General features: G+C 37.9%; 1 protein-coding gene across 1 annotated transcript; it reads right to left on the reverse strand.

Moving 5' to 3' along the window:
• Positions 1-5,091: 5,091 nt before the first annotated feature.
• On the reverse strand, positions 5,092-48,688 carry LOC149209002 (putative protein phosphatase 2C 1). Its single transcript, XM_089396244.1, has 5 exons — positions 47,999-48,688; positions 45,842-46,207; positions 45,233-45,350; positions 44,848-45,071; positions 5,092-5,961 (listed from the first exon to the last, which is right to left on the reverse strand). The coding sequence occupies exons 1-5, from the start codon at positions 48,248-48,250 to the stop codon at positions 5,419-5,421; spliced, it is 1,503 nt and encodes a 500-aa protein (XP_089252370.1). The 5' UTR covers positions 48,251-48,688; the 3' UTR covers positions 5,092-5,418.
• Positions 48,689-72,089: the final 23,401 nt, after the last annotated feature.

Genomic DNA, 72,089 nt, shown 5'->3' on the forward strand with positions numbered 1-72,089 from the left:
CTATTAAGTGGTTTCTACCTCTAAAGTGGGTGAAATGTCCATGGTATATCCATCAAGTGGTAGGTAGCATGTGATATAACGATGGAATGGAATGGGGCATAAACGGAGGGCTTCAAGCCACATGCCACAATACAAGGGTAACTATAACAGGGAATCCCACACTTGGGTATATGGATGTAGAAGGGAGCAATCATGGTACATGAATTACCTTGGCCTTTGTTTTTCCACACTTCTTCATGTGCGTTTTTCCTTTGATCGATTTTTCTTCATAACTGCTCGGGGCTCTAGGGCGTGAGAACATGATGTGTAAGATATAGCAACGAACACCCCCTTAAGATATGGCATTGCATCGCTGACCAAGGGTTGGGACAATCATGGGTTCCTCAATGATGTAAGGGGCCAATATGAAGGGCCCTAGGAACCAAGGTGATGGTCATAATGATAGGGTAAAAATCATGCTTGGCTTTTGCCCACGTGCTAAATTTGTATGTCCCAACCAGCTTGTGCATTTTATTGTACATTTTCTATTGAGAGTGACCAAATTATGCTTTTCCTTTCTTTCTTATTTGTGTCAACCTTTGGGGCATCATTCCAAATGTGACCCAAGGTGTGGACATGGGGAGGGTAGGAGTTAACTCCTTGTGGACCCAGTGGGCAAATGTGGACCCGGATGGGAAAAGTGACGAATGGGCCATAATGAGCGAACGGGAGTGATGTATATGGAATTGGGAAGCGAGACAACACAACCAAAGTCGGGGTTTCCCATGTAGTGTCACCCTTAAATCTAGTGGTCAGTAACGGAGATCCCACGAGATTATGATACAAGGTTAACCATCAAATCGAGCAGAGGAGACGAGTACAAACCTAGCCCACTCTTTCCGCCAAATCCCCCCACTAATCCATGCCAAAAAGTGTCCATGATAAGTAAACAAAAATACCCAACTACACAATGAAAGGCCATACCTTCGAATTTGGAGGGCCCACCTTCAGATATACAATCATAACAGATGGGCAAAGGACCATATGGCTCACTCAGGGGGTGTAGATAATGGCACACCAAGCTATCTGGTGACTGCAAGGGGTTGTTGGCTACCAGCTGAAGGTCATCTAGGAGAAAAACATTCTCCTATGGATACCGTCCACGAATGGTGGGTAACAGAACCTTGTCACACAAAGCAAATACACACCTGAATTAACCAGGAGACTCAATATGAATGGATGTAAAGCAATATCTACACCGTTGGAACAGAATATTAAACTCAAAAATGATGATAAAACAAAATAAGTGAATGGCACATTGTATAGACAATTGAGAAGAAGTATGAATTGCTTAGCTACAACTAGGCTAGATACTACATATTTAGTTAGCATACTTAGTCAATTCATGGCTAAGCCACATGAAAGTCACTGGAAAGCAACTGAGAGAGTCCTTTCATATTTGAAAGAGACTAGAAATTTTGGTATTGAGTATGCTTATAATTTGAATATAGAGTTGACAAGTTATTCAGATTTTGATTGGGAAAGAGATCTAAATGACAAGTCCACCTTTGGTTATGCATTTAGTATTCAATCCAGTATTGTGTCATGGAGCAGCAAGAAACAACAAAATGTTTCTTTGTCTTCTACTGAAGTTGAGTATATGGCCTTACGTAGTGCAACCTGTAAAGCAATTTGGCTAAGAAGAATTCTTGAATCCACGGGAGAAAAACGGAAAGGACCAACAATCATCAAGGGTGACAACCAAAGCTCTATCAAACTAGCAAATAACTCAATCCATCATGCAAGATCAAAACACATTGAGAGACAACATCATTTTGTACGAGAAAAGATATAGTCAAAGGAAATTAATTGATCTGTTGTAATACAAATGGTAATGTTGCAAACATATTTACTAAGCCTTTAAGAAAAGATAATTTTATGTTATGTAGAGACAAGTTAGGTGTGATAAATAATTCACTTCCCTATTGAGGGGGGTACTTAGAGTTAATGGAGAAATAGAATGTTCTACATTGTGTAGAACTTGAGTCTTGAATGTTCTAGGGTATGTTGAACTCATTGTTTTTGGTATGAGTTAGTTGTAGTTAAGTAGATGAATAAGTTATAGTTGAGTAGGAGTTATTATGTTTTATAAAGAGACATTGCCATGTATTGTGCATCAATTTTGGGCATTGGCCTAGTTTAATAAAGTCTTGTGTTGTGTTATCGTATTTACATTCTCGCTATTTATTTAAGTTACATGACCTTGTAATTTTCATAAATTAATATGGTTGCATGCACTAAACTTCATGAACTGGATTTAGGGAATTATCATATTATTTCTTTTAATTTTACCTCTCATTGCCACTTATAATCATATTTAAAATTAATATTAATAATAATAAGAATGTTATTCCCTCAAAAGTATGGCTATGATAGACTCTGTTGGTACTTAGAGACCAAGTTTGCTTTGTCAATGGTCATTGACAATTTGAAACCACTATATCTTTTCCACATGATCTATTAATTAGATGAAATGTTTTTTCAATAACATTCTTTTGTCAATTTTGCTCAAAATTCCATAGATATTTTGACAATTTGAAACCACTATATCTTTTCCACATGATCTATTAATTAGATGAAATGTTTTTTCAATAACATTCTTTTGTCAATTTTGCTCAAAATTCCATAGATATTTTTTAAATTGTTGTTTAATCTGTAAAATTAGATACTGTGGGATTTTTTAGGGATTTTTAAGGTGTTGAATTCATTCATACATATTTTTTACGGTGGTGAATTTATTTATACATTCAAAGTGCATTTTAAATAACAAGAAATCACAATTTGATTTGGAATTATTGCAGAATTCCAACCACCAAAAAGTCATTTCTATCCATAAATTACACTGCACCTTTCTTTTCTGAGGCAGATCCACAATTGGCATATTCTTTGATCAAAACGTGGTCCAGAGATCTCAAATTGTGGCTGGTTCGGTGCTCAATATAGAAACTCTGCATGCTGATGATGCAGATGGTGGGTCTGGAATGGCAAATAGTGCACCCATGGCTTAAGAGAAGGGTTTTGGGAGCCGATAATTGTGAATCAGTCATCTAGCGAAATTCTTGTATTCTCAACAGCGTGTGATTCACAATTGTATGATAAGCATGATCTGGAGTAGTGGTAAGCGGGATTCATGCAACAGACGCAATGCTACAGACCAAGTCAACTGGCACCTCCATATAAATAGAGGCTTTATGCACGTTTTTTCAGTTAAATTGCCTTTCATCCTCTGTTGCTAGAGGGTTGGGCCACAAGCCAACAGGGAACCAAGAAGAGCGTTGATACTCTAGTTGCACACAAAAGGCAAAGTGCATCCAGATACAAATCGTATTGAAATAAAGAATACTGGATAACTAGAATGGATGACAACAGCCTGTACGATCCTACAAACAAACGAGTAATCATGACTTTTGATAAAGAGGGATGATATGCACTAAAGGATTAATAATATATTATAGTATGATTTTAGTATTTTATTGACATATATATTATATAATGGTATTATATGTCAAATTAACTTTTTAGTGAAATTATAAATAATTTGTACTCTGACCTTAATTTAGAAATGGAGTCAAAATTCTCCATTTGATGGCACTGTTTTCTCCTTAATCAACATCAGTGAAAAGATATCCCAGTGGATTTTATGGTGGTTGATAGGGAATAGATCTAGTGGAGGGAAAGAAGGTAAAACCCTCAAGGAGACTAGACCTAGGGCACCTTCCATAAGAAGTCTAATGGTATTAGATCTAATAAGAATGTGAGATGAAAACCCTAGAGATGACTCCATCTAAAATTCACAACGGCTCTAATGGTAATTAACATGGGCACAATACCAACAACCCAGCAAAATACTCACATACTATAAAATATAAAAGAGCAGATATGCAACTATGAGAGGAAATTGCCAGAGACTTCACATCACATCTGTGCACATGATTTTATTATTAAATGTATAATAAAATTGCAGAGAAATGATAGAGTTTGACCACGTTTCAAATAAAAGACAATAACCATATAAGTGATCAATTCAGAGTATGTCACCCAAAAAGGGACCATATTTACAATGAAGTAGATAAATTAGCAAATTTAGAATAAGTCCAAAAAAAGAGATTACAAAATAGAGCAGTAAAAAATATTTAAAATATATCACATGCTTACTAAACTAAATTCCATCAGTTCAACATCCCAATCAAGATGGACACGCTATTCCTTGACAAATATTTAAATATAGACCAGCAACGTTCAATTAAGCCTAAATTTTATTTCGTATTCAGTATTTTAAGAAGTTCTGGCAATCAATTATATTTCTCATATTGTTTTAGTATAAACCTACCTAAAATGATTTCTAAAATTGTTTCTATTATAAATATTTCTAAATTACCTCCAGTTTGGAGTTAAAGCTACACCAGCTAAAACGTGTATTACTGCAGCTAAACCACATACATTATAGCCATTACTGTCTCAATTGAACTCATACCTCGTGAGGTGATTATTTGTGGTAATGATCCTTTTAACCTAATTATGATGCCAATCTGTGATCAATTTCTGAAGTGCATAAAGAACACAGAATATGACCAAACAAATTTGAAACCTAACATGACTAAGAACAAATGATTGTGGGCATTATCTCTAATGCGAAAAGTCGAGATCACAAAATATCATATTCGCATTCCTTATGGAAACCAACATTTATACTCTTCTCTGGAGAAAAGGATATTATGTTGGACTTTTTCCTGCCAAAGCTTGCCTCTAATGGTGGCTCACAACACGTGACTTCTCTATGATCTTTCCTGTAGTGGTTATTCACTAAATCATTTGTTGGCTTCACAGAGGATAGTTGGTTAAATCCAGAATCCATGATTCTCACCATCTCAACTTTTCTGCTTTGATGTACTAGCCAAACTACTATCTTACAATTCATTTTGCTAGTTGTGCAATTATATGTGATGCCAAGAAATAATTATAAGCTTCAACAGGAAGGTTTTCCCATCACCTTGTAATGAAAAATATGTGGTTGGAAACAAAAGATATATCCATTCCTCTTAAGATATAATATATTTTAACATGGTAATTTCATTATTTACAGAAACATGAGACCATGATTTCATTCTAATACTTTCCAGATGCAAAACAACATGCATATGGAAAAAATCCCGCCCACAACAAACTGCAATCATCTGGGAATCAATAAGGCTTTGACTATCATGGTTATTTTCAACTTATAAGCAGAACAGATCATAGGATTAAAACTTACATGTGGGGAATGTTTATTCACAAACTACCACATTGGTGAATTGCTAAAAGCTATAAAAGAAAGAAAATAATCCAAAACTAATACACTGAGCAATGGATAATTATTAAACCGCGAGATTTTATTTTGCTCTACAAGCTTCTTTCTTCAGGGAATCTGGGAAGTTGAACCAGTGAATTAACTCTTGTAACACCTTCAAGTCCAGACCAATTCTGATCCGTGGCATCAAGAGATTCAAGAGGATCTAAAACATTTTCTTCACCATAATCTTTTAAGTCTTTGGAAGGCTCCAGTATGACTATTGACTGGAGGGAAGATTGTGGCTCGTTGGCATTTCTGAGAGTAAAAAGCCGCTGCAGCAATGGACCATCTTCTTCACCCTGGTCTATTTTCTGGCCTGAATATGTATCCTTTAGTTCATTAGAGACTGCACCAAAAGGTTCCACCTGACCAACAATATTGGAAGCAGTTGATATGTCCTCTGGTCTTGGCTGCTCAGTCATTTTAGTATTTATATACAAGCATACTACAGCACAATCATCAATCTTAGAGGTTGGATACTTAAATCTCCATTCACGAACAGCTGACTCTACAAGCATTCTTGCAGCCAGCGACCGAGTAGGTGCAGATGATACGATTTCAACCACTTCTTCATTGCTCAGAACATCCCAAACCTACATACATTATCATACACATCTTACTCAAGATAAAATATTAACCCAATATGCACAGATAGCACATCAGATAGCAAACTTTTCACATATACCTTGACAACAGACAAGATATAATAAAACATCCATAACATCATAAACCAGAATTCTTATATGCAGTATTAAACCAGAAAATCATAAGCAATGCTGTGCTGCAAAAGCATTCATACCCAAAGCTAGTATGATGGCAAACACGTAGATGGCCGTAATGATGGGAAGCAATCATTTTCACTTTGAAAATATTGGCATCTCGTAGACATATATAGATAGAAGTTCCAGAAGACTTAAATATAAGTAACGATCTCTTTGTTTTCTGCCAACTATTAGACTTGGATGACGGTATTCGAAAATCATTTCTAAATTCTCAACCAACATGTTGGAGTGCACTGACAGCTATATTTCTCTATAATCAAATAAGAAAAACATAAATGTACATCTCCAGTTCTCCACGGATGATGGATCTTTCACATTATAAAATTATATGGATGACTATATTGCCGCCTTTTTCGATACATGGCATCAACAACCTGTTTTATTAAATCGTCTTCAAAACACACAGCTATGTGCAATTCTGCATGAGTCCCTCTTAAAGAGTTCACGCCTTCGGTTGTCCAATTTTCCAAATTTGAATTGATACTTGTTTCCAATTTTATTAAATGTTCTTCAAAACATATACCTCTCTGCATGTTTGCATGAGTCTTTGTTAAAGAGTGCACGCCTTAGGTTTTCCAATTTTCCAAATTTGAATTGATCTTTGTTTGTTGATCACCCATTCTTCTTTAATGTCTTAGAGAATTTTGGTATACTTGTGTTTCCAACCTTGGCACAATTTCAAATATCGGTTAGATAATTTACTGCTAGGGTGTAATGGTCTTTTGATCCCTTGGAAACAACAGTAAAGAATACCAACGTGTAAATAAGTATTACAAGTCAAAACCCAGAAAAAGGTAGAGCATTAGATACTTGTTAAGCCAATCTGATTGATGTTCCGCCAAGAATTGGGGACCAGGGGATGGGGATACTAATTTTGAGGATGAATAAAGAGACCCATGAAATTTCAGGGGATGATAGGGGACAACCCTAAAGAAAAAAAAAAATGTATAAAATATCTAAAAATAGTAATCTTAAAGATTAATCACATATAATTTAACAAACACACAGCAGCAATATGACATCGAAATAAAAAAGCAATGATACATCCATACATCATTATTGACATGATATAAAAGCTCTAATGAAAATTTTAACTTTATAGTCTTGGATGCAAGATACATAATACACAATTCAATAAAATATGGCAATGCATCACCTCCATTGCTAAAAGAGAATTTTGCGCTTTGAGAATCAATAGGGACATTCAAAAAAGAAAAAGTATAACGGGGCCTACCTATTGAAAGAGGGAAGGAAAGAAAAAAAATGTTATTTCCTTTGGAGGCAGTTAGACCCTTGTCAGCAATGCATTGCATCCTTTGTGGGATTCAGAGATGTCCACATGCTGTCACTTGCATACTAGGGATGGCAGGGGTCATCCCTCCATCCTCAAAAACAAGGGGGTGTAGAGGATGTGTCCTAGACCATAGTTTGAAGTGCACATCTAAAGAACGTATAATGTCCTACTAGCTGGTTCCCTCATGTCAGCAGGGTTACATACCAACACTTTTGCAATATATATCACCACCATTGTAAGTCCAAGGTCACAAGTCAAAAGCATTATAACAACCATGTGAGGCCTTAGTATTAGGCACCCTAGACATTGTGTCATGTTGTTTTGTGTTTGTATCTTGTTGTTTTGTTCGGACCATGGCCGGTCCCTTGTAGTTCATTTCAAGTTCATTTCTTCTTGTATAAGATTTGAGGACCTTAGGTGAACCTACTTGAGGACTCATGATCTTGTAGTTCATTTCAAGTTCATTTATTCTTGTATAAGATTTGAGGACCTTAGGTGAACCTACTTGAGGACTCATGATTTTATGGGAACCTTCTATTGTAGGGGTGATCATTGATGTATAGACCAATCCAACCAACATCAAGGCACACCTATGTCTTACCGCATGGTTAGAGTCTGTGATAGGACACGGCCTCCCTCCCACCCCCCGCTCGTGTCATGTATTTCATGTGTCAAACACGACACATGTGTGGCACATGTTTGACATAAGTTTGACTCATGTCCTATTTGCAGGACACAAGTTTGACTCGTGTCCTATTTGCAGGACACGAGTTTGACTAGTGTCGAACACGAGCCCTACTAGTGTCCCAAATTTTGGACACGTGTCCAATGAAAAAGCATCTTCAAATCGATTGATTGCCTCATTCTCGCGCAATTCAGTCATAGGTTCGTAGATCTCAAAGGTTTTGGAGTGCAACTAAGGGTGATTAAGCAATGTTAGAAGGGATTCCAAGTGTTGGGACGTGGATTTGTCCAGGCCCTACTAATGTTATGCTATTTAAAAGTGACATTTTCCTTTATCTTTCATTTTCATCCTTTTAAATTTTTAACATTACCATTAATTGACTCATGATGTTTGAGTGGTTCTGACCTCATTGGATTCATATGGAGAAAGTAGAATTTTAGATCCCACTCAAAATCCAACAAACTTAACAATTTTCAGGATTTTAGGATTGGAGGGATTGCAACGTTTCCATTGGATTTTGTCATGTATGAGGGTATGGAACTAGCATTTAATTAAGAGGACTAAGCCCTCTATGTACATTGATGTTGGTAGCATTGATTGTTGAACTCTTTTATCATGACCCTAGTAAAAATGTACCCACCACTCAAATAGAATCTCAATTTGACATGTTAAGCTTTTTCTATCCTATTTTAATGCTTAGAGCGTGATATTGATGATAAGGATCCCAATACAGGAAATGATTTTGATGATATGTAGTTCTAATTATTTGTTGTGGCATGACTTTTTGTTGATGTATTTTTGGTTTGGAGATGGATTGCACTTAGTGCTATTTTGGTTATATGCATTAGTTGTATGATTGAATTTGTATCATCATCATTTAAATGTTTTATATATTCCATATTTTGTGTAATTCACTAATTTTGTTATATTTCTTAATATATATTATAATTTTTAATATATAATGTGTCCTCTATGTCATGTTTTTGGGGCTCGCCATGCCACGTGTAGAATACTTGTATTTTTGTGTCCTTCCTATCTCGTGTCTTCGTGTCATGTGACTTAGGTTAGAGTCTATAGAGTTTGTAGGTGACCTTGGCTTTGGTGCAATCTCTCTTAGGTAGCTCTCATGCATGGAAGACTCATTTTGACGACTTTAATAGTTCCTGAGGTAGTTCACAATTCCCAATGCAAAGTGGTCCTGTGGTCAAAAAATTAACTCAGTCTCAGTTTGTTTAGCTTGATGACAGAAGTCCATGACGCATTGAATTAATCAAAGAAAGCAGTATAGCTAGTTACAACTTGGTCAAATTTGGTCAATGGGTCAGTGTTGGACAATTGATACATGCATTGCATTAAAAATGGTCAATAGAATGAGAGGAACAATACCCAAGTGCTAAAATTTCCAAAATCCTCAAGGCGTCAGTGAACCAGCACAGTGGGCAGATGACATGTTAGAGGACAAGGATGATGTGGGGATGTTAGGCGGGATATGAAGACTTGGAGAGATACCTAGTACAAATTACGACTACATTCAGCATACCTAAGTATCTACATTGCCAAAAGATCTAGGGAGTTGTAGATCCAAAGGGCACGCAACCAAGTCAAGTCAAACTAGTCGTTGGAAAAGTCATCTAGTCTTTGGGTGGTCTAACTAGCCATTAGGAGCATCATGGACCAAGAAAGTAGTCGTTACAAACCAAAATATTCTTCCAAATGACCAAGTCGAGCTCTCCTAGTCAAGTTGTATTCATCTATGACCAAGTCAAGCCTCTTCAAGGACCAAGGAGTGGGACATTGAACAACTAAAGTGTATTATTCTACGTAGGGTTCCCAGAAGTTTCGTGCAACATCAGTCTAAATTTAGAGAGCTTGAACCCTATCCTTGAATACCTTGGTCATCTTTGGCCCTGTGAAGCCTTCTACCTACCCTTAGACCTTCAAAATAAGTCACCTTGGGCCCTAGTGTTAGAATATCTTATAGATGGCATAGGGAAGCCTCCCTTGTGGTTGAAATCCCACTGCACTAAACAACAACAGGAAGGTTGTTGAGGTGACAATGGAAACCCTTCCTCATTGTTTCCATAAGGTTTGGCCCCTTGCCTGGTTAGTCCTTTCATTGGACTTGCTAAATTTTGTAGCAACAAGACCCTAATATGGAAAAATATAAAACCCAAAACAGAATCTGAGAAATTACCAAAATAATTGTAGAAATTGGCAAATTTGTGAAAAAATCGTTACTCATACTCTTCACAAAGACTATATTTCGAGGAAAAGTAACCCAAAACTACAAAAATGGAAAAAAATTCCTGACCGGGAATGATTTTCCATGGAACTCCACACAACTTCCATCTAGTGGAAATTTCCATATCCTCGCAATTTGTGAGAGAAAGTTGCACCCATGTTTGGGCAGGCCGCAGAAGTGCAAAAGTGATAAGTTGCCATTTTGAAAAAGGAAAAGAAATTGACTGTAGGAACTTATGATCAGAGTGAGAATCACTGAGATTTAGGATCCAAAACTCTAGTAGCACAACACAGCTTCTGCTAATTCTCCCATGATTTCTTCCACTGGAGGCAGAGGTTGGTCTCAAACCCTGATTTGAACAAGAAAATGGCAGAAACTAGTAAAGGTTGCCAACTTCTAATGCCTTTAATAGCTAATTACTGAACTTGTTTCATGCAAACTTGTTGAAATGTTGAGAATAGTGTAAGCTTTGCTTCTAACAATGGCCAAACCTATTGTAATCATTATAATATTGTATTTAGTAGGTTTGGTTAAGCCAACCTAATTAACACTCATTTATTACGTATTTCTAGGAGATTAAGGCCAACTTAGTCATAGTGGGACTATAACCATCTTGGGGATGATGCCCTCCTCTTCAGTCATATGTAAATGCATACATAACAATCTTTTGTAACACTTTCATTCATCATTCTTTTATACAAATGCTTCATTCTCAATTATGTGGCCCATAATATCAAGTGTTGATCTCTCTTTCAAGCTTTGTTGCGATTATGCCCATCACTGTCTATCTCTCTCTATAGCACACTTGTGCTCTTTTATCTTGCATATAATTTGTGCAGATTTAGGAATTGCTGATTGGTTCCATTCGATCATGTCTTTTTCTTGTGGACCTGAACATGGTTTTAGAGCAGGTATGAACATCCCTCACTCAATTCACTGTTGTTTTCTTAGAGATTTCCTATGGTGTACTGTGTAAACCCTTCTTTAAGGATAAAACTTTTTGTAGGGTTTCAAAGGTTTTTGGCTGAAAGGATTGCCCCAAGGATGGATCCAGATCTAGGATCTTGGACCATCTTCATTGTTTAGGGTTATTAGGTTTTAAACCCTCCGTCAAAGGCTCACTTCAATAATTGATCCATGGCAATCACCTACAGGCTGCAGAAATGTGTTTCCAGATCATTTCCTATTTCATTGTTTGCTTGAGTTGATTTGTTGCTAGTAATTTTGAGAAGTTAAATCAGCAGCAAAAGGTCACTTTCACGAGAATAAGATCAGCAGATCTTCACCCTATACCAGCACTGCCTTTGGAGCTGTTTTTTAGGCTACCTTTTCTGGGCATTCTTGTGCTATTCTTAATCAAATTGGCAAATAGGGAGCTGCTTTTGAAAGCCTATCTGCTCCCTGGCTGGTACTACTGTTTGACAGATAGAGTTGCTGATTTATGCCATTTACAGGGAAGGAGGGCACTGCCTTGGAGATTTTTTTGCTTATTCTTCAGTGCATCTTATCAAAGTGGTCATTATGCAAGGAACCATCTTCTTCACTTATTTTCACCAAGAGATCTGAAGCTTTTGGCTGGTGGGATCACTATTATTTTGAAACTTGGAACTAAGGTTTCATACCATCTTTTTTACTACTTTAGCAGCTGACCTTAGGTCTTTAACTGGTGGCACACCAAGCTTCATGAGTGTGTAATCAGGGTTTCAGACCATCTCTTTCCTAGAGTTTAAAACCTTCTTCATATTAACTCTTTTTCTTGGATCCTTTATTGTGATTTTTTTTATTATTTTATGGAGACTGCCTCACAAGGTTGCATGGAGAAGCAACATCCGGAGCATCATTTTCTAAAAATCCTTGCAAGCGGAGCATCCGGGGAGTGTGTGTGTATGTGTGTGTATAGGGACAGCAACATAAACTTACTGGTTTCAAACTTCATTCATCTCGGGGATGCTGACAAGGATTCTATTGTTTGACCTAAGAATCCAGGCAATGGGGATTACACAGCCAAGTTAGGCTACTCCACTGTCATTGAAGAACAATTTGCAGGCTAAGTAGTGGTGGAAGCGTATATGGAAAATTCATGCCCCGCTCAAATGCAAAATTAAGGTGGCTAGCTCTTAACAACAAACTTTTGACTGGGAAACCTCTTTGAAAAGGGGTTGGATAGGTCCTAGTAGATATTCACTATTTAATTCTGCTGAAGAAAATAGCTCTCATTTATTTATATTTTTCCCATACACAGTGCAGGTCCTCAAGTTGGTTGAGTCAGAGCTGAAGCTTCATATTGATTGGTTGAAACATCTGGTGGAAGATTGCCTGCATGACTGGATGATGGATTTTTCAATTAAGCAGTTTGAAGCTCTTCCATGTATACTAGAATATGGTATCTGGTGGGTCCATAATTCCTGTACTTACAATTTGGTGGCTATTCCGGCAGAAGTCTCAGCAAGCCGGATCATCAAATTCTGCAATGAATCCAAATGCAGATGTCCAGTAATGCCTGTTTTCAACCATGGCATTTCGTGGGGTTTTTTCAATGGAGTGTCCCAAGCACATCCCCCTTCTTGTGGTATATGTGTTGTGCTGTATTTAAACCAGAGCCATGCCATGCTCATCCAGTACTCATCAGGTTGTCGATCAAACAATAGAGCAGAATTCATCACGCTCAGAACTCTCATTTCTGTTGCCTCACTGAAAGGAATCAAAAAGCTATAGGTGATGGGGGATTCAAAAATGGTCATTGATTGGGCAAAGAAGAAGATCTCCGCAGAAAATGTCTTCCTGCAGGGTTTGTTTTTGGACATCCATAAAGCATTGGCCTCCCATTAATGGATCTCTTTCAATCACACACTCAGGGAGTTAAATACCAAAGCTGATGAGCCTTCTAAAGAAGCTCTCTCCATGCGGTTGGTTCTTTTTGCATCTCTGGGCTGGTTGATGGGATCGAGCAGACTCTATGGATTTCCATTTTTAATCAATCTCTTTCTGCTATGATTTGCTGTTTTTTTCTATACAAAAAAGGGTTGTTTAACAAGTGAAACGATTTTTATCTAGAAGGTATCAGCTCATGTTCAGCTGGTTGAATGTGGAAAAACCCCATTCAGTATCTCAGTTTTAAAACAGACTGGAAAGTTTTGTATGGTATCCCTTGGTGGTGAGAACAGTTTTGCTCATAGGCACTTTTTCCCTGAAAAGCCCTCCGTGGGCTGTAATATGTGTATTCAGCTTTTTTAATATAGGGATTTTTTTTCTTACAATATATATCAGTGTTACTTGGGAGCGGGAGCGGGGAGCGGGAGCGAAAACGGGAGCGGGAACGACCATTTTCAGAAGCTCCCGGTTTGGGAGCGAATCCGGGAGCGATTTTTTAAAAATATATATTTTTTAATTTTTGATACATATATGTCAACAAAAACATGTAGAATGATGAATTAGATATAAAAAACATAAAAAAAAAACATAGATTGATCATTGAATCACATCAATCATCTAGATTCTAGAAATTATAATCTTCATTAACCATGTCCACAAGTTAGTAAAATACATATTACAACTACAACATAATGAGTCTCATGAATCATGATTCATCAAATTCAATATTAAAGTTTCAACTTCAAGCTTTCAAAATTGAAAATTCAATATATAACATTTATCATCATTGATCACCAAAGTTGTACTTGTAAGCTAAGTTTAACGGTTAACCATTACAAGAAGTAATATCTTAGATATTTCTAAGTCCTAACTTCTAACTGTTAACATGAAATGAAATGTTATAAAATGAAACATGAATAATGAAATGAAATGAAACAACTTTAGTCTTTCACGAAGCATCATATTCATAATTCACAATCATTACCAATGAGTTATAATTGCCAACTTCAAACTTCAAATTTTCATTGTCACAGTCATATATTGTTTACAAAAAATATCATTATGATATGAAAGAGTCAACAGTCAAGAGTCAAGGACTCAAAACGCAATAGTTATGAAAACTAAAGTCTAATAGAAATTAGAAAAGACAAGTAAACTGTAAATCTACATGTGGCCCTTGCCACGAGAGTCTCCAGGAGTATAAGCAAGTCGTGGTGATCTTCTAGGAGTCTCCCGCACAGACCGACAACCAGAACTAGAAGGCACATGCCCTCCACGTGAGGGTGTAGATGGAGGTGGCGACAACAAAGGAACAAGACTCGGACCTCGAGCACTACTACTAGATGGTGGAGGTGGAGGTGGCATGGCTGCTGCAGCTGCAGCTGCTTCATCTTCATCCTTTATAAATTCCTCTTCCAATTCTTCAAGATGCACTATACCATCCTCCAAATTGTCATCCTCTGGGTGATTGTCCCAAATTCTATATGTGGGATCCTCATAAGCCTGATCACAGTAATGACTCAACAACCTCAAGTTGTAGTGCACATAAACCAAGCTTTCTGCTCGGTTTTCATTGAGTCTATTTCTTTTCACATTGTGTATGAAGTTGTAGGTGCTCCAACACCTCTCTGCAAAAGAAGTATTCACAACCTGTGATAGAACTTTTTTTGCCAATTTTGGCAAAAGTCCATGGCCGCCATGTGTTTCCCATCATGTGAGAGCATCAAATCTGTCTGTCTTCCATTGCATGGAAGGTACCAAACAAACCAATGCCGCTGAAGTATCTGCCTATTTCAAGGCGCACAGCTGCACATTCCTCCCTTTCAGGCTATGTTACCGGATCCGTCAACCTTGGGGGCTGGATTCGCGGATCCCCGGATCTGATCCGGATCCGGATCCGGATTCGCTTGGATACGCCTAGGAACCGGTTTAAAAATGTTTCCTTCGTTGTAACACGCATCCCGGTGATTTTTGGTTTTTTACAGGTCCACTGTGTTGTTTCATGGCTCGTGAACTCTCCCATTTGTTTTCGGCATCTCGCATGACCCGCATTATATATATTAATTAAGCTTTATTATATTTTAACGTTACTTTTTATATTTAGATATTAATTAAACTTTGTTATATTTTAAAGTTACTTTTTATATTTATATATTAATTATTATATTTTAACGTTACTTTTTATATTTAGATATTAATTAAACTTTGTTATATTTTAAAGTTACTTTTTATATTTATATATTAATTAAACTTTATGATATTTTAAAGTTGCTTTTTACATTTATATTTATACCGTTCAAAATTTATAATTTATAATTATTATAAACTTGTCTTTTAAAAATTATAATTTAAAATTATGTTCTATTACTTATATTATAATTTGTGTTATAAACTTGTCTTTTAAAAATTATAATTTAAAATTATGTTCTATTACTTATATTATAATTTGTGTTGTAGGATAAATAGAAATATTAAAATTTATATATTTATAAAATTAAATATATTAATTTATTGTATCATATATTTAAAATATATATTAAATATTATACAAGTTATACATTTAAAATTTTGTATTTTTACAAGTTGTAATTTTTTTGACTAGCTACGGTTTATCTTCTCCGAAAGTAAGTAAACATATTAATTCCTCAAGGTCTAGAGGCATCTTGCAAGTTTGCAAGTCACCCTTGTTACAAACCACACACAACTTACAAATTATTTTTAGAGGTGGTCAATTTTGTCTACACATAATGATGTAGCGACATGTTGAGGTCTTCAGATTGTACCAATAGAGGTTAGACTAGTGACCATAAATATTGAAGCCTTTTACCTACCATGGAAAATATTTATATACTATATATACCCGCCGTTTCCCCGCCGTATCCAGATCGTGACTTTTAAAAAATCTGATGGATCCGTATCCGGATCCGAATCCTGGTAACTTAGCTTTCAGGTATCAACTTTTCCAATGCTTGCAAATATCCACTAGTTACCTCTGCATCTAAATGGGGTTTGGTCCTAATCCCACCCCCTGGTGCAGGTTGGCCCAACCAAGATGTAGAATAGTATTTTGGCGTAAGGATATACGCCAAGCAATGTAGTGGAAGATTAAGTTTATTCCCCCGTACACACACAAAATCGTGAATCATTTTGTACAAGTCGGGATCTCTGTTAAGAACATTATCTTTTATTTGCCACAACATGGTATCCATCTGCTCATACATCTCGCCAATCATTGGTTTGTCTGTATCTGCAAACCGAATCATGTGATAAATGGGCTTGGTGAAATCCAACACTTGCCTCACACTTGTCCAAAACTGACCATCAAGAGCGGCCTCCTCCACCAGTTCAAAACCTTGCCTGTCAGCTGCATTTGTAGCCCTTTCCTTTAATACCTGCCAATGTGGACTTGATACCATGCTAGCCAATGACTCTCTTACCTTCAAATGGCGCCTGAAGGTGAGGTAATAGCTACCAAATCTGGTCTTCGCAATCTTCAACAACTGCAATCTCGAGTGATTGCGGAAAAGGCCATGTGTATTGCTATGATTTGTAATAAATTTTATCATTTGTTTGCCTTTCTTGTACAAACCACCAATCCATTGGTATTGTGCATTTTTGTTCTTGACAACATCATGCATCATAAGGTTCATAACTTCATTGTATGAACCAAACATCCAGACCAAAATATGTTGGGGTATTTATCCTCAATAATTGCTCCCGCTGCCTCACAATTAGGAGCATTATCAGTGATGACTTGGATGACATTGTATGGCCCAATACGGTCAATTGTTTCAAGTAATGCTTCTGCAATGTTGATGCAGGTCCTGAACTTGTCTGAATAATCATGTGCAGTTAGAAAGATGGCACCACTAACAGACACAGCAAAAACACTTATCAATGGCTTGCCTTTTACATTTGTCCATCCATCAGATACAATGGACACCCCATGGTCAGTCCAAGAACTTGTCATTCTATTCAAAGAATGTGATATTTTTGCTTTTTCATGATCAAGTCCAACGGTTCTTGCCTTGTCATACCCAAGGCTCTTGTATCCTTTAAGGGCATCATTTATGGCAGAAACCATTTCGTGCCAATAAGGTGAGCGAAGAACATTGAATGGTATCCCACATGCATAGAGAAACCTGTAAACCTTTGAATCCACATCATTCCTACACCCCTCATCAAGGAAATCTGATATGGTTCTACGCCTTAAACCTGATGACCCTGTGCCTCCATATCCACTGCCTTGGGAGGATGTTGAAGGAGTTCTTTGTGCTTGTGATTGTGAGCTTGGTTCAAAGAAACCCCTTGATTTTTTTGATTTGTATTGGGCTTCCTCCTCTTCCCTTATGTATTTGGCTCTATCCGCTACTGACACCGCTGGACAAGTTTTGATTCCTATTTCTTTGTCTCCATCCCATGGCCTTTTCCCGCAGAGGTGTTTTCTGTCACGGGTGTATGAACCTGTGTAATCATTGTTGCAATGGGGGCAATGAAATTTAGTGGTTCCACCCCCTTTCCCTGCTCCAGGCTTGTTAACATATTTCCACAATGGGGTTTGGTCTTGTTTAGTTTTTTAAGAGTCATTTCACCCTCCTCCAGCTTCTCCTCACCGGGGTTTTCATCAAATCCACTTTCTTCAGCTTCTTCATCCCCTTCTTCATGTTGGCCCCTCCGTTTCCTACTCTCCAGCACCATAATAACCATAAAAGGGACCAAGAAGAGGAAAATCCCAAGAAATATAGCCACGTCCATGATGTTTGATATTTGTAGGTTTTTGAATCTGCAAATTAATTTAATTTATTTAGATTAATTAATTTAATAATTTTAATCTATTAATTTAATTTAGATTCATAATTTTTTTACTAAATATAGTTAATAAACTAAATTAAACTACCTAAATTACTACCTAACTAAATTAAACTAACTAAATTACTAAGTTACTTACCTCTCTGCAGGCTTGCTCCTCGCTCCTCGGCACTTGCTCCTCGCTTCTCCTCGCTCCTTTGCTCTTGCTCTCCTTGCTCTGGCTCTCATTCAAGTGATAATGAAATGTTTGTTTGCCCCATTGGGCTTTTAAAACAATTTTTTTTTTTTATATTGGAAAATTTTTTCGCGTCCGCAGCTTTTTTTCCGCCCGGATCGCTCCCGGCATCAGGGATTCGCTCTGGGAGCGACGCTCCCGATGTCGCTCCCTAAATTGGCAGGGAGCGCAAATTTTTTTATCAAGAGCGCTCCCGAGCCGCTCCCGCCCGGAGCGCGGATTGGGAGCGGGAGCGAGGGGGGGAGCGCTCCCTCGCAACACTGATATATATATATATATATATATTAAAAAAAACATCCAAAATGCCAAATTAGTTGCAGAATTATATGAAAACATGCATATTTGTACATCAATCAAAATACAAATGGCATCCATAGTACATTAACGATTAATTATTCGAGCAACAACCATCTAGATTCTAGCAATTGCACAAATATACAACTTTTTAGCCACATAAAAGAAAGTAGACCATTAACTTATGGAATGAAATAGGTTATCTAGCAACTATCAACAATAGCATAACAAGTAGTTATGTTTACAAAATAGGCTATCTACACACAAAAGTATGAAGACTGAAAGGTCCAATCACTCCAAGCAATCAACTAAGCTAGTTGCAAAACACATCTCTGTAGAAGTGTTCACCAATTGTGAGAGCACCCATGTTACTAAATGTTGTAGTTGTGGAGTAGCACCACCATGTATGTTCCACCATCACTTATATCAGGACCCTCATCATTAGTATCATCCATTATTCTTTTCCTCTTGTCTAGCCTTTGCCTCTACATCGATCCTCCAGGGACATCAGTAGACACCACCCAATTTTCATGAAATTGACTAATCCAATATGGTAGAAAAAGCTTAACATGCATGATCAATGATTTTTGTTTGAGTAAAGGCACATTTATGCTACAGCCATGAGAAAGGAGTTCAAAAATCAACACCACCAATGTTGGGGTACATATCGAGTGTTAGAAAATCGGAAAGGCAGAAAGATTTTCTTATATAGATAATTACTTGTGATTCTTTTATCTTTATGTTCTTCTTTTATCTTTTAGTTCATCAAGAAATTACCAAAACAATAACACAAGGACAACAGATGTAGGTGGATAGCCAAGGCAAAACCCCTATCTAGGGGAAAACCCAGTCAACAATTCTTCCTTCAATAGTTTCTCAAGATAATCCAAGACTCTTTGACCTAGACAAAGACTTCCTCCACACCAAGTCAGCCCTCAATCCTTTTTGCAGATGACAACCCTTCAAAAGCAACTTCAACCTAGCAGCATCAACATGCAGTAGCAGCTTCAACCCAGTAACAGCAGCAACAGCAGCTTCGACTAGACTAGGAAAACTTCAATCTCCATTGATACACCTCAGAAGTGAGAGAGAGTTGGCCCAAAATTTTAATCTTGGTGTCTTCTATTTTCCTCCAAAAACTCACACTCCTTTCTAGCTCTCCTTCCATCCCTTTTCCAACTTCGCACTTCCCAGCTTCCAGCTTCAGATATTGAACTATGTGTGAGAGAGTGAATTTGTTCCAAATGAATTCGAACTGCCTTGTATATATAGCCTTCCAGTGAGGTCGAATTACCCTTCTTGAGGCCAACTTGATCTTCTTGAGGCCGACTTGGTGTGGAGGAGACTAAATTCATTTTTGACTCAAAAATAATTCTTTTTACATGATTCGAAAGCCCAAGAAGGGTCTCTTTTAATGTACAATGACTCTAATGACTCAGAATAAATCCTAGAAGTCCTCAATGGGGACTTTGACCTAAAACATGATGACCCAAGCATGAAACCCATGCTTTAATAAGTCATAATAATAATAATAAATATTTTCTTCATTCTTTTGATAAGTACATTTCATTGTGACTCAAATACATTTATGAAGACCGAACCTAGTTACATATTTCAACATCCGATTTGGTTCTCTTGATTAAATGCCAATCACATACCCTCCTACATGATAGAATCCAATGAAAATGTTGCAATCCCATCAATCCTGAAATCTTGAAAACTGGTAAGTCTACTAAATTTTGAATGGGATATCAAATTCTATTTTCTCTATATGAAATCTAATGAGGTTGGAAATACTCTCAAACATCCTAAAACAATTAATGGTAATGTTAAAACTTTAAGTAAAAGTTTTCATGTCCTTTAATGTTAACATTTTTGTTAATTTAAGTTGGCATCTCCTTTAATTTTAGCATTTCCTTTAATTTTGACAATTCATTTTACATTGTCCATTGGGCCTTGGATAGACAGTGATCGAGTGCGCTATTAAGGAAATCCTAGATGTTAAGTGACCAATTCAATTCCCCGCCCTATTCGAGTGTTATTCTTGGACATGACCATGATGCAACCTCATCGTTGTCAAATTTACAAAAAAAAGACAATTCATTTTACTTTAAGAATTTAACATTACCATTAGGAAGCCCACAAGGCGTAGAGCAGATGGTGACAAGGTTTTTTGTTAAGGCACTTCATAGTGAAAAGGTCACCGGTTCGAAACTCCATGGGAAAAATCTAGTCATGTTAATGGCTAGTGTGGCCTAGGTCGGGTGCAATCCCCGAGTGATTTTGATAGCTTAGATGCCCCTAGGTCGCGGTTACTCAAGCCACAAGTTAGGCATGTCAATCATCTCAAGAATCACATAACCTAGCAAACAAAAAAAAACATTACCATTAGGAAGCATCCAAGGAGCACCTTGGGAGTGCACTTCTTGGCTACGGGAGTGTCCTTTGGAGCACCACGCTCCCAAATTCGCAAGGAGCATGCCCAAAAGGTCCGGAGCGCACTCCCGCTTGGAGTACAATTCCATGGGCCGAAGAGAGAGGGGGGCTTCCTACAACTATGATTCCTCAACATGGTTGTTGGGCTTGTTGGACTCTTTTGATGGTGCACTTTGTATGTTGGGCTTTGTTAGTTTCAATATATGATGGAACTGTGATTGACTTTGCCACATTTGGAGATGTTCTTTATGTTCTAAATTTTGACATTTTATAGTGGATGCCTCAGATTATTTTGACATGAGTCATGCCTCTTAGTTATTGGAGTTGGTTCAGAGTGACATTTGTGGACCTGTGAACACTTGTTTTCAAGAGGGAGCTCAGTGCTCTATCACCTTCTTTGATACAATCTCTATCCACAAGTACATTGGACCTATTCAATTGCTTTTTATAGTTAATTTTTCCATGGATAACTCTCCACATGTTTCAATGCATCTCTTCTTTTCACACGTTGGTCCATTCTTGATGTACTGCATTCAATCGAACCAATCTCAAACACAGCTAGTGTGACTCTTCAATCTCAAGCACAGCTAGTGCAACTCTTCAATCTCAAGCACAGCGAAGTGCTCGCTGACCTTTAATGCAATTTCTATCCAAAAGTACATTGCATATTTTCCAATGTTTCTTACAGATAATTTTCCCATGGATGAATTTCCACGTTTCAGTGGATCTCTTCTTTTCACAATATGATGTTAGTCCATTCTTGATGTACTACATTCAACCACTCCAATCTCAAGCATAGCTAGTGTGACATTTTGTACCTTTAGTCGGCCAACATCTTTCAATGGATCTTTCTCCTATATCTAAAGGCCACCTTCACCAACATATGAAACTGCTTTGGTGTGAAAGACATGCTATCAAGATGGATTATATCTTCATTATATGGCCCACACTCAACATTAAGGGGAGAAGCTATGATGTAATACCTTCTCTCCAAGACCTCTTATTCAAATTAAGGGGGGTATTGAGGGGTCAACCCCATTTATAACATGGTATCCATTAACACACTCCCTTTTGTATCTTGGCCAAGGCCAACCTATATTCAAGTTAGGTATCCACACACTCTCTCACACTTGTATTGAGCTAGTCAATCATTTGTATTAAGTTGGGCATTCATAAACACTTCATTTGTATTGAGCTAGATATTCATAAACCCACTCTTAGTTGTATTTGGTTGGTAATCCATAAACCCACTGCCATGTATATTTCACTGGAAATCCATAAACCCACTCATTAGTTGTATTTTAGTTGGGTATCCATAAACTTGCTATCGTTTTCTATTTTATCCATGACTGCCCTATATTTAGTTACATGTCATTAGACCCATTCACATTTGTATTAAAATGGCCACTCTCAAATGTATTTGAATTGGATATCCATACAACCACTCTCAGGTGTATTCAAGTTGAATATTCATACACATTCTCATTAATGGGTATCTCTAACGCACCCTTGAGTGTATTTGAGTTCAGTATCCATAAACCCACTCCATCTTGTATCTCGGCCATGGCTGACCATATATCAAGTAGGGTAACTATAAACCACATTCCCTATTATATTAAACATTCTTCTCTATGGTCTCCAGCTCAACATGGGATGTTGAAATGTTGAGAATGGTGTAAGATTCACTTTCAACCACAACCAACACTATTTTAATCATTATTATATTGTATTTGCTAGGTTTGGTTAAGCTGACCTTGTCAACATCCATCTATTATGTATTTCTAGGTGCTTAAGGCTGACCTAGTCATTGTAGGCCCGTAACCTCTCTTAGGGATGGCATCCTCCTCTTGAGTTGTGTATATATACATTCATAAGTCTCATTTTTAATACATTCATTCATCATTCTCTCTTTCTAGCATTGTGATGGTTATATGGTTATGGATATCCCTCTCTATAAGGCACTTGTGCTCTTTTATCTTGCGCACTAGTGTTGTTTTATCCTATATTTGTGCAGATTTAGGATTTTGTTGGTTGGTTCCATTCAATCCTCTCTTTCTTGTTGATCTCAACAAAACTTCCAATCAATGGGATGCTCTTTCAAAACAGAACAATATTGCAGAATCAATTAACTGAAAAACCATTTCTGTTTTTCAGAAAACTTAGCAAAACAGGACTTCCAGGCTTGATTTTGACATAAAATTCTCAACATGGAAGAGTCACAAAATGCCTTCAACCAAGGAAGAAATGTCCTTGGGACAGGAATAAATATAGTGAATGCTGAAGCGGAATTTTAAGTTCATGGAAACCAAGAAGAACCTCAGAATATAGTACAAACCACCAGAAGTTTTAGAGACCATGTCCAAAGTTAGAAAGTAGACAATGACGGTCTGATAAAATCCCAAAGAGTAGAACCAAATAAATACACAAATGCTCCACAATCTGACAGAAATTAGAAAGACAGTTGCAGCAAAAGAAGAGTTCTAGCATGGCATATTGGGGCAAAGGTAGTTCAACGAGGAATTCTCATTTAGATTCCATGGGTCAAGAAGGTAATCTCATTGTGACACTTATCATCTGCTTCAATCTGAATCTTCCATGAGTGAATCTTATGCATCTGAAAAACCATTCAGCAGTCCACAGTCCTAAAAGCACCATTAAGATAACTTGCAAGGAGAGTTTCATAAGGCAAGGATATTGAGGAATGCAGAAGTATTTCCAACTACATGATTATTCAAAGAACATGAAGGCTAGAGTTGCCATATATAACATAACCAGTCAGGTTTCTCTTTGGTGGGAACATCACAGACAAGTAACAAAGATTCAACCTCTGGGCATCGTTCCAAGCCTGACCCAAGGTGTGGACAAGGGGACAGGGAGGCTAACCCTATGTGGACCCAATGGACACATGTGGACCCGGATGGGAAAATATATGAATGGGACTAAAATGAATGGAACGGGAGTGATGTAGGTGGTATCGGGAAGCAGGACCACACAACCAAAATCAGCATTTCCCATGTATTGCCAACCCAAAAGCCAAATAGTCAGTAAAGGAGATCCCACGAGACTTGGGTACAAGGGTAACCATGAAATCGCGTAGTGGAGACAACAATACAAGCCTAACCCACTCTTTCCATTGAATCCCCCACCAATTCATGCCCAAAAGTGCCCATGACAAGTAAGGAAAATTACTCAACTATAACAATGGAAAGCCATACCTTTGGGGTTGGGAGGCCCACCTTCAAACATACAATCATAACAGATGGGCGAGGGACCACATGGCTATCTCAAGTGGCGGAGACAATGGCACATTGAGCTATCTGGTGGCTGCAAGGGGTTGTTGGTTGTCGATTGAGGACCATTTAGGGGAAAAATGTTCTCCTATATAAACTACTCACAGGTGGTGGGTAACAGTCCAAAAAATCATAATGGCTTTTGAGCGTTGCTCTGATGCGGTAGCTAGGGTTTGGCCTTAGTCGAGCGTCGCTCCCTTGTGTTTACTCTCCAACAATGGGTGATTCACTTTTAGATTCTACCTTTGCTAGGATCCGAACTTCTTTTTTCTCTGTGGCGGATAAGTCGACTCATTCTGTTTTGAACGTTGCGGCTCGCTGTCCTCCTGTAATGGATCCCTCTAGGGTCAATATGATGTCTAAGTCTATCAAGATCGTGGGCTTAGCATCAAGCTCTCACGATGCAAAGGGTGCTATTCCTTGCGTCTCGCCTTTGGCACCATCAAGGGAGGGTGTTGCTACAAAATCTGTCTCTAGTGGAGCTTCTTTGTCGTCGGGCTTGGTTTCAATGCCTGGTACTTCGTGTGCCACCCCCATTTCAAGCCAAGATTGCTCTCGACCAACAACGCCCCCTTCCACCTTTTGTGATGTTGTGAAGTCCGCTCCTGGCTGTCGCCCTTCGAGGTCGTCTTCTTTGCATGTTTTTTCCAACTTTGTTTCTGGGTCGCACTCTATTGGGATCTTGGTTCTTGAAGCTCTTGTGCTCGAGGTACCACTTGTGGCAGAGTATATATGCGAGGCAAAAAAAAATATGACCCTAGTTTAATATGCAAGTTCAACAATTTGTGGCCAAACCTAGTAGACCTTCACTCCTAGACTTTTGAGCAGTGGAAACCGCTAACTCTAACTATGTGAACATCTACCCCTCTAGCAAGAGGCTTTTTTATATCAGTTTTTAACAACGTTGAAGGCAGAGGTTTGATTTTTTGTTCAAGTTCGTGGTTCTGGGGCAATGCAGGGTTCTCTACGCAGCGATGGTTTCCCTCCTTCGACTCTCTCTCAGCTTCAGTTTCGTCTACTCTGGTCTCGGTAAGGCTTCCCAACCTTCCCTTGCATTTGTGGAACCTTCCCTCTTTGACTACAATTGGTAACGCCTTAGGCAAATTCTTTTGTCGAAGTGAAGATACAAGACTCTACCTGAAGCCCACATATGCTCGCATATGCGTAGATATGTATTTCCTATAAAAATTAAACTAGCAGATCCTAGTTTCTCTTGGATGCAAGAGTTAGATTACGAAAATATCTCTTTTCATTGTAGAGTATGCTATGACAGTGGACATACCCTCAAATCTTGCCCCAAAGTTGGGAAGAATAAAGCAAAAATTCCAAGTCGAAATCCTCGATGGTGGCAGGTTGCCAATTTTGATCACTATTCAATCTCTAAAGAGGATCATCCTCCATCTTTTCGTAGAAAGGACAAAGTGCAATACAAAACAAAATGCTCAGCAACAAATCAAGAAACAACAAGCACAATTGCGAAGGCTTCTGTCATCTCTGCCAAAGAGAGCAAATCAATAGACTCTCCAAGTGCTTCTCCGGTAAACTCTCATGGAAAAAATGCTTCTGTTGATGAGATCTCAAATTCGGTCAAAGGAAAGAAAGTCTCCAAGCCCATCCTTCCTGAGGATCTCCCTCTAGGAAACAAGGTCAAAAAAGTTACATATTGGGCAGACCAAGTGGATGCGGAACAATCTTCATTGGTACCAAAAAATGAAGATTTTAGTAGGGAATACAAAAAGGACAATGATAAGTCAAATTTTTTAGAAAACATTGGTTGGACCCAAGTTGGAAAAAAGATGAAAAGTGACTCTCCAAGGAAAATTAGAACCCAATCCAAGTTAAAATGAAACTTAGTTGAAAATGGGATGCAAATACATTTGAATATTAGGGGTATTTTGGAAAGTCTTCAGTTGGAACAGGAACAAATTTTTTGTACTCTGGAGTTCTCATGTAAGGTTTTGGGATGACTCTACGTGCTCTATACCAAACCTTCAAAAGTTCAATGTATTTTGGTAACTCTTGTCCCTAGAAGAATTGTAATGGTCTGGGTTGGATCCCAATTTTATTAATGCAATTTCAATACTCGTTTCTTTAAAAAAAATCATTTAAAATGTAAGAAATGTTTCTATTTTGGTATGGGTGCACTAATTGTATATATATGCATCATGTAAAAAAAAGACGTGCATATGTGTGTATGCTTTTATGCAACATTTTCTATCGCATTCCCTATTAATGTGATATGGCGTTTGTTGTTAGACCAGACATGGATAAAAGCGGGGAGGCACTTAGTATGTTGGGACGTCAATACAAGACACTATATAAACATGTAGTATCAATGATTGAATTTTTAAATTTGTCAATAAGAACTTTTCCTTATAATCCACATGTTCCCTTGTTTTGGTTGTAGCCAGCAAGAAAGTTTGTGGGCTAGTTCTAGCCAACAAGGTAGAATTATTGAGTTCTCATGCTATGGTTGTTGACAACAAAGGTGACCTCAGATAGCTTATGGCCAACAAGGTAGTTATTATGTTCCCTTGGCTTGGTTGTAACTAGTAAGGAAGACCTTGGACTAGTTGTAACCAACACGTTAGTTATTATGTTCCTTTGACTTAGTTATAGCCAACAAGGAAGACCATGGACTGGTTGCAACCAACAAGGTAGCTATTATGTTCCCTCGAGTCGTAGTCAATAAGGAATACCTTAAACTAGTTGTAGCAAGTGTAGTGTATGAATTCTACCCTTAGAACTAACCATAGGCATGTCCCCTTGAATATCATTTTGTAACGTTTGCATCATCTATAATCCATGTCAAACCCACCCTAGGACAACACAAAGGTCTTCCACCTCGTCCTTGCAATGATTAACATGTGTTAAAGTATCCCACTTGAGCACCCTTTTCATGGCACAAACATGTGATATTGGCCTTGCATTTAATGTTGGGTCCATGGACAATACTTCAAGCCTAAAATATGGTCAATCTACCCTCAATGATTGTTTCTTTTTGTGCATTTTTCATATTGATTGTTTAATTTCTTTCTCCACTTTTTTAATTTATCATTTTGCCATTGTGACTCGTTTAAAAAACTTGTGAAACAAATGCCCCTATTTCCCTAGTTTTACTAGTGGTTTGGTCCAAATACTTATGCTTCATTGTTCAACACCCATAGTTTGACTATTTTGAAAGGGGTATGACTTCCCCCTTTATACAATGACTAGTAGTGTCATCCAAGCATTCCTAAAACTATTTATCTCACTCCATTAACCTTCGTTGGCCATCTTTGATTGCTATATCAAAATTATGTCAAACTAAAATCTCACTTGTGAATTTTTTATCTCCCCATGTCTTCCACACTCTTGGGCTTGCTCGAATCATCTACCTCCATCAACCCTTCACCTAATGAATGCTCCTACAATTGATGTCTTCTCCTTGTTGATTTTAGATATACCTTTGTTGGATCAGTGACTTGTATCTCTTGGGGTTTCGGTTCTATCCCTATTTTCACTTTAGCCAACCTATATCCCACCACAAGGGAAGCTTCAACACATGTAAGAGAGGAGGTAACTTATTTATTGAGGCTATAGTTCAATCATACTTGCATTACATAGATTTGATCTATAGTTGTGTGTGTGGCTTGCCTGCTCGCTAGCTTTCATTAATGGAGGTAGATTATCCTTGCATGATTTTGGTAGAAGATCAACTCTCTAGGTATGTAAATTAGGATTTTAACCCTTTTCTTTGATGTTTGTTGTTTATTCTCTTCTCCATGTTAAAAACATTGAACGAATGTATCACATACTTCACAGTGTCACACAAAAATCATGACATCGGATCTAGTGGAGAAATCCTCACGAGGTAGTGTTAGCCCCCAGGTTTGCCCCTTTTGCAAATCTGGAGGTTTAAGGGTCAACAAATTCAACAAGCTAGTATTTAGAGGTATTTCCAAAGGCAGCTTTACATGAGCCAAGGGTGGTACCCATAGAGTTCAGGTCTAGGATTGGTTCAATCATGTGGTCCTAATTCAAAGATAAATATTGCACAGGTTTTTAATCGGATTGGAGAGTTACTATATTTGACAATACTCCTACATTTTAGGAGACAAGGTTCGAAGACTAGCATGTTAGAGATGATGGTATATTTGAGATCCTTGGAAGCTCATGTTAAAGAGTGCAACTAGGGGCTAATTCCCCTTCCTAGAAGTCTTATATATATATATATATATATATACAAATAAAACAATCATAAATAATGAATAATTAACTAATAATTAGTGTTGAAGAGTCATGTCTCTAAGGACATGACCATTAGTTGAAAATAGGTCCTACTCACTTAAATAACATATTTACCATAAGTTACTACCCACCATAATTTAAGCAAGTATTTGCGTAAAAGATGGGATAAGGAAAAAGATGTAAATAAATATACTTACCAGGAGTTATTGCCCACCATTATTTACGGGTTCTTCAACACTTTAACAAATGTGGGTAAAAATGTAAATGCACAAACTTACTAGAATTTAATGTACAAAGGTAAGTGATCCAATTTACAAAGAGGCGTGTCTCTTGGGTATCTTGAGTATAAAATTCACTTGAAACTTTTCATTTTATACAATTCACTTATCATCTCATATCTTCTTGTACTTATTGTTGATGTTCTATCTACAATTACTGTCAATGATGATCTAAAGTGAATGTTATTGAAGTTTTAATGTGATTGCTATTGGAATCTGAAGTAAATTTGTTATTGGGCTAATAAGACATTGAAGTAATTGTTGCAAGCATAGAACATACCATAAAATTTAACATGGTATCAGAGCCCAGGTGAAGACAAGCCCAAGGAACAAGAGAAGCAATCACTGTTGAATAATTGTTGTTGTTGAACAAGGTTTGTTGGAAGAAGTCTCCATGGCTACTCACTCTTATTTCAAGATAGAGGATAAGCTCAATGACAAATTAGATTATCATATCTAGAAGATGACTCTTGATTTGACCTTGGAGGAACATGAAGTGTTGGATTATGTGCAAGGGAAAGTGGTGGAGACTCCTTCAAATGCACCTGTCGCTGCTAGAACAAAGTATAGAAAAGGAGAGGTCAAAGCTAAGAAAATCTTAGTTGACAACATTCAAAAGCATTTAATCTCTTATATTTCTCATCTGGGAACTTCCAAGGAAATATATGATAAGTTGATAGGGGTGTCCAAAGTTAAAAATGCAATCAAATTCTCTTTCTCGAGAACAAGTTGAAGGATATCAAAATGGACAAAGGGGAGTCTATACAAGCATATTTCATGAGAATAACTCAAGTAAAGAATGATTTTCTATCTATTGGAGAAGTTACTGTTGACAAGGAACTCACCCTTATTGCACTTGGAGGTCTTACAAGGCCATGGGAAACATTTGTCACCACCATTCTCAACAATGACAGGATACCTGGTTTTGATGAGCTATTGGCTAGATGCACTCAAGAGGAAATAAGGATGATGGAGAGAGATAAGTCTATAATGGAAGTGAACCTACTGCTTTCTCTACACATGCTAAAAGGAGAAATGATGTTGGTCCATCAAATTCAAAAAGGCAAGGTTTTGGATCTAAGAATGGATTCAAAGGAAAAGGCAAAGGAAGATGTTTCAATTGCAACAAGTTTGGCCACTATGCTACAAAATGTCCTCACAAGAATAATCCTCCAAGGGACAACAACAACAATCAAAGAAACAACAGATCTAACTACAAAGGAAAATGGAATTCTTCTGCTGCTCAAGAAGGAAATAATTGACCTCCCAAGAGGACAAGAAATGCCAGGTATGATGAAAATAATGTTGTTGAAAAACAAGATGAGTATTATCTCATTTCTGCTTTATCTATTATCTCTCCTCTAAACACCTTGGATCAGTGGTTAATTAATAGTGAAGCCTCAACGCATTTCACTAGATATAAGGAGGTTCTCTAAAATTTAGTTGAGAGGAAGACTAATCTAAATATTAGTCTTGGAGATAATGTCACCTACATCGTGAAATGAATAGGAATTGTTACTCTTCACTTGAACTATGGTCAAACCATACATCTTCAAGATGTTTTGTATGTGCCTAATTTGAAGAAGAATTTGGTATCTATTTCTGCAATGGAGGACAAAGGCTTCAAGGTAGCTTTCACTGATGGAAACGTACATGCATGGAATAAGAACTTTAAGGATGCTTTTACTCTTGGGTTTAAGGTTGATGGTCTCTATCAAGATGGTGGAAGTCCTTTGGGAGCTTTGGCAAATGACACCTCTATTCAATGTGAGTTGTGGCACCAAAGATTTGCTCATTTACATTATAAATCCTTAATGAGTGTAATGAAGATGGTCACAGGGATGCCATTTTCATATGAATCATGAAGGAGTTTGTCAAGGTTGTGCAGCAGGAAAACATACAAGGGACCATTCCCTTCTAGTGAGAGCAAGACAGTTGATATTCCTATTTAGATCCATTCTGACATGGTTGGTCATTTTCTCGTGACTTCACTGAGAGGATACTTATACTATGTAATATTTGTGGATGACTTCTCCCGCAAAACTTGGATTTATTTCTTGAAGAAGAAGGATGAAGTATTTGGATGGTTTCACTCTTTCAAAGCATTGGTGGAGAATCATACAGGAAAGAAGATCAAGACATTTAGAATTGATAATGGAACCGAATATGAATCTAATGAATTCAATGACTTTTGCAAAGAGTCAGGTATTAAGAGGGAGCTCATTGTTCCATACAATCCACAACAAAATGGAGTTGTCAAGAGAAAAAATTGTACAATTATGGAAGCCACCCGTGCCATGATTCATGATCAAGGCATGCCGAAGCTTTAATGCGGAGAAGCTACAGACATTGTTGTGTACATTCAAAATAGGAGTCCTCATCAAAGCTTGGATTTCAAGGCACCCAAAGAAATCTTCACTGGTAAGAAACTTGATGTTGCACATTTTAGAATCTTTGGTTGTCCTGTATATTTTCATGTACCAAAAGAGAAAAGGAACAAGTTGGAAGCCTCTAGGAAGAAAGGTGTATTTGTTGGATATAGTGAAGATTCAAAGGCATATCGAATTTATGTACCTAGTCAGAGAAATGTAGTAGTAAGTAGAGATGTTACCTTTGATGAAGACTCTACCCTCAGAAAAGCAAGGGATCTCCCCATCACAAGGAAGGATGATGATGCTGCTAAAAGTCAAGAAGAACCTTCGATGGATGAACCTATGCCCGATGTTGATGGCTCGATGGATCCACTTGATCCACCTCCTTGTGATCCCTCTATCTCAAAGAAAAGACCAATATGGCTTTGAGATACACTTCAAGATGCAGAAAATCATGCTGCCCCAAGAGGAACTTTTCGAGAAAGTAAGAAGCCTACCAAGTATCAAGGATACTTGGCTGCCATGAGTACTATCATTCAAACCGAACCTTGCACTTTCGAAGAAGCTGTGAAGCACCAGGTATGGAAAGATGTTATGGCTGAGGAATATGAGTCAATCATGAAGAACAATGTCTGGGAAGTGGTGCCTAGACCCAAGGACAAGTCCGTAGTCACTTCGAAATGGATCTACAAGATTAAACATGGAGTTGATGGAAGTGTTGAGAAATACAAGGCAAGGTTCATGGCTCGTGGCTTCTCACAAAAGGAAGGAATTGATTATGATGAGATTTTTGCTCCTGTTGCCCAATACACCACTATACGATCCATAGTTTCTCTTGTTGCAAATCAGGGATGAAGCCTACTTCAAATGGATGTCGAGACTACATTCTTACATGGCTCGCTTATGTAAGAAGTCTACTTGGAACAAACTCGGGGGTTTGAAGAGGAGGATAGAAAAACTCGTGTATGCGGGATGAAGAAATCCCTCTATAGGTTAAAGAAAGCCCCTAGGGCTTGGTATGAGACAATTGATAGCTATCTCATGAAGTTGGGATTTACAAGGAGCTATGTTGATACAAACTTGTACTTCAAGGTTGAAAAGAACATGCCACTTATTTTGGTCTTATATGTTGACGATATATTTCTGACTGGTGCATACCCTCTCATTTATCAATGTAAGAGGGAGTTGACTTCTGAATTCGAGAATTAGGACCTAGGATTGATGCATTACTTCCTAGGCTTGGAGGTCTGGCAAAAGCCAGGTGATATTTTCCTTTCTCAAGGAAAATATATTATGAAGTTGTTAGAAAGATGTGGCATGGTGGACTGCAAGCATGTGACAACACCGATGGAACTAAATTTCAAGAAGCTATGTGGAAGTTTTGTTGGTCCAGTTTTGGCAAATCCTACCGAATATAGACAACTAATGGGAGTATCGATGTTCTTGGTGAACATCGACTGGGCATATGCTTTGTTATTAATAAATTAGTCAATTTATGGTTGAGCCTCATCATATCCATTGGGTTGCTGCAAAGAATCTTCTAAGATATCTTCATGGTACTATCAACCATGGACTGAGGTATGTGAAAATTCCTACACTCAAGGAAACCCTACTAAAACAAAACTAAATGTACTTCTCCTACTTGATTTTAATATACATTATCAAGTTATTTTATGAATAATACTGAAATAAATTACTTCTGCAGCTTACACCAATTTAATTTGATTACATGAAACAAGAAACTGAGCAAAAAACAAGATACATAGGACACAGTTATTTTTGGACAAAATAGTCCCCGAAAAAACCCAATGCGGGAAAACCGGCACAGCAACTCTAAGCGTTTTATATTATTAAGCAGTAGTTTTGAATTCAATGTTGGGTGCCCTCCCCGGCAATCCAATTATAGAGAAAAATATAATGGCGGAAAACTGAGTGAGATTACCTCACTTCACCCGACAGTTTCCGATTGATCCAGCAGCAGAACTGGCTAACCCCGACTATCTCTGCGCTGGCCCTGCGTCAGCCTTACAAGCTCTGCATCAGCGATGCACTATCTCTTCTGCCTCCTGGAGCTTCTGTGTCAACCTCTCTCGATTGTTCCGGCAGCTCCTAGGCAGTTCCGAATTTCTACGTATGGGCAGCCTCACTTCTGCGCTGGCCCTTCTGGCTCTGTGTCAAGACTGCGTGGACCAAGACTGGCCCAACGTCAGTCCCTCTAGGTGTTGCGCTGCCTCCACTAGTGTCTCTTCACCTCTCTATCCAATATTCCCGAACTATCCCTACCCCTTTGCTGCAGAATGATCACTTAGTTAGAAATTCTCAGCTTCCTAGCCCTAGAAATCGAACTCTAGATCAATTTGTTCTCTCCGTGTGTGTTTCTAAATGAACCCCAAGCCTCCATCTTATACTTTTCTTGTTGAGACTTCAGCAGCCGAGATTAAGTCTCTAACCAACAACGAAGATTAAAACCTTGACTTGATCTGCTTTCTAGAACATTCTCACCCATATTTTAATTAATACCCATTAATACTTTAATTTTCCTAAGTTTAGACTTAGGAACCCCATTAAAAATATTAATTATTTTAATAAAATACAATCCGAGGGAAATTTCACCAAACGGTTTATGGGTTCTTTAGAACTCATGTGCCTTAGCCTTTTTGCCAATTTTCATGGCTAGAGCACATCCGATGCTACCAAAAACTAACACTCCCTCTTAGCAAGGAATGTGCTCTAGCAATAATGTCCAACTGCATGTTGCTCTGTCTCTGAAGCATCTCCTTTCTGTACTGTTGTTGCCACCAACACCATGTTGTTGTTGCTACTGTACTGCTACCCATGACATTGCCACTGTTGCCCATGACACTATCACTGCTGCATTTGTACTACAGCCCCCTCTGCATCTGCTACTAACACTGCCACTGCTAGCTCTGCACTGGGTCATTTTCCAATTATTGTTGCTTAGCAACGGAAAAGCATCCAAAAATTTTGAACCAATTGTATTCAGCATAATACCATGTGAATGTTGGAATCTGACTGCTACTAGTCTCTGACCCTCTGAATCTTCTGCGTTGTTGCTGACTTCTGCACTGCTGCCAACCTTACTTTGCGCTGATCAGTCTCTGGTCTCAAGCTACTGCATCTATCTTTCCAACCAACCCACTGCATCATCTAACACTAAGTCCATCTCACTACTGCTGAATCTTGGGCTCCCGTAGCAAGGAATTGATCCAAGAGGTGGGTTCCTCAAGGATCCTGCCCACATGTAGTCCTCCCGACTACAGTTCTATATCGCCCCATTTCCCTCCTGGAGATGCGTGGGCACTCATGGCAAACTCATCTTCGTCAATTTTTGTTGGAGCAACCTTAGGATCATGTTTCTCATCCTTATCCTTTTGCTTCAAAGGACATTGGGATGCAAAGTGGCCCATCTCGCCACATCTAAAACATTTCACCTTCGAAATGTCCTTCTTCCGCTTCTACTTATGTTCTCCCTTTGATGCTAGAGTTGCATTCTCCTCCTCCTCCTTGGTCTTCGTGCCACTCCCACTACTGCCATTAAGATTGACCTTAACTAGATCCCTCCTTAATTCTTCCTATTGAAGGGTTGCCCACATCTCCTCCCATGAAGGTAGTCTTTCCCTACCCAATATACTTTGGACGAAAACTTTCCATTCATCCGAGACTCCATTCAGGGCCGTCCTTACCATCACAGTAGACTGAGGAATAGACCCCACTGCAGCAAGTTGGTCTCTGGTGTCCTAAAGACATTGAAGGTAGGAGTTAACTCCTCCCTTTTGCATCAATGTCCGTTGTAACTTTTGTTCTAACTACATCTTCTGTTGTTCAGAAGAACCTTCATACAGCGAAGACAAAGCTTCCCACATTTCTCAAGTTGCATCTTTGCCCTGCAAGTGTGAGACCACATGATCTCGAACTCCATAGAGTATGAACCTCTTCACCTTTCCCTGCTTGACCTTGTACTTCTTCTTCTGATCATTGTCCGCGGGAAGAGCGACAACACTCTTGACGTAGGCTTCAAGATCGTACTCCTCCAGAACAGCTAAGATTTTGGTCTTCCACATGACATAGTTGGAAGCTCCTTCCATCCTATCCTAATCTCTAAGTCCATGTGATGTCATCTCACCCGAACTGTCGAATTGATGACTCTAGTCACTACACAGCACTGGTCTACTACCCGACAAGTGAAATTTTTGAAAGGCGAGAAAAGTCCCCTGAGGAGAAAATTCCCCTTCTATGTGTCTTCGCTCTTTTCCGACGAATTTATGCCCCAACAAAAACTGCACCCTTCAAGCTCTGCGCTGAGGCTCTGCGTCACTCCCTCTACCGCTGCAAGCTCACGAATCGGAAATCGTACCTCTCTGTCGACTCTCTCAAAGAGATTTCCTCAAAATATCTACTTTCCCAGCAAGGATTGTGCAATCCCTTCAAGGGGATTCGAATTGTTGCCAAATGCAGCTATTGGCCTCTCTGCTCAACACTGGATCTGCTCTTCCTGTTTCAAAATCAATCCTTTGATACCATGTGAAAATTCCTACACTCAAGGAACCCCTACTGCAGTGAAACTAAATTTACTTCTCCTACTTGATTTTAATATACATTATCAAGTTATTTTCTGAATAACACTGAACTAAATTACTTCTGCAGCCTACACTAATTTAATTTGATTACATGAAACAAGAAACTGAGCAAAGAACAAGATACATAGCACACCATTATTTTTGGACAAAATAGTCCTCGAAAAGAAACCAATGTAGGAAAATCGGTGCAGCAACACTGAGGATTTTATATTATTAAGCAGTAGTTATGAATACAATGTTGGATGCCCTCCCGGCAATCCAGTTATAGAGAAAAATATAATGGCGGAAAACTGAGTGAGATTACCTCACTTCACCCGGCAATTTCCGGCTAATCCAGCAGCAGAACTAGCTAACCCCGACTATCTCTACATTGGCCCTGCATAGGCCCTGCATCAGCCCTACGTTGTATCTTCTGCCTCCTGGAGCTTCTGTGTCAACCTCTCCCGGCTGTTCTAGCAGCTCCCCAACAGTTCCGGATTTATGCGTAAGGTCAGCCTCACTTTTGCACTAGCCCTTCTGGCTCTGCGTCAAGACTGCGTGGGCCTAGACTGGCCTAGTGTCAGTCCCTCTATGCGTTGTGTTGCCTCCACTAGTGTCTCTCTGCCTCTGTCCAGTATTCCCGAACTATGCCTGCCCCTCTACTACAGAATGATCACTTAGTTCGAAATTCTCAACTTCCTAGCCCTAGAAATCGAACTCTAGATCAATTCGTTCTCTCCATGTGTGTTTCTAAATGAACCCCAAGCCTCTTTCTTATACTTTTCTCATTGAGACTTCAACAGTCGAGATTAAGTCTCTAATCAACAGCTAAGATCAAAACCTTGACATTATCCGCTTTCTAGAACATTCTCACCCATATTTTGATTAATACCCATTAATACTTTAATTTTCGTAAGTTTAGACTTAGGAACCCCATTAAAAATATTAATTATTTTAATAAAATACAATCCGAGTGGAATTTCACCAAACGGTTTTTGGGTTCTTCAGAACTCATGTGCCTTAGTCTTTCCACCAATTATCATGGCTGGAGAACATCCGATGCTACCAAAAACTAACAACACTCCCGGGGATCTAAGATTACATGGATATACTGATGTCGATTGGGCTGGCAGTGTAGTGCATAGAAAAAGCACATTTGGGTGTTGTTTCTCTTTGGGATCTACTTCCATCTCATGGATGGGCCGAAAACAAAACTTTGTTGCACTAAGCACTGCTGAGGCTGAATATATCGCAGCTTGTATGGCTTGTTGTGAAGCCATTTGGTTGAGAAAGCTCTTCAATGAGCTATTTGAGCACATGTTGGATACCACCATCATTTATTGTGATAATCAAAGTGGGATTCGCCTTTTAGAGAATCTTGTGTTCCATGACCAATCCAAGCATATTGATATTAGGTACCATTTTATCCGAGATATGGTACAACAGGGGGCAACAAGCTCGAACACATCAAGATGGATGAACAAGTTTCTGACATCTTCACAAATCCTTTAGGAAAGCCCAAGTTCTTAGCCTTCAAAGAGAAGCTTGGAGTCATGGAAAGACCCTCCCATGAGGATTCTGATTGAGTTGGACATTGAGCTCTAGGAGCTCCTAGGGGCCTGGGGTACTTCTTGGAGCTATATGATCACAGGGTGAGTGGTTCACCTTCCCTTGTGGAGTACATACCCCAACATGTGATCATAGGGTGAGTGGTTCACCTTCCCCTATGGAAACCCCAGCATACATCATACCCTTGTAGTCTGGGACTCTTGGGAAGTACCTCTCATTTGGCCAATGAGTTGGGAAAAGTGGTTAGGGTTAATTAGTACTACCGACAGACACGTCAGGTACTACTATATTCCCTATGACTAGGATGCATGATGTTCAACAACTTGATCACTAAGGATCAAGCCTGGTAGGGGTTCTATCCCTGGACATGAGGACTTGCCTTTGTCATTTTGGCAAGAGTGGCAGGGTCTTGTGACCCACCCTCTTTCAATACTTTCTTATTGGACTATAATATCAATCTTCAACAAAGATGAGACAAGTTGCAAAGATGGCACATGATGGACACGATAGCATAGCCATGGATGAATATTGACAAGCGGAATTCCTCCCTAGTTGAGAGCGAGTGTTAAAGAGTGCAACTAGGGGCTAATTCCCCTTCCTAGAAGTCTTATATATATATATATAACAATAATGAATAATTAACAAATAATTAGTGTTGAAGAGTCATGTCTCTAAGGACATGACCATTCGTTGAAAATAGTTCATACTCACGTAAATAACATATGTACCATGAGTTACTACCCACAATAATTTAAGCAAGTATTTGCGTAAAAAATGGGATAAGGAAAAAGATGTAAAAAATATACTTACCAAGAGTTATATATATATAATAATCATAAATAATGAATAATTAACAAATAATTGGTGTTGAAGAGTCATGTCTCTAGGGACATGACCATTCATTGAAAATAGTTCATACTCACACAAATAACATATTTACCATGAGTTACTACCCACAATAATTTAAGCAAGTATTTGTGTAAAAATTGGGATAAGGAAAAAGATGTAAAAAAATATACTTACCAAGAGTTACTGCCCACCATTATTTATAGGTTCTTCAACACTTTAACAAATATGGGTAAAAATGTAAATGTGCAAACTTACTAGAATTTAATTTACAAAGATATGTGATCCAATTTACAAAGAGACATGTCTCTTGGGTATATTGAGTATAAAATTCACTTGAGTTTTTTCATTTTACACAATTCACTTATCATCTCATATCTTTGTGTACTTATTGTTGGTGTTATATCTACAATTAATGTCAATGATGATCTAAAGTGAATGCTACTAAAGTTTTAATGTGATTGCTATTGGAATCTGAAGTAAAGTTGTTATTGGGCTAATAAGACATTGAAGTAATTGTTGCAAGCATAGAACATACCATAAAATTTAACAACTCACAATTCTAATGAGCTATTTTAGGGCAACATGAAAGACATTGTTATTTTTAGCAAAGGGGTTAAATGTCAATTTTGATTGCATATTCAAACTCCTTGTTGAAAATTGGGTCTAATGAGTACAGTTTCATGGACATGTAAGGAACTTTTATTTTTAGCATTGCCTATTTTTAGGAGTGCTTTATTTAACAAGGAACCCTTAGCAGTGCTAGACATTTTCTATATTTTCTTATTTTTTTGGGGGGACTGTTATTTTTGGCATGTCTATTTATACTTATAGCAAGGGTGACATGTGGAATTCTCAATGAGGACACATGGCAACTTCTAGCTGTGACATGTGGCAACTTCTAGGATGGACAAGTGGCAAGATATGGTGCATACATGCGTCAACAACAATGTTATGGGAACCAAACCGGTGGTTGAATTGGAAAACCTTGTGAACTGGGAACTAGTCGAAACAAGTAAAAAAGCAGACCAAGAAACCGGTTGACCAAAAATGAAAAAATAAAAAATAAAAAGGCAATTTTTTTACGTTGTCACGTGCGGGTATGGACCGCATGGAACGAGTCTCGAGCCGGCCAGTTTGGTGAAATAGGTTAGTTCGATGCAAAATCGGCTAGTTCTGTTACAAAACCAGCGAGTTCCGTTACAAAACTAGTCGATTCCATTACTAAACCAGACCCATTTTGGGCCCAAACTGATCGAGTTCTGCTAGTTTCGGTCTGGTTCTGATAACGTTGGTCAACAATGATGTGTCAAGCACTTGAATTTACTAGGGGAGTTCTTCAGTGATCAAAAACATGCCCAAGTTAAACTAGAGGTAACTAGGTCGCTTGCATGTATAAGGGAGTAATGTGGCATCAAAGTGAGTTAACTAGATGCTTGCATCAATTAACTAAGGCATTCTCCTCAATGGAATGAGTGAGGAACACTTCACATCAATCTGTCTTCAGCTACACTCAATTTATCTTCACTCCACTGGTGCGCATGGGTCCCTCTCACTTCACCTCAATTCCAACTCACAGTATCTTCACTTAACTAAGTGCTTTGCCACCTCAACTTGGTCAACCACTAGTCCACCTCAAGTGCATCTCAACAAGACTAATGTACATTTCTCCTCTGTCTCTAGTTCATTATTGCTTAACTCAAAGAGACTCTTGATGATAGTGTGCATCGTCATCTCTCATCAATCCCACATTAGGTTAATTGGAACGCATGGATGAAGACTCCATTTGGTCTAGGTTGTACACTCCACTTCACTTTCCCTCTCACCTACTCAACAAAGCGCATGGTTTAGCTTACTCCACTTCTCCTTCTCACCTAGTCAACAAAGCACATGGTGCATATTGGTAGTAATTGCCCATAAGAGGGTTAATCTTCCTTTAAGATTAGTGGAGTCTAAAGATTGTTGAACTATGACCAAACCAGTAGCTTCTAGTTTAGGACGACAACCTTCATGCGAGAAGCAAGAGACATTATCTCTTCCATTTATGTCAAGAGACCGCGATGCTTCACACAGAAATTGAGGGATGCTCGGGAGTATGTTGGGGCTCCTAAGAGCACATTTAGGGAGAGAGGGCCTCTAAAAAAGTTTCCTACTTACGTGGCGATGATGAGCAACATCATTGATTTTGAGCCTTTCATCTTTCAAGGGGCAGCAAACAAACAAGTAAGGAGAGATGCCACGGTGGAGGAGTACACTTCCATCATGAAGAATGACGTGTGGGATATAGTGCCAAGACCAAATGGGAAATCAATTATCAATTCTTGGTGGCTCTATAATATCAAGCATGTTGCAGATGGCAGCATTAACAAGTTCAAAGTGAGGTTTGTGTTGAAAGGGTTCCCAAAAAGACGGAGTGGACTATGAGGAGAGTTTTTCTCTGATCGCTAAGTACACTTCCATTAGAGTTGTTATGTCTATTGTCTCAGTCATGGGATGGAGGATACATAAAATGGATGTGAAGACAGCTTTCCATAATGGAATCATTAAGGAAGAAGTGTGCATAGAGTAACCTTAGGGCTTTGACATACATGGAGAGGAATCTAAAGTTTGTAGGCTTAAGAAAGCCTTATACGGACTCAAGCAGGGCTAAGAGCGTGGTATTCCAGGATCGATGTATATTTGTTGAGCATGGACTTCACCAAAAGTGAAGCAGGATCCTAACTTATATTATATATTTGTTAGGATTGATCTGCTTATTTTCACATTATATGTAGATGACTTCTTTCTAACAAGTGCAAAGAAATCCATTGCATGGAACAAAGTATATATGGCAGTTGAGTTCAAGATGAAGGACACCAGCATGACGCATTACTTCTTGGGTTTGGAGATTTGGTAAAAAAACAAGGGAGATTCTCCTTGGATAGGGTAAGTATGCAGTTGAAATCCTGAAGAGATTTCACATGGAAGACTGCAAAAATCCTGAAGAGATTTCAAATGGAGGACTGCAAAAATCCTGAAGAGATTTCAAATGGAGGACTACAAACCTATGGCCAACCCCATGATCCCTAATTTGAAGAAGGCGACAACTTTAGATTCAAAGTTGGTGGATCCCATGTTGTATAATAATTGATAGGTTCCTTGATGTATTTGGTCAACACCAAACCAAATATATGCTTTTATGTGAACATCTTGAGTCAATTCATGGTGGAGTCAAGGCAGGAGAATTAGGTAGCATCAAAACATGTGCTTAGGTATTTGCGCGGCACAGAGGAGTCTAGTCTAAGATATCTTGGAGATGGTGAAGAGAAGTTGCAGGGGTATATAGACTCAGAATGGGGAGGCAGTGCAACAGACAAGAAGAGCACCTCAAGGTCTTGCTCTAGTTTGGGATCAGCAATGGTATCCTGGTTCAAAGAGAAGCAGATTTTCTTGGCACTTAGCTCAGCAGAGGCAAAGTATATGGCAACTAGTACAGATAGTTGTGAGGCCATATGGCTTCGCAAGTTACTTACAAGATTCGTTGATCAAGAGTTGGATCCCACATTGATCTACTGTGACAATCAAAATTGTTTCAAACCCTGTGTGAATCTAGCATTTTATGGCCAATCCAAGCATATAGAGATCAGGTATCACTTCATTCGAGATAGGTTTCAAAAGGGATTATTGAAGCTCTAGTATATTCCCACCCATTAGTAGTTAACTAAAATTCTGAGTAAGCTCTTAATAAAAGGAAAGTTTGAAGCATTAAAAACAAACTTGGATTGGTGTAGAATTCCTTCCTCGCTAAGAGGGAGTGTTGAGAAGTCTAGCTCAAGTGAGAACCTCTTGCACATGTTAGGTGTGAACGTGTGAGAAGTGGTTCAAGGTAACTTCTAGTGACCACATAGTAAAAGTAGGAAATAATACCATCTTATAATTTCACTTCTTATATAAAAGTGAAAGTTTTATTTCCCTAGATCTCTTAAATATTAGAAATCTAAATGAAATATTCTAGAGATTTCTGGAATATTAACAAGTTTGGTTTAATCTAATCTTAGTTGTACATCTCATCATTGAGATAAGATGGTTGTTGAAACTTGAGATTAAGGAGATTGGTTGCTAAGGTATGGGACATTAGTTGCTTAGATTGAGGATATTAGTTATCTCACTCAAAGGATAAATATGACAATATGGAAGAAGTTGTATGGACACATTTTTGGAGTAGTGTTGCAAAAACCACCCCCCCCCCACAGCCTGGAAGCAAACCATGCTTTGTACAGGACCATCACCAAAGCGCCTAACAATCTGCAGTCTAGAAATTCGAAACCACAGTTCCTTGAATTTGACACACTTCCTGCCACTGCGGAACCATGATGGTTCTGTACACGATCCTGCACGTGGGATCGCAGTTCCATACACAATTTTGTCACAATTCCATAACACTTCCTGCATGATTCTGCAGACTTTGAATTTTTGTTATCTTTAACTTTGAGTTTGGGTGGGACCTAGGGTCGGTTTAGGATGAGGTTAAAAGGCCTCTTCCCCTCTCTTTTCATCGTTCTTTCATCGCATTTGCTTGAGCTTGGATAGGAGAGGAGAACAAAGCAAAGGAGATAGCAAATTTTTGAGCGAAAAATTCTAAGAGGTTAGAGGAGATAGCTAAAGAGAGCTTGGAGAAGTCAAGAAAGAGAAGTAGGGGCTTCATCTTCAATTCCACGGCCACCATCTACTTCACTACCACCACTTGGAGGCCCATGCAACGGTCATGTAGAGTAAGGAGGAGAGAATAGTAGATAGATTCACTATTATATTTTTCATAGTCTATAGATGATAGATCAGACTTTAGTGTTTTGAATTTGGACTTTTCAATCTTCCTACTAAAGTGTGTAGATGGCCTTAGGCATTACTATTTGGTCATGTTGACAGTTGCTAGATAAGCTATTTCAATGTTTTGATGGTATACTTCTCTATTATATGCTTAAAAATTTGATACTTTATATTTTCTATAATATGCTTAAAAAATTAATACTTTATATTTTTTGTTATATGCTTAAAAATTTGGCCCACAGGAGGTAGCTCAATTGGCGATCGCCTTGATAACGAAGTGCTATGTTCCTTGAGATTCCAAGTTCAAACCTCCTTGTGGGTCAACCAACAAAGAGAAAGATATGCTTAAAAATTTGATGTTGTTTGTAATTGCTAGAATCTAGATGGTTGATGCTCAAATAATTATTAATTGATAATAATATGGATGCCATTTCTATCTTGATTTATGTACAAATATGCATGTTTTCATATATTCTACAACTAATTTGGCATTTTGGATGTTTTTTTTAATATAAATGTGATTATATATATATATATATATATCGAGAGAGAGAGAGAGAGAGAGAGAGAGAGATGCTTCCATGATGCTTTGCTTCCAAGCATTTTTGGAAAATGATGCTTCTAATGCCTCACTTCTTAAAAATGCTCCTGCTTCATACAACAGTTTTTCGGAAATAAAAAGACTCAAGAAATCAAAGGAACATCAGTTAAGCAAATTAAGAGCACAAGAGAGGAGCCAAGGTCAAATCAAATCAAATAGTGTTGGAAGAATATACTATAAAAGTTTAGCATGTTGCAATGTTTGATCCAACAAGCAGTTGCCCATTCGCATCATATCTCTCTGTTTGCAGTCAATGCCCTTCGTCCCTTGTTGGAAGTTGCAAGGGTGCAACAACGAATCAAATCCATCTAGCTCCTAGACGATAACCAACTCCTTAATGTCCAATTTGCAAATGACTTGGCTCTATCCCCTTAATTGATCCAACATTTTGTGGAGGGCATGAACGTATGTTTAGATACTTTTGTGGAAGCTTCCAAAGCCATTCTTAGTTAGGATAGAGAATAGAGGATTTTTTACTGTGCAAGTGGAACCCCCACACTAGTTGAATTAGAAGTGGAAGTGCATAAGACCAAGGCTGATCATTCAATATCTGGGTATCCCCCTTGGCATACAGGCTTGTCTTGCTTATTAATGGAGGTGGATCATGGAAAAATTTGAAGAGAAGCTCCTAGCTTAGTCTCCTCTTGACTTGCAGAGGCCACCTCAAGTCGAAACTGGACACATTTCTATATATCCAAGGAAATGCTTGCCTATACTAGATCGAAGGCATTCCTAGACAATCCAATGCATCTTTAAAAATAAACTGTCAATCTCAGGCCAAGCATGCTTTGTGCTGACAAGGATATTTTTATTCTTGGCCATTGTTATCCATTACAAAGCATTTATACTTAGGTGTTGAAGCAGAGACATCGACCATAGCTATCACAAGAAATAGAATATATGGAAGGCAAAAGGCTCCAGATATGTGGTGAAATAGACAGCTAAAAACTGTTTTATAACAAAGATTCTTGCCAAAATATGTCAGCCAGGCATTCTAGAATGAATAAGCATAGGTTGCAATCAACAAATGGAATCTTAACATGGGCTCTTAATGCTTGCAAAAATAATCAAACTTTACACAGGTATTAAAAAACAAATGCACTGTAGCATGATACAAGCTGAAACTCATACTTGTCTTAACAAAGTCCCCTCAAATACACTTACTTCTACATTCAAAGATATTCTACAAAAAGTATAATTGCATCAATGCTAGCACAATAGGAAAGTGTGTGCATGTGCATGGTTCTATTTAAATAACTCACCCCATCAGATGCAAGAACCACAAATTGGTCCCTCTCTGTCAGCAACCTGCAAGAAACTTCAGGGATGGCAATTACACCATAATCTTTCAAACAAAAATCTCCAAAAGCCCTTGCCATTGCCAAACCTGGTGCATCATCATATGGTAACCACACCCTATGTACTTCAGGCTCATCTTGCAAAGCAAAAACTCGGCCTTTACATCGCCGGATGCGCTCAGCTTCCCCTGGCAAGACATGCAATTGCAAAACTTTATGGGGGATGATCAGAAGGCACAGGTTTGAATTTTACAATAAAAAGTAAAGAACAAATGATTCCATTGACCTCAGCATACTCCAGATCATTAGTTCTTAAACCAGCTTGTGGATCTTGGCACCAAAAACCTACTTGGCAAGTCAGGCTTTAAATCAACTGTCAGCTGAATGGCAATGAGAGAACCATCGGCTGCTCTTGTTCCCAGGACAGCCCTGGAATCCCCAATATTCCCAATGAAAAGGTAATCTCCCTGAGATCAGAAACAAATAACAACCCTCAAAATTTGACATTGAAGTTTTGAACTGCAGGCATGAAACATGAACTAATTACTTATTATTAGAAGGATTAAACATGAACTAATTACTTAACTCTTTAAAATTTAACAACATAAGAGATATTCATTTAAGACAGACATTTGGATGCACTCAATATTTAACTTCTCCAGAATACAAGTCCAACTGGGATTCACAACAGAAGACTGCATCTGGCTTTGTTTGCTTGCTTGCTAGGACATTATGTGCCAACAGGTCTTATAGTTTTCAGATGTTAAATTTTTGGGCATTGAAAATGTACCATACTTTGCTTATAAATCTAAAACAGAAGGTATGTAGTTTTACCTCAGTACAAGGAACGTCTATATCTTATTTCAAGTTAAACAGCAGAAAACAGGACAAAACAGAAAGAAAGGAACTTTCATTCATAACTAATACATATAAAATATATCGACTAATTGCAAATTACCTGTTTAACAACTGCAACTGCAGTGCTTCCACTGCAAAAGCAGTCTATAGTCGGATGAGACCTCAATTCTTTGTCCATTACTTTGTACGCTTTCAGGTAGGTATCTTTCCAGGCAGAAAAAAGACTGGACTCCTTTGTTGAACTGACTTGGCCATCACCACCCAAGTCATTTTGGCCATTTTTTGCCTTCTTTTTGTTATTGTATGTATCGGTAGCATTGATGTTGTTTGCTTTATCCTTGAAGGATTGCCAAAAAGAATGCAGTTTCACTGGTAATGAATCCCTGACCCTACGGGCAACAAGATGACCATAAGGACCATGGCCATCAAAAACCCCACAGAAGATTGAATCATCTGAAACAAAATCCTGTGAATGATAACAAAAGAATAATGAAAATATGAACTTTTTATTTCCAATTCGGACACAGCAAAATTTTGCTAAAAAATTGAATATCATTTGAACTGAAAAAGGAAAGGATAACTCTGACCCATGAAAATTTCAGAACATTTCATTTGTGAACTCATGAGAAAAGAAGATTCACAGCATAAATGGCAATGTCCAAGAGTCACATAGTAACCCTTGTTCCATTCATTACTAAGGGCTAGGATCCTTCTCGCACTGAATAGTGCATGCACATTGTTGTTACAGCATACATGTAGATTGCATATGTTACATTCTACATTCTAAAAAAATACCCTCTTGCATGAGGCACAGAGTGCTGTTTATTTTCTGCTGCTGTTTAGGAAGAGATTAGTGGAGAACAGTAAGAGATGAAAAGATACAAACAATTCTCAGTAAAACCAAAGACACGTATACGAAAATTTAGAACACTGAAGGAAGTTCTTATTTTTTGAAGAGCAGCATTGTTGGCTTTTTGTGAAGTGCATGGTGAAATTTTTCTGTCTTCCTTGGAAATCTTTGCATGGTTTCGGTTGCCTTAGCTGATAGTTATTGGCAGGTACTTCAAAGAATTCAACACTACAGGAGTTCCCTAATGTTCTCCGTCATCTTCTAACCAGATATTGCCAAAGTTGCGGTTTGCAGTGTAAATTGAGCATTTACATCACAAACTGCCATGGGGATTAATCTCCTGACTCTCTCTAGATGATTAGAATTATAACATGTGGGGATTCATGCCTTCAACGACACTGGTTGAGACTGATCTATATCGTCCATATGCAGCATGCCCCCATGGAGATCGATATGCAGCATGCCCCCATGGAGATCGATGTAACAACCATCAACCTCAACCTACATAGTGTATGCACATTATTTTTTCATGGCGATTGATCCTATGATTAACTCAAATGCCTCTGTCATTGTCTGCAGAAGCTAGCTCTTACGGGGGTTACCTTCTGAACTGTTTAGATTCCACACATCATATCCACAGAGGATTGGATCTCTCACAATGGCGAGGTTTTCAGTATTTACATATAACCGTCTTCACTGCAATTAACGCCATGACCAAATCAACAAAAACGACTCCCCCAAGTTGTTGGCAATTTATGTCGTATGACAGGACAGAGTGACAAACCTCGCAGCCCACTGGATATATGGACTCTCAGTTCGAAGCAAACCTCAAGAGGACAAGAAGTAAAAGGAAAAGGTCATAAAGGTTGCGGGGAAAACGCTAAATATGTAAGCAATTGTGAATCAGGATAGCATAAGTTTATTAATCTTTTATTAAATGCAGCTATGATTCACTTTAGGTGAAGATTCTTGATTGAAGTGCAACACCAATGATAGGATGGCCGTAGGCTTGATAGGCTGCTCAAGTGGACACAACACTTCTATCTCCTCGACTCCAAAAGATCCAAAATGCAGAATGAGCTGCAAGAGTTTGAAACCCACATGCAGTGTCATTGGAGAGATCCGAATCCCAGTGTTCGTCCGCAACTTCTGTCACATGACATGAACAATTGACAAAACCCCACGAAGTGACCAAACCCACTTTAAGGTATCTATTAGCCCATAGCCTGTCAAGATCCCAACAGTACAAACTGTCTTGAAACAACTTCAACCCACTGAACAGCTAACAGAAAGCGATAATTCAAACAACTAGAGAAAACAGAGGGGCCACAGAAATCTAGGAGTCTCAATTCACTCTGATGCGCCTATGATTTCAAAAACAGAATTGACAATAAAAGCTCAAGTTACCTCCCAAACAACCATGGCGTCCTGATTAATCCCCTTCCGCCCTTGCTGAGTAAAAACACAGGCAACCTTACTCGACCCATTAGAGCACATCCTGTTGCCAGCGAAACCCAGACGCCCACCCTCCTTATAATCATCCTCAGAAAACGAACCCAGAGCTTTCAAATTCTTGCTCTTCCATAGAATTCCAGGCATGCACGAAGCATCTTGCTCCTGGCGCTCGCTGGCAGCTTTGGTCGACACGCAGGATCCCATGCTAGTGCAGCCAATTGCCTGGATCAATCAAACCCACTTCCCACCATCAAAACCCGATTCACAACATCACAATCTGTTTATCGTTTAGACTTCGAATTTCTCAATTCGGATCCAAACAGAAAAAGGCAAGCTCTACGTACTGAAGCAAGCTATAATATAACTTCATCTCAACTGTGCAAAAGCATTCAAACTGCGGGCCATGCGCCAAGTAAATGACTTGACCATGGGTGGACCATTTTGAATCTAGAAAACAGTATTGTATGGTGTACATACTGGGATGATTGGGATCGGTGGAGAACTCGATTCTCCATGATAATTGATATCGCTTTCAATTTTTTTCTCTTCACCTAATTTAAGGGGATCATGCTTCTTCACTGATACAGCGGTCCACCTCATTAAAAATCTTTCCTGTAACGCATGGAATTCTTTACTGAATACTCGTTATATGCACAGCCTTGAAAAAAGCATAACGATCTTCGTGCCCGGAACCCTAAAATTCAAATTCAAGTCCGATGGGGTCCTTCTGACTCGGACAGAGGGTCTCTTTCGAGGCCCCTTTGGCGCCAAACTGTGGGTTCCACACGTCCACCTTTGTCTTTTACTCAGAATTCCCACGAGCCATTCTCTCATGTTTGGATGATTGTCTTTCGCTTTTGAATTTTAAATATAATGTCCGTCGGTTTGATCGACTGGTTTTTGGTTCGGATCGGCTAAAAAAGAAAGGTGATAATGGGTAAAGCCTCTGCTTTTCCCTTTAAGGTCCATACTGGGCATGGAGTGGAGTTGGTACTGGTACTCTGTTTCCTCTTGTTTTGCTTTAGGGAAAAGCCAGCGAGTTTCTCATGGGGTGCTTCTGACGAGGCAAATCCTTTTCAGTCTTGTAATCCATCATGTAAGTTGGGGAGGTGAGATTGATCATCATGGATGAATAATCATTTTTTTAAAGCAAAATATGGAAAGAATTGATGCTGGTATAATTAATGGTTTTTAAAGGATAATAAAGGTGGTTTTAGATTGTTGTGGATGTGTTGTTTGATAAATTTTAGTTGATGGATGTTGGTTTGAGTTTTCCATAATAGCTGTTTAATAATTATGTCCATTAATCAAAAATCCTTACAATCACACTTACAAGATTTCAACGAATATGGTTACACTTTCTAAAATGCATCACATGGGAAGGTGAGATTGACCATAATGGTATGAATAATTACTTTTTAGCAAAATATGGAAAGCATGGCATACTTGTATAATTAATAGTTTTTAAAGGAATGGTGACGAGTGGTTTTAGATTGTCAACCATGTATTATTTGGTAAATTTTAGTTAATGTATGTTGGTTTGAGCTTTTCATAATAGTTGTCTTATAATTATGTTGATTAATTAGAAATTCGTACAAGCACATTTGATCAGATTTCAATGAGTATGGCTACAATTTGTAACATGTATTCCTCACTTTGACTTGATGTAACTATATAAAAATCAAGTTTCAATGTTTTGTACATGATCTATAGACATTTATTGTATTAATTATGCCTAAGACACTAATTTATATCAATACACAAATAACTCAGTAACATAATTGAAAGTAAGACCTACTATTGTTAGAGACAATCTAATTGACACAAGTAAGTTTCTTGGCATTGTCTTATCAATGTTATAAGTCAAGGAAATGCTACCATCATTTAGCACTAACCTTAGATTTTCAAAAACACACCACTTGGCTAATATATGTTGATACATTAGTGATTCAAGTCTTAGTTAAACAATTCTCTCACAATTGTATTAGTTAACAAGATTTTCTCTATATTTATGTTAGCATCATCTATAATTAGCAAAGATCTTCCCTACATTTATGTTAACACCATCTATATTGTAATGACATATAGTAAAATGTGAAATTTCTAACATGCCTCAATTACTTTGATTTAATATAAAGATAATAAAGTTATATTTTAATGGTGCACATATTAATATTAAATATTCATTATATCAATTGAATAATAAGACACATAATTGATAAGAAACTTTAAATAATTTTTTTTGAGATTTTATTTATATAAATTAACTAATAACAAATTTAAGAGGAATTTTAATTTATTTCTAAAAATTAATTTAGATAAATAAAGTTTCATTAGGGAAGATATGATTTTGAAATTATTTTATTTATATAAAAAAAGAAAAAAATTCATTTTGAAAGTTATGGTTTTGAAAATGATTTTATTAATCATTGTAAGCAAAATGAGCTAGATGAGTTTAAGTTATTAAAGGAATAAGGATCATCTAATCTTAGAATGCATGTTTAAAAACAAAGTTTAGTACTTTTAAAATTTTATTAGAAGTTGTGGATCATTATACTAAGTAGAGACAATTTATTAATATTTGTAAGTTTTTTAATTGTATTGAACTTTTAATCTATATGAAATTAATTCAAAAGGAAATCCATGGCAAAAGCCAGAGGGGTGATTCATTGTCCTGAAGAACAAATCAAGATAGAATATGCTTGGGGATTGGGAGAGGCCATTAACAATCAAACGAAGTTTCTTGTTCTTTGGGGACAATTTATTAATATTTGTAAGTTTTTTAATTGTATGGAACTTTTAATCTATATGAAATTTAATCAAAAGGAAATCCATAACAAGAGCCAAAGGGGTGATTCATTGTCCTGAAGAACAAATCAAGATAGAATATGCTTGGGGATTGGGAGTCACTAACAATCAAACAAAGTTTCTTGTTCTGTATGTTGGATGGAAGAACACTTCGCCCACAAGCGGGATGTTGTCGCTAGGATTGTGCAAGGCTTAGTCGAGAAGAACAAATCAAGATAGAATATGCTTGGGGATTGGGAGTTACTAACAATCAAACAAAGTTTCTTGTTCTGTATGTTGGATGGAAGAACACTCTGCCCACAAGTGGGATGTTGTCGCTAGGATTGTGCAAGGCTTAGTCGAGCCTGAACACCTCACGAGCGCATCTTAACCCCATAGGTGACTCCCACCCTGAACTCCTCCCCATAAGATTTGAACTAGTGATCTAATGAGGACTAAACCTCACACAAACCAACTAATCTACACCTCATAGATTTTTCAATTTGTCAACTTAACTATAGATCATCTCCACTACTAAATTTAATTGGGTGTCCAAAATATTAAAATAACCTTCTGTAAACTTAACATCCATGTTGCTCGTAACGTTTTTTTGGAAGTCATAAAAACATATACTTCCAAGAAAAAGGTCAAGGCTATATCACTTACTTTATGGTTTATATAAAAGTAAAATTATTCATCAAAAAATGAATAAAAAGTATATATATTTAGAAACTGGTTGATAGTAATTCGACATGTGTGATAAGTCAAAGAATGACAAAATGGCAGTCTCTCTCCCATTATGCGATAAATCCTCTTACAACTCCAACAATTTGAAAATGCAAAATTCTTTCCTGTGTTGAAGACTTGAATCCTCTTACAACTCCAACAATTTGAAAATTCTTTCCTGGGTGGAAAACTTTGAACACATCCACAGATGATCTAGCCCATAAAGGATCAAAGTTGGAGCGAGGAATTATCTCTATAGACAATAGAGACATATTACAAGCTCCATTGGCATGATCAGCAAAACATAAATAATTTTTTGTTATAATAAGAATTCAAAAATGATGTACAACAAGGAGCAAGATATAATAATTAATTTTCCAAGAGCAATGGTAAATAAGGAGTTGAGCTTTATAGTTTGAAGGCAGGCATTTACAGCCTGGCCCCGGGCTCCTCCCCCCTATGTATATTTGGCGATATGAATCCTATAGATGGCAGACAACCTCGATCTTTAAGCGCCATGTGTGCTCAATTCCTTGTGGTGGAGTATGACTTACGAACAGGCAGACATTTAGTTGCAACAAGGTGGAATTAAATCCCTCCCACCTCTCTGTCATTTAATATCTTCAACAAGATTTTCAAGACCGAATGGTCATTATCAATGTGGCCTCGCATTCAATTGCAACAAGGATGGTGTCCAGAGGTAATGACGAGCATGGTAGTTTCGAATACAGGACCGCACATGGTGGAGAAGTTTATATACCCTGTTCCAGGCCATGAATCCAGCAGGGAATTACGACAGGGATACAGTGACAGGTAGAATAAACACCTGCATACAGGTGTTATCGGCGCTCAAGCTCGTAATGGAGAATCCAGGTTCCTCATCACACACAGTTGAAGTCATCGACATTAATCAAGTAATGGACAAGGTGATAGCGGCCACGGAGTTGTTGAAAAACTACACAAATCCCTCCAGTTGTTAACAAACTCAAAGTTGGAATTGATGCAGCTTAAGTTAGAGAGACTGGAAAATGAACTCCGGAATAAAGTGGCAGCTATACACTGCAAATTGGTGGAAATGGAAGAATTGTTTACTGCAGGTTTCCAGCTGACCCCAGTAGAAGGTGAGGCCAGTGAACATGCAGAAAGACAAGAGAATCAAGATCAAGAACCAGAGCTGACCCCAGTAGAAGGTGAGGCCAGTGAACATGCAGAAAGACAAGAGAATCAAGAACCAGAGCAGTCAGGTTGAGTAAAGATCCTCAACTCCAAGAAATTCTAGACAAGTCTAGAAGGGCATGTTGTTACTCTTTTTTCTGTTTTAAATTATCAATGTTATGTAGATCTTGCTTGTTTGTATGGGTTTACTACAAAGTCTATAGCAGACATTTGTTTTGAATGTAGGCCCAAAAAAAATGCCATAAACATAGGATCATAATGTTTTGGAATTTATGAAAGTATAGAGGAGATGGATGAATTAATGAATTATGTAAGGCTAATAGAAAAGCAAATTTTTAATAGAAAATTTTTAACAGTTAATTATATGAAATTTTAGTTGTAGAGTTGTTTTTAATGAGATTTTTTGGAAAAAAAAAAATTGGTGGGTTTTTCTGATCTAATTTCTCTCAAATCCAACAAGAATTTATTGAAATAACAAGTTTAATCCGACAGGAATTTATTGAAATCACAAAGTTGATGGGTAACACAATCCAAATGCCCTAAGGGTTTTTAGGGTGTTGAATCCATATATACACTTAAAAAACCAATGTAAATAACACAAATCAAAATTTCACCTCAATTTTTTCCAAAAAGTCGCACTAAAGACAACCCCTATGAAATTTATTGAAAATTTTACAAACAATTACAATATCAAAAAAAAAGATATTAAAAGAGTTTCAGAAAAGAGAAAAACAAAAGTAAAATATAAAATGAAAATATAGTTGATTGACATATAAAAAAATACATAAATATGAAAAGGTGTTAGAATTAAAAGATAATTTAAAATTGGGCTTGGACTATGCCCTAAAACCTTTTTTGTTTAGCTAAGAGCTCATCTTAAAGCTGCTTTTGTTTGACTAAGAGCTTGTTTTCCTATATAATGAAATAGGTTAATTGCAACGGGGTATTCTAGGTGGCATGATTTTCCTTAAATAATGGTGACCTATAACTAGAAATTATTATCTTCAATACAAATAAATTATGGTGAGTTTTCCCATAATATAAAAAAATAATTTAAAATAAACATGAAAAATAAAAAAATATAAATTTAAAAAAATAATAAATAAAATAAAAAATAGTATAAAATAAATTAAAAGAAAATTAAAAACTTATAGAAAAAAATAAACAAACAAAAACAACAACAATGTAAATTTACCTTCTTTTTTTTTTTAATGAATTATATATATATATAATACATTTAAAAAAATCTAAATTTTATATTAAAATTATATATTTTATAAAATAAATATTTGTGCCGGTTATTTGCATTTCTATTCAGCATTAACAAATCCACCGAAACGAACACATCATCTTTATTTAAAAATTAAAGACATAGATAGAGAAATATATAAAATTCATAATAAACGTCATGTTAGTAGCATATTGCGTTTAAAAATCCAGGTTCATAAATATACGGTCCTTTTTCTACGTTTAGCTATTCTACCACGTGCATACGTTGCACGTAATCAGACCACAAGACCACGTCATTCTAAATTGCCACGTGGACATAATAGTCATTCAGGGTATGATATTAAATGTGCGTGTACTAATAGTTGAAAAGTCGTGGTTAAAACTTCATAGACACGCAATCCCGTACAGTCATTACTACCCTTTCATACTTTTCTACGACGCATCAAAATAGGAACCCTTAAAATCCTGTTGGTGTCGTACTGTGGTGTCACATGTGGATTTATTGCTTTGAACTTTGACGGTCAAAATGAATTCAAACAAACCGCCATGAAATAAATGATGGGTTAGCTTTTTGTTTTGGAATTTGGTAACATAAATTATTTATTTTCAATGAGTTTACTTATTGTGTTGGTTAAATTTTATTTTAGATGTTAGTGTTTTTGGATTAATCACATTGTTAAGATTGGATCGATATTTCGAATTATGGTTTATCCTAAGAATAAGGTGAACTACTTTATTTTAGAATGAACCACATTAGTTGATTCTCGACCCAATCCTAGTGATGTGATTAATTCGAAAGATTAATATCTAACTTATGAATCACAAAATTCTTAAATCTAAATTTTATTGTATTTAAAATATATTTAAAAAAAAATATAATATTAAAATCATATATTATTAAAAAACCAATTTTAAACTAAATTTTAAATAAAATTCATAAAAAAAAAATATTTCAAAAAACCACCAAATTACACTATTGTATTCATTTGAAAGGTTCTACAAACACTTAGTGTTAGTTTTTTCAATTTTGCGTTAAATATAGAGGGTGGTGAGCAATAAATATTCAATTATATAAAATATTAAATGTTTTGTATGTTTAGCGGTGGGAATATTAAATGCCTTTATATGTTGAAATATGTATGGAGGTAGATTCAATGATTATAAAGTCTTTAACCTATTAAGAGTATTTAATATTTCTAACTATAGTTTTATGATGATTTTCATAAATTATTTAAGATAGTTTTTTAAATATTTTTTATTTGATATGCATTGGAAATAAATTGAGAAAATTTAAAAGTGTTTGATTACATACAAATTCAAAATTAGAAGTGCAATTCCCTGTGCTATTTTATTAAGTGAAATAGGGGTTGCTCTTATTGAAGTAATTGTTATAGTGTGAGTCATAAGGTATTTAAAAAAATTGAGCAAATGAACGAGGGCAGATGGCCTAAGGTTGTCTTTAATGACATATTGTGCAAAAGAAAAAAGACTTGGATACGGAAAAATAACAAATGATTTAGTAAATGGGATATTTGCTTGAACATGTGTCCCACAAACAGTAAAGAGATAAAAGTTTTTGTTATGGATAAGTTCCACAAGTATACTTGGGATAAGGAGCGAGGGAGAAAGAAAAAGTACTATATTGAAGAGTTTAATCCCACTCATAATCATCAACAAAAAGCATATATAGGGGTCAATATTTCTTGGAGAGCCAAAATTCGTATTGCTTAGTTAAGGACTAATTCTCATCAACTTTGTTGTGAAACAGGCGCTGGAAAAGGCCAAAAGAAGTGTGGGAAAAAAGAGTATGTATTTTTTGCTCTTTCAGAAAAGTGGAAACAAAAAAACATTTCATTTTGGAATGTGAGACCTTCAAAGACAGCAGGGAAAGTTATGCAAATATTCTGGCAACTAGCTCTTGGGATAATTTATTCAGCAAGGGGTTTGTCGAGAAGTTGGGAGCATTTATTGTGAGGCTTTACAGGAAAAGGGATGAATACAAGAATTAGATGGTGAAGCAATCTATCTCATAGGCTATCTTTAGCCTCATGGACATTAAAATAATTTCTTTCTTTCTTTCTTCTATTTTAAATGGTTTGTGTTTTTCTATATTTTATAACTTTATTTTTTTAATCATTATTATTTAAAATTTAATGAAAATTTTTGAAATTCCAAATTTCAATGGTTAATAAATTGCTTGTTTGATTTTATTTTTTCCCAAAAATATATTGTGTTTTATAATTTTTTCTTTAATTAATATTTAACTATAAAATATAACTATACAATCTTTTAATTTTTTAATTCTCTTCTCTTACGGTATTTAGGGTTTTGCATATCTCTACTGCAATTTGATCAATGGTGAATCATGTTGATTCGACGATGAAGACAATTTCCTTTGTAGGAATGGTTTTTGGACAAACAAGCTCTATTACAGTCTCATATAGTTCCATTCTGGAATTTGAATCTGGTCTCCCCATAGTTCAAGAAGTTCCTACCCTCAATGTTCCTTTGGATGAGGAAATTTTTATTTGTGATAAGTTTTTTTTGGAGTAGAGTTTGATTTGCATGTTTAATGGATTTTGGTCACAGTTGATGGATTTGCACAAATGGATCTCTAAGACATGAAAACCTCGTTTATCGAATGATCTGAATATTTATCCCATGGCTCAAGGTTTTTTCATTGTTGTTTTCAACAATATTGAGGACAAGAAGGCCATTTGCAAATTTGAGTCATGTTTCTAGGGTAGTGTCGGTCTCTTCGTGCAGAGCCCTAGTCTCCCATCTTTGATCCAGTGATAACATTAATCCCCATAGCTCCAGTTTGGGTAAGGATTCTGAACCTACCCTTTCATCTTTGGAATCTCCAATCGTTATCCTCTATTGGGAATGCTCTTGGAAAGTTTTATTATCGCAACCTAGATACAAGAAATTATTATAAAACTACTTATGCTCGAATTTGTGTGGAGATGGACTTCAATAAAGATTTTCCTGATGAGATCAATTTGACTGCTCCAAATTATGTTTGGGTCCAAAAGCTTGACTATGACAATGTTTCATTTCGGTATAGAGTGTGATATGAAACAAAGCAGGTAATTAAAAATTGCCCCAAGTGTCAGAGCAACAAATATTGGAAGAAGAAAAAAATGTCAAAATGGTGGGAAGGAGTTCAAGGCGATCACTATACAGTATACAAAGAGGAAGAGTCTCATGATAAGAAAGAACTAAAAGATAAACTAGAAGTTGATACTGCCAAAGAAAATGCATTAGAGGCAACAAAAATCAATCAGGAAAAAACGCATGCTAGTGAGGATTCTTTAGACTCAGTGAAAGTGGAAAAACAACAAACCCTCATGGAAAATGGATCCCCTCCAGAAACCACAAGGAATAATGTTTGGAAAGGAAAATTCTTGGGCAAATCAGGCAGATGAGGAAGAATTCAAGAACAACAATGTGCATTTATCGAAGAATGATCCGTCGAAATCTACAGAGAACATAGGCTGGACTCAATTTGGGAAGAAAGTAAAAAGTGTTTCACCAAGAAAGACAAGAAGTCTGACTAAATCAAAACAAGAATAGTAAAAATGGAATGTAAATGTATCTAGATATTGGGGGTTTTATGGAAAAAAAAAGATTAGCTGGAAAGAGACTGAAACTTTTGTGTCGTGGGGAACTCACTTGAGAGTTTGGATTAAGCTTTTGTGCTCAATATGTATCCTGCAAGGAAGATTGGAATATGTAAAGATTATGGCCTCATAATCCAATTATGGAAGATTGTAATATGTAAATATTATGGCCTTTAATAATACAAATCTCTACCCATTTTATATATATACAATCTTTTTATATATTTTTAAAAAATATTTTTACTTCAATATTTAATATTCTTTATTAAATTTTAGTTCATTCCCCAAACATTCCATAGGTAAGAAGTAGTCTTAGTTAAAATGTTGTAAGAAGTAGTTTTAATTAAGATGTAAGAGAGCACTTTAAGTTAGGATATTGAAGTAGAGGCAAATTTTTCATATGGTTAGGTTATTGTGTTTGTCTCTAGATCTTAACCTTCAACCTTTTTCATATAAATACATATTTCTCTCTATTTTTATCATTTATATTCACTTTTTATAATTTATATATAATATTACTAATTTTTATTCACCAAACAAATGAATTTGTCTTTTACTCTTAGCCTTCACTAACTTTAATAAAAATATATATTTTTTTCCTTTTAACGATTTATATCCAATTATTAATTATTATTCACTACCAGTATTACATTACATTATACATTTTAAATTTATGATACGTCATCCACTTTATTTTTAACATCATTATATATTATAGGTAACTCAAAATAAGTCACAAAAGAGATTACTTTTTAACGCCATACCAAACATCCACCATAAAGGTTTACATTACTTTTCAATAATATTAAGAAAATTTGTGAGCAACAAGTCCCTGTCAATGGAATCTGAATGCAAAGCTAGGACTCTAGAATCTAAATTCAAAACCACGACTCCCATATAAGTTGTGCATACCTGTCGGGTCGCAACCCAATAAGAACTTGTACATTAGAGGGTTAAAAGTTACAGATATATTGCATACAATTGAGTATGCATTGTGGTGAAGTAAAATTATAAGTGCGGACGCAAATGAATTCCTCTAGCCTGTTAATGGGTATAGCCACAACAAATACATTCTGTGGAAGATTTCCTTAGGTTAGAATCAATCAAGAGAGCCTACCTCTTGGTCACTTATCCTGTTTGATGAAGTCTTCGCTTGTTTGCTCTTGCAATCTCTCGCTTCTTAATTCAAGTTCCTGAAATAAGTAAACAACAACAACACACAAACATAATAATAGACAAATTGCAATTCAACCTGCTTAACGAGTCAAGAAGTATTAAGACATGGATATGTAATATTACAAACATGTAGGAAATCAATCGATAGTTGCATATATTAATATCAAAGAGAGATTACAACCATTCGTCTTGACTCTGCAGTCTTCCTCTGACAAGACCGGGTTCCCACACAATTCTGCTAGCATTCCATAATGCCTTCAAACAACAATAGTTTAAAGGCTCTTCCCTTTGGGCTTCACTCCAAACCAAAACACACTTCTCCCTCACACAACTAGGTAGCTACAAGTAGTAATAGCTTGCTTGTCTACTCCAAAATACTATCAACACTCAACAATAACTCTACCAAAACTATCAACTGTGACTATAACATTCACACTCAGCCAAAAACTATCAACTATGACTAGTTTGTGCTTGGGAAGAAGGGAGGTTTATATAGGAAATATGGATGGGAGATGGATCCTCTTCAAATGGGAGAAGGACTTATCCCTTGAGGTCTTTCCATCATTATAGGGGAAAGGAGCTCAAACTATCATTCTCGACCCCATTCGGCCAAACCATTTACTAGACTTCGCTTACGAAGCTTCTAGCGCTGGAAGCTTCGACTCCTAATTTAAAAAACTTTCTAAAACAAGACCGGTGCGACTGAAACACAGCTCAGTCACTCTGGTTGGCACGAGGAGTAGTGTTAATCTCTGCACATCGGCACAGGGGAGACAAAGGCCATTAGCTTCGGTCTTGTAAACTGGGCAAAACAAAAGTTTCAAGGGAAATGGTGCAAAAGGGAAATAATCTGCTCATGAAGAGGGACATAATGGGAGTTTCTTCATGAAGGCAAATCATGAGGGGTTCACTGTAGAGGACCTCCAGGATCAAGGAATGGGGAGTACAGGGACAGTGACAAAATGTTGTGTAACAGATGCCCCCTGAAGCATGAAGGTCGAGCTGGAGCGAGGGATGAAATGATTTATAAATCAGTGCGGGGAACGGTCTGCCATCAGAAAACCTACAAGCAAGTATAGATACATATACATAAACTAAGATCTTTGTCAAATGATACATGAATCGTGGCATGGACGCAACCATCCAGAGAATGATCATGTAAATGGATCCAGGTATGGGCGCAACCTTCTGTCAAAGAGGATCATAATGAAATCGAGGTATGGTCACAACCATCCAATAATGAGAAGGATCACATATGATAATTCATGGTCTGTTCTCAGCCAGCCATCTAAAAGAGACATGCATATCATCGTAACCATGTCACGCTACTTCACAACTTGGATTTTTTGTGATCTAAGTCCAGGGTCTTGCGCTCCAACACGACCCGATCAAAGTACAGATCCTAGCATGCGAATGGATGTGTTGATGCCGAACATGCTAGAAAGTCGTTTGATTACTAGTCAATGATGTAAACTGTTAACAAGCGCGAGAGAAACCACCAATAATGACTGTGGTCCTCAAGGTACTATCAGCACAATTCACGGAATGTGAATACAGGAACTGAAGTCGAACACCCGTGAAATCACTCGATCGAAAGCTAATAATGTGAACTTGTCGTCGAGTGCAAAGAAATTGCCATTAGGGCATGCAAGCTCTAAGGTACTAGAAGGGAGTCTCTCGGTCAACTTCCTGGATAATAAGTTGAATTCGATGGAAAGCGACCGTGTCGAAGGAGGGCCGAAATGAATCCCACATCAACGAAGTGAGACGAGAGGATGCAAAATGATTTTGGATGATACAGAGAATCAGAGGTAAGTGTAACTGCAGAAGGACAACTCTTGAACATATCGGCGACACAACTTGGAAGTTTGGAAGCTTTTGGATCCATGGGATTGGTGGTCATAATGATGTGGCAGAGATCAAATGGAAGGAAAAAATGAACGGCCCAAACCCAGGAAGGTCAACGATGCAAAGGAGGATGTCCCAACCCGACATGAAGCAAAGAGTGTCATGTTCAAGAGTGAGCTACCGACACAACTAATAGATTTCCAAATTTTTCCCCCACCATTTCTGGCAAGTACCCCAATTATTTTTTAATCGCAAGCTTGAAGGGGATAGCATATGCTTGCACTGTAAGTTCATCCTTAGGACGAATCCGACCTAGTAAGTTTAACAAGCCCTAGGAAGGAGAAGCTCATGTTCGTCATGGTGACGAATCCGATGTTGTTTAATAGTTTAACGAGTCCGACAAAGGTGTAACTCGATATCTTTTTCATGTTTAGAGAGTTTGAAAAAGACACGTAAAAGAAAACTCCACATGGTCCCTTTTCGTACATTTGTGTCTCTCGAGCCCGAAAAGGTAGAAAACAATACTTGAGAGAACCACTTGACCATTTCAGTCAAGGAGTACCTTTTTCGTAAATAGTTCCTCCCAGCCCGAAAAAGGGGTAAACTTATACTGGGCGCATGACGTTTCGCATCCATTAACGAGTTCAAAACAATAAGGGCTCGGCCATCTTTTCGCTTTTAAAGGGTCGGAAAAGAGCTAAAAGCAGACCCCTAGTTTTTCTTCTCTTTAACGAGTTAAAAAGGGAAAAAATACTCGGCAATCTTTTCATATGAGTTTAACAAGTCGATAAAAGAGCTTAAACGTGACTTGTCCGAGAGGAACAAGTGGTATAAAGGGTAGTAACTGGTTCCGGCAATGGAGGAACTGCTCAAAACATGTGATGGTCAAGAGGTTGGCTAATAAAATCGCTCATTGTTGCGATTCCTTAGGATAGGAAAAAAGACAAGTGAAAGCATATGATCGGCCAAAGAGATGGTGGCGATGGAATAAAACAACCAAGGCTCATCTAGCAGAAATCAACTGAATAAAACGACAATCACAAGATAATCGGGCATGGTTATTTTTACACAAGATTGAACCATGGAGAACTCTGCTTGGATTCGGTTTCATGTTTACACAAGCTTGAAACGCAAAAATATGCTTGTTATAAGTTTGCATGCCCCCGGCATAATGACTCAGTCAAGGTACATGCCCCCCAAGCTTCATTTCAGTCAATTAGGTGGATGGAATGAAGGTTCACTTTCGAGATCTTGGAAAGACTCAACTGGGATTTTACGAGATCTTAATCAAAGACTCGATTTGGAAAAGGGAGTTGCTTCATTTTTTAACAAGGTTGACACAGTAAAAGAACTATCCTCAGACACCTGTTTCATTTTTTAACGAGGTAGAGACAGGAAGAAACTATCCTCAGACTCCTTGATTCATTTTTTAACGAGCTTAACACAAGACAAGGAACTATGCTCACATTCCTTGTTTCATTTTTTAACGAGGTTGTCACAAGACCAGGGACTCTCCTCATGAATCCTTGTTTCATTTTTTAACGAGGTTGAAACAAGACCAGGAACTATCCTCACGAATCCTTGTTTCATTTTTTAACGAGGTTGAAACAAGACCAGGAACTATCCTCACACATATGTTTATGAACCATATGAGAACATGGTTCCCAAGAGGTCTTCACTAGATGGAAGAACCACGCTCTGGGAGGAATACATGTCATTTGGTACCAAAGACAGATCGGGTTCCAATGCCCCTAGTACATAATGTACAATACCATCTGTGTGATCATCAGCAGATGTGGAGATGGAACGAGTAGCCACATAATTAACCTGTGGCGGGGAAGGTACTGCTTGCAAACAAGAGCTGATAGGGGATGATGGTTGCAAAGGAGGCGCCTGGTGACCAATGAACGACAATTGATCAATGGTCACTATTCTCCCTTCATGTGGAAAACAAACCACACGGAAAAGCGAAGAAACAAGAGCTCCCATGACATAAACATAGTCACGTCCAAGGAGAAGATTGAAATCTAAAGGACCTTGGACCACCATTACGTCTATATAGACAGTCTTCCCTTCCAAAGTAATAGGGAACTTCAGAAGGACCCCTAAGGGTTGACTAGTTCCTCTGTTGAAAGCCGACGGATTCTGGGTGACAGGTACAAGATGTGGGGAACTTAAAGCTTGCCAAGTAGTAGAAGACATGATGCTAACAGACGAGCCTTCATCTAATATAGTGCCAGGTATTACCATATTATAGGCTTGTACTATAATTTGGAAAGGCACATAAGATGGAAGGCAGAAAGCAATCAATGGACTCTAATCGAAAGAGATGACAAAACTACTTGGTAGGGGTATCATATGATTTCCCCCATGCTCTGCAGGAATATAAGAAGGACTCTCTTGAACAACCGGGGCAGGAGGGTCACTCTTCGATTCATGAGAATCCAAGGAGATGAGAAGAACATAAGCAGTATGATCACCACTCTCTTCGAGAACAGAGTGAACAACTTAAGGTGGAGCCAAGTCAACACTCTTTTTGACCAATGGTTGGTCGGAAATGGACACAAGAGAGTCTCGTTCAAGAAGAGCAGGATGGGCAAGAGATGAATCCAAGTCAATCTCTTTACCAACTAGGAGGGGGTTAGAAGAAAGCCTCTAATAACCAACATGAAGTTGGGGTTGAGGAGCTGTCAAGTTTTCCAAAACTTTGGAACCTTTATCCATAAGAGGATAAAGGTGAAGAATATGCTTTCCTTCACATAACCTACAGGAGAATTTAATCTTTCCCTTCTTCTTACCATCATTAGATGAAGGCGTAACATCGACATGATCTCAAGAGGTCGACGGGGATGGTCGGTTCAGGGTTTGAGACCATACCTATAAGACTCTAGGAATGCCAGGAAAGTCTCGAAGGAGATGGTCACCCTTACACAACTTGCAAGGGAATCTGACCTTCTGTGGAGGATCGGAAGGTTACAAGAGGTGCGTTTGAAGTAATAGTTGCACGGTTGGCCTCTCGCTTATTTGACTTCTTCTTCTTCATCTTCTTCTTAGCCTCCTGGTTACTGGATTTCAAACTTTCACTAAGCGAAGTAGAAAAGGAAGAGGAAGAAACAGAGGAAGAAGGGGAGAGGTCGACCTTAGAATCGACGTGATGTGATTCAAATGAAGGAGATGGCGGGGCAGGAGTTGGGACACTCGAGATCACCAAGGTTGAAAATAACCAGACAGGTAAACCAATGGTTAACCCAGGGAGGGACAACGTTGCCATATAAGGAGCACCAACATTTCCAAAAGAAGGAAAAGGACTAGGATTCCCATCCGAGGGGAACCCTTGATTGGTAGACTCTGGGAATGTTGCCATTGGAATCGACCCTAAAGAATCACTAAGGAAGATAACTTTAACCAGGAATATTTCGTGGGTAGTTAATTTTAAGACACTGAAACAAAAATTTGCCTTTTCATATTTTAAGAGTTGAGAAAAGGATGAAAGGTGACTCTATCACTTTTAATTGGAAAGGAGTTCGAAAGGACAAGCGCTTAAATGACCTTTTCAAATTTAAAGAGTTAGTAAAGATCAAAATGACTACTTAGGGTACTCTAGGCATAAAAGGGTTACCAGGTAATCGTGAACTACAGAATACCTCTCGGCGAACCGAGAAGTACGGGTAGGCAATCTCCCCAAATGTTGTGTTCGGTGTATCACGTTTACAAGGCGGAAAACTCGGCTTCCAACAGATAAAGGATTGCAAACCTAGTGGGGTCTCCCTTTATATACTCGATGGTATGGGGAGCACAAGTCCATACTAGCGTTGTCTAGTGCCGAAGTGAATAACAGCTGCTAGGTTTAAAGACGCCGGAACACGTCTCTAGCCTAGACCACTAAAAGTGATCGTTAAGTTTCAATGCTTCCTTAGGTTAATTCAATAAATTTTAACGGTTGATCTTGAATTAGGTTTCAATTACAAGGCCCTATCGTTGTCATCTGACAAAACTCCTACATGCAACTATATGAGAAAAGAGATCTTTCTTCGATGAAAGTTAACACTAATTGAGGGATAGAGAGCACACAATCAATGCAACAACCAAAGAATGGAATCTTTCGCTAATACATGTCTTAAATGCACTTAATATTCCCTTAACAACAAAGAAGTTGCATTTCATTCCCTATGCTTATGGTGATGCAATTCTAGCTTTTCAATAACGCTACTAATGCAATATTTTTGCTTAAGTAAACTAGAATTGTAGAAAATTTGATGTAGGTTAACCCGATAATGCAATATAAATCAAAGCAGAATACTATAACCTACTTCTACTATCAATTTGCGGAAGCTTAAAGATCGAGCTGAACAATATAACCAGAAGAAGAAGAACCAATCGCACAATACACATGAAAATACTTTGGGGAAAGCCTCAGCTAAAAACCCCACACTATTGTATTATCATACATGGTGGAAATACATAGGAATTATACAAAGCCTTAGCCCTCAAAGCTAGCCAGCTCTCAGTACAATCATCACAGATGCTCACAGAAAATCTTGGCTTCTCTCCAACCTTCCTCTTTGCCCTCCAAGCTCCTATTTCCTTGTGTTGTTCCTTGTGGATGATTCCTTGTTACCAAGTGGAAGATCCTTCTACCAAGTGGATGATCAAGCCTCCAAAATTGCGCAATCTTCAAGGATGATTCCTTGACTGCATGCATGAGTTTTCTTTATAAGAAAACACATGCAACTAATAGTACACTGTCCTTGAACATTAATCTTAACTGGGTCTTTCTCATAATAGACATGCATGAGTTTCTGATGAGGGAATCTTTAGTTAACTGGAGTAGCACTAGTTGAGTGCATGCATGCATCAACTGACTGTTAACTCACCATTAGTTACTTAAACAATTTGGAACTAATTTAACTGGACTTAACTCAGTAAACTGAGTTAACTAATTACAAGTCAAATATAACTCAATCTTATCTCCTTAATTTAAGGGATAACTCTTGCATGACTTCAGAAAGACTTCTAACTTGAATTTCTCCAACTAATTAATTTAAAATAAATTAATTAATTATTTCCAAGTAGCTGTTAAGACTAAATTCTATTTTAATTTACAATTTAATTCAAGGACAAATTAAATTGGAATATTCTTGTTGCCATATTTCAACATTCCCTCTCAACAAGAAAGGGATTATCTGACACCCCGATCCTGTCTCTATGGAACTCGAATTTACACTTTGACAACGCCTTTGTCAAAATGTTAGCATCTTGCTCCTTTGTCGAAATATACTGCAACTACATGATTCTCTCGACCTGCGAAAAACCACGGGCAACAAATCTTGCCTTATGCTTCTCCACGCTACCATCAACAACCTACTTTACCTTGTAAAGCCAATGGGAACTCACAACTTACTTGTTCTCCGGTCTCGGAACCACGTCCCAAACACTGTTACGAACTATGGAATCATACTCCTCCACCATGACATCAACCCAAATCGGTCGCTGCATTACTTCCTCAAAGGAAGATGGCTCAGTCTCAACACATTCCCCAGTAAAGGGCCATGTCTCCAGTGTACCTCTCAGGTGACCTCCTCTGTCTGTGCTGAGAATATGGTGCTCCCACATTCTCTCTCACATCCTCCAATAATCTATTAGCTTCTCTTGTGTGCTTCCGTCCATCTCTGCAAGACTCTGCTTGAGTGGATGTGTCCACTCCTAGAACCTCTGCATATGGTTGCTTCACATCAGTCTGAGGCTCCTCCTCCTTAGGAACCAATAGTTCCTCCACAGCCTGTAGTTGAAGCTCCCTCTCAAGGGAAACTTGCATGGCCTTCTGCTCATCAACTTGAGATCTCTGTGAACCAATGTCCTCCGACTGGTAGGCAAGTACACCCGATAGTTGTGAGGTGTATTAGTATACCCCACAAATATCCCCAACTCTACTGTCGGCTCAAGCTTCTTCCATGCATCCTTTATCACATGGCAATATACCGATGAGCCAAATATCTTGAAGTGACCCACACTTGGTCTCTTACCGGAGAAAGCTTCCTCTGGTGTCTTCATCCCAAGTATGCGATGCGGGCTTCTATTCTGCAAATAGACTGCTATGTTGCATGCCTCAGCCCACAAGTGAAGTGGTAGGCCTTGGTCATGCAGCATTTCCCGTACTGCCCCTACAATAGTTTTGTTCTTCCTCTCGGCCACCCCATTCTGCTATGGGTTATGATGTGCAGTCAACTCTCGTTTAATTCCTCCTGTTGCATAGAAGTCCTTAAACTCTTGAGAGAAATATTCTCCACCGTTATTGCTTCTCAAGGCCTTGATCTTCTTCCCTGACTCTTTCTCGACCAAAGCTTTGAACTCACAAAACTTTGTGAAGGTTTGGTCCTTCTTCTGCATGAAATAAATCCAGCATTTACAAGAATAGTCATCAATGAAAATCACATAATACCTTTGCTTTGTTATGGATGCCGTCGAGAATTGTCCACACAAATTAGTATGAACTCGCTCTAATATAGCCTCTGCTCGATTGTCTCGATCAGGAAAGGAAGACTTGGTGTACTTTCCCAAGGTACAACCTTTGCATGTGTCAACTTGCTCAAGTTTACCTTTGGGAACTCCTGCAGATATCTGTTGCATTATCTTGAGAGCCCCATGATGCAAATGGCCCAACCTCCTGTGCCACAACTCGCCAATGGCTTGGCTTTGCACCAATTCTTCTTTCGTACTCAATGCTGCACAATCATCTACCTCTAGTTTATAGAGATTCTTCACCCGAATCCCTATCCTCTTGGTCTGACCTGTGACTATGTGTCTTAGGAACGTCTTTCCTTTACTGAAGACAACATCGTAGCCTTTGTCCTCCAACATCGCGACCGAAACCAAGTTCTTCTTCAGTCCAGGCACATACTTCACATCTTTCAAGGTGATAGGAGCTCCATGCTCTCTCTGAAAAGCAACCGTGCCCACTCTTGAAACACTTTACCTTCCTTCGTCACCCATCTCTATGCGCATCTTGAGGTATTTCTCCTCCAAGGCACTGAATAAATTTTTATCATCGGTCATGTGGAATGAGGCTCCACTGTCAAGATACTAGACACAACCCATCATTGATGACACCATGCATGAGATGAGGGTAAAGTCAATTTCGAACTGAGAGGCTAACGCCTCACCTTCCGATCCTTCCGATGATCCCTTCTTGGACTTCTTCGATGGGAAATTAGTTGCATAATGTCCCATATCGTGACAATTAAAGCATCTTACTTTAGACATGTCACCCTTCTTCCCTCCATGAGAAGAATTCGATTTGGAATGGGAATCCTTCCCCTTCCCTCTCCTTGCCTTACTTGCTAAGGCCAAATTTTCTTCATCATCATTCTTGGATGAAGAACCATCTTGTGCGCTCCTCCTGATCTCCTCCTACATGAGATCCGACCACAGTCGTTCCCAATCCGGCAGTTTCTCCCTTCCATTCACAGAGTCCTGGTAGCTATTCCAACTCTTTGGAAGGCCAAGGAGAGTGAGGCTCACCATATCATCATCGACAATAGTTATTCCCACATTGCCAAGCTCATCTCTACAAGTGGTGAGCTTGTTCAGATATGTGGAAATAGTATCGCCCTTCTCCATCTTGATTCTTCGAAGCTTATCCTTGAGCGCCAATTTCCTCTGGTCGCTACTGTTTTGGTAGAGGTCCTTCAATGTCTTCCACATTGAAAATGGAGTATCCTTCCCATGGAAACTCGAGACAATATGGTCTCGAACTCCCTCAAGGATGATCTGTCTCGTCTTCGCCACACAATTCTTCCAATCAGCGAACTCTTGTGCATTAGTTGAAGCTGGCTTTGGGATTTCTTGATCAATGCTATGTAATTTGAGCTACCTTCCTAGGGATACTCGAGTCTCAAGCCATAGAACGCCATTGGCCAACCTTGAAGTATGATATGCATTCGATTTGCAACTGCAACCCCGAACTTCAAACTTCGAATTTTCTTCTCAGTATACTGTTCACAGCTCCGATACCATGTAGAAAATTTCTACAAATCCAGCTTTGATACCATGTAGAAAATTTGATGTAGGTTAACCCGATAATGCAATATAAATCAAAGCAGAATACTATAACCTACTTATACTATCAATTTGCGGAAGCTTAAAGATCGAGCTGAACAATATAACCAGAAGAAGAAGAATCAATCACACAATACACATGAAAATACTTTGGGGAAATCCTCAGCTAAAAACCCCACACTATTGTATTATCATACATGGTGGAAATACATAGGAATTATACAAAGCCTTAGCTCTCACAGCTAGCCAGCTCTCAGTACAATCCTCATAGATGCTCATAGGCAATCTTGGCTTCTCTCCAACCTTCCTCTCTGCCCTCCAAGCTCCTATTTCCTTGCGCTATTCCTTGTGGATGATTCCCTGTTACCAAGTGGAAGATCCTTCTACCAAGTGGATGATCAAGCCTCCAAAACTGCGCAATCTTCAAGGATGATTCCTTGACTGCATGCATGAGTTTTCTTTATAAGAAAACACATGCAACTGATAGTACACTGTCCTTGAACAATAGTCTTAACTGGGTCTTTATCAGAATAGACATGCATGAGTTTCTGATGAGGGAATCTTCAGTTAACTAAAGTAGCACTAATTGAGTGCATGCATGCATCAACTAACTGTTAACTCACCATTCGTTCCTCAAACAGTTTGGAACTAATTTAACTGGACTTAACTCAGTGAACTGAGTTAACTAATTACAACTCAAATACAACTCAATCTTATCTCCTTAATTTAAAGGATAACTCTTGCATGACTTCAGAAAGACTTATAACTTGAATTTCTGCAACTAATTAATTTAAAATAAATTAATTAATTATTTCCAGGTAGCTGTTAAGACTAAATTCAATTTTAATTCACAATTTAATTCAAGGACAAAATTAAATTGGAATATTCTTATTGCCATATTTCAACAAGAATGATGTTCTCCTTTTCATAAAATGCAAAATAAATCTTTCACATAAAGCACTTTAAATTAAAGTTTTCAGAATTCCGAACAAACAAACATCAATCAAATCCAAAGCATGATAAATGAAACTAAAAACAACTTCTTCCCTAAATCGAACCAACCAAACACATAAATGCTTCAATCGAGAAACCAAGCAATGTAATCTATGCTTGGAAAGAGAAAAGAGACACTCAAAATAAGAGAACAAATGAGACTCTTTCACTCATTATATTTAAAATGAAGTAAACAAAGCATCCTAGTCACTTCTGGGAGGAAGAAGAGAGTCTGAGGGTCAAGACACACTGGCACTGGAATGGGAGAAATTTTGATTTTTTCTTACCCCTGAGACCGGAGCGACTTTTGGGCCAAAAGTAGCGCCGATCGGCATGACTAACCAGTACTACAACTAGCATTGATGGTTGATCGACGTGACTTTTTGGCCAAAAATAGCGCCGATCGAGGGATTCAAAGAAAAATAAAAAAATAACTTCACACAGGGCCAGACTTAACACATCAGAGGGTGGGCTAAACCAAGCAAGCACACAAACCAAGCTAAATGAAGCTCTCTAGTCAGGGAGAAGACGGTCCAAAAGGCTTACGGGGTCAAAACCACAAGAGCAGAACACACTGGCCAAGATTGGGGTCAAGCCCTAATCTTCACTTACAGGCATCGACGTGACTACCTAACTGACAACAAGCGCCAGAGGCTGGTCGGCGCGACTGCCAGTAGATTAAGCGCGCTGGCCGAGGTAACTAAGGAAAAAAAAAAAATCAAAACAGGGACCAAATCTGCTGCTATGAATTTTAGACTTAGGCCAGTAAGCAGGAGAAAAGAAACCAAACCAAAGGGAAAACGTGAAACTAGAAAAGTTCTCACAAAATCATGAAATCCAAAACAAACAAAAGGATCAGTGATCCCCAATGGAGTCGCCAATTTATGGTGAAGTAAAATTATAAGTGCGGACACGAACGAATTCCTGTAGCCCGATAATGGGTCTAGCCACAATAGATACAGTCTATGGAAGATTTCCTTAGGTTAGAATCAATCTAGAGGGTCTACCTCTTGGTCGCTTATCCTGTTTGATGAAGTCTTCGCTTGCTCCCTCCAGCAATCTCTCACTTCCTTCTTCAAGTTCCTGAAAAAAGTAAACAACAACAACACACAAACATAATAATAGACAAATTGTAATTCAACCTACTTAATGAGTCAAGAAGCATTAAGACATGGATATGTAATATTACAAAACATGTAGGAAATCAATCGACAGTTGCATATATTAATATTAAAGACAGATTACAACCATTCGTCTTGACGCTGCAGTCTTCCTCTGACAAGACTGGGTTCCCACACACTTCTGTTAGCATTCCATGATGGCTTCAAACAACAATAGTTTAAAGGCTCTTCCCTTTGGGTTTCACTCCAAACCAAAACACACTTCTCCCTCACATAACCAGGTAGCTACAGCTAGTAATAGCTCGCTTGTCTACTCCAAAATAGTATCAACGCTCAACAATAACTTTGCCAAAACTACCAATTGTGACTATAACATTCAAACTCAGCCAAAAACTATCAACTATGACTATAATATTCACACTCAGCGAAAAACTATCAACTGTGACTAGTTTGTGCTTGGGAAGAAGGGAGGTTTATATAGGAAATATGGATGGGAGATGGATCCTCTTCTCATGGGAGAAGGACTTATCCCTTGAGGTAATTCCATCATTATAGGGGAAAGGAGCCCAAACTGTCATCCTCGACCCCATCCAGCCAAACCATTTACCATACTTTCGTTACGAAGCTTCTAGAGCTTGAAGCTTCGACTCTTAATTTAAAAAAATTTCCCAAATAGGACCGGCACGACTGAAACACAGCTCAGTCGCTTCGGTCGGCGTATGCTAATCTCTGCACATCAGCATGGGGGAGATAAAAGCCATTAGTGCTAGTCTTGTAAACTGGGAAAAATAGAAGTTTCAGTGGAAATGGTGCAAAAGGGAAATGATCTGCTCATGAAGAGGGACATAATGGGAGTTTCTTCATGAAGGCAAAGCATGCGGGGTTCACTGTAGAGGTCCTCCAGGATCAAGGAAAGGGGAGTACAGGGACAGTGACAAAATGTTGTGTAACATGCATGTGTCACATCTTAGATTGTATTTGGGGCATAGTTATTGTGAATGATTGTTACACTGCACATATGGAAATTCCTTCTCAACTTCCAATATGGTTGAGTAGAAAGCTTTGCGGTGCTCATCTGGTGTTTTGAGATGATATTTGTAAAACTTTGTACATTAGAGGCAGTGGAAAATGTAGACGTATAATAGTAAATATTTTTGGAAAAAATACTTTGGATCATATTAGTATGTTCCAATTTCAGTGATTGAACACGAGTAAAGTAAATAAGTGAAATGCCTGCTTTTTCTATGGAGGTCAAAGTCATCTTTCTTAGTTCTGCACTTCGTTGATTTATTTCTTAAACAAGAGCAA

The sequence above is a fragment of the Pinus tabuliformis genome, chromosome 1_2 (assembly GCF_031772625.1).
Source record: "Pinus tabuliformis cultivar Carrire ecotype Pingquan chromosome 1_2, CPIR1, whole genome shotgun sequence".
NCBI classification, from domain to species: domain Eukaryota; kingdom Viridiplantae; phylum Streptophyta; class Pinopsida; order Pinales; family Pinaceae; genus Pinus; species Pinus tabuliformis.

Excerpts from the sequence above, each read along its gene's own strand:
- LOC149209002 (XM_089396244.1), bottom strand. The coding sequence starts at position 48,250 with ATGGGATCCTGCGTGTCGACCAAAGCTGCCAGCGAGCGCCAGGAGCAA. Across the intron at positions 45,351-45,841 it reads CAGTTGCAGTTGTTAAACAG|GGAGATTACCTTTTCATTGG; the intron begins GTAATTTGCAAT and ends TTCTGATCTCAG. Across the intron at positions 45,072-45,232 it reads TTTAAAGCCTGACTTGCCAA|GGGAAGCTGAGCGCATCCGG; the intron begins GTAGGTTTTTGG and ends ATGTCTTGCCAG.